This window comes from Eucyclogobius newberryi, unplaced genomic scaffold (assembly GCF_026437365.1).
Source record: "Eucyclogobius newberryi isolate DKJ021-1_F unplaced genomic scaffold, fEucNew1.0.hap1 SCAF_10, whole genome shotgun sequence".
Taxonomy (NCBI): domain Eukaryota; kingdom Metazoa; phylum Chordata; class Actinopteri; order Gobiiformes; family Gobiidae; genus Eucyclogobius; species Eucyclogobius newberryi.
This window is the reverse complement of record NW_027315724.1, coordinates 603,453-673,633: the sequence shown is the minus strand read 5'-3', so window position 1 is coordinate 673,633 and position 70,181 is coordinate 603,453. Positions and strand designations below refer to the sequence as shown.

The following is a 70,181-nucleotide window of genomic DNA, read 5'->3' as shown; positions in this document are numbered from 1 at the left end:
TCGTGGCGTGGACTGTCCATTTGTCCTGCCACGTATCAATCATAAAACGCACCTACTGCACACCTGCAGCCGCGTGCAGCTCGTCCCCCGGGAGCAGCACGGTTCCGCGTGCCTAAGCGCATTGATCTATCATAATATAGTTCCCTCAGTGTACGGGACAAAATGAAGACGGAGGAAGACAGTTCGAGCTGACGCAGAAGAAGACGTAAATCTACGGGAGACGAGATGTGACGTGATCCATCGCGCTGATAAACAAACGCACGTGTGTGTTGTATCAGTCCACACGGGGGAGTGGCATGAGCACGGGGGAGTGGCATGAGCACGGGGGAGTGGCATGAGCACGGGGGAGTGGCATGAGCACGGGGGAGTGGCATGAGCACGGGGGAGTGGCATGTGCACGGGGAGTGGCATGAGCACGGGGGAGTGGCATGAGCACGGGGAGTGGCATGAGCACGGGGGAGTGGCATGAGCACGGGGGAGTGGCATGTGCACGGGGAGTGGCATGAGCACGGGGGAGTGGCATGAGCACGGGGGAGTGGCATGTGCACGGGGAGTGGCATGTGCACGGGGAGTGGCATGAGCACGGGGGAGTGGCATGAGCACGGGGGAGTGGCATGAGCACGGGGGAGTGGCATGTGCACGGGGAGTGGCATGAGCACGGGGGAGTGGCATGAGCACGGGGGAGTGGCATGTGCACGGGGGAGTGGCATGAGCACGGGGGAGTGGCATGAGCACGGGGGAGTGGCATGAGCACGGGGGAGTGGCATGAGCACGGGGGAGTGGCATGTGCACGGGGAGTGGCATGAGCACGGGGGAGTGGCATGAGCACGGGGGAGTGGCATGAGCACGGGGGAGTGGCATGAGCACGGGGGAGTGGCATGTGCACGGGGAGTGGCATGAGCACGGGGGAGTGGCATGAGCACGGGGGAGTGGCATGTGCACGGGGAGTGGCATGTGCACGGGGAGTGGCATGAGCACGGGGAGTGGCATGAGCACGGGGGAGTGGCATGAGCACGGGGGAGTGGCATGTGCACGGGGAGTGGCATGAGCACGGGGGAGTGGCATGAGCACGGGGGAGTGGCATGTGCACGGGGGAGTGGCATGAGCACGGGGGAGTGGCATGAGCACGGGGGAGTGGCATGAGCACGGGGGAGTGGCATGAGCACGGGGGAGTGGCATGTGCACGGGGAGTGGCATGAGCACGGGGGAGTGGCATGAGCACGGGGGAGTGGCATGAGCACGGGGGAGTGGCATGAGCACGGGGGAGTGGCATGTGCACGGGGAGTGGCATGAGCACGGGGGAGTGGCATGAGCACGGGGGAGTGGCATGAGCACGAGGGAGTGGCATGAGCACGGGGGAGTGGCATGTGCACTTCCGTCTGCGTTCTCAAATCGCCGAAAAATTGTCCATTGCGCCTTTAAGATCACTGTGCGTGCACAACATTTTTTTAAGTACTTTTCGCTTGCGCTCGCACGGTTTGTCCCACCGCCATCCTTCACCCTCAGCCCAGGTTAGGCTGTGGTGAAGCGTGGATATGAAGGTTCTAAAGGATTGGGACACTGCACACTTCAGCGGCTCGTCGTGAACGTACATTTGGGGTTAGTTAGGTTGGGCCCTGTCCAAACACTTGCACTAGTGTTTGGACAGGGCCCAACTTGGGTTCACTGTATTTGAAAATGTATTCTGTGTTTTCCCCCAGGATTTCAGAAGGGCGAAGTGGGATTTATAATATCCATATTTCATCATAAAAACATGTAGAGGCTGCTGAAAGGTAAAATAAGGTTGTAGTAGATAGATATTATCAAAATCCTCATCTGATTTTTAAAATGAGGTTGTAGTTGCTTGGCAGTGTAAATATGAGTCTTTTGGCATGTGTATGATCAGTTCAAATGAATTCAAACAATTTTGAAATAGTTTGATTTACCTTTTGTAAGCTGGTTGGATTCAGTTGTGTTTTATCTATGATCTTTATGGCGACCTGAAACAAAGAGCATACGACACAACAGGTTTCACATGAGTTCTAGTACTAAAGACGACCCCATGCAGACTTTCAATGAGCTGCAACAAACAATCATTTTGCCAAGAGTCATCATTTTATTTGATTAATCAATTAGTTGTTAGAGCACTAAAATCAACATTTGACAATATAAAAACAATGAACAGAACCCGTGAAGGGTCACTGCTGACCACATGAAGGGTCACTACTGACCACATGAAGGGTCACTGCTGACCACATGAAGGGTCACTACTGACCACATGAAGGGTCACTGCTGACCACATGAAGGGTCAGTGTGAAAGAGAGGGTCACTTTGTTCTGGAGGATGAAGAGTGTGAAAGTATGTGTTTTGGGATTGTCCTGTTCACAAGTTTAGACTGAGATCAACAAAGTCTTACAGACAATTTATGACAATACCATCCACTGGGCCTCGGGACTCCTGCCATGGACACAACCAGCAGCTCTCTCTGGAGCCCCCTCCTGGCAGCAGCAAAAAAGGCTCAATTTCACATGGAGATGGTCACGATGCACGATGCACGATGCACGATGCACGATGCACGATGTACGATGCATGATGTACGATGCATGATGTACGATGCATGATGTACGATGCATGATGTACGATGCATGATGTACGATGCATGATGTACGATGCATGATGTACGATGCACGATGTACGATGCATGATGTACGATGCATGATGTACGATGCATGATGTACGATGCATGATGTACGATGCACGATGTACGATGCACGATGTACGATGCATGATGTACGATGCATGATGTACGATGCATGATGTACGATGCATGATGTACGATGTACGATGCACGATGTACGATGCATGATGTACGATGCATGATGTACGATGCATGATGTACGATGCATGATGTACGATGTACGATGCACGATGTACGATGCATGATGTACGATGCATGATGTACGATGCATGATGTACGATGCATGATGTACGATGCATGATGTACGATGCATGATGTACGATGCATGATGTACGATGCATGATGTACGATGTACGATGCATGATGTACGATGCATGATGTACGATGCATGATGTACGATGTAAGATGCATGATGTACGATGCATGATGTACGATGCATGATGTACGATGTAAGATGCATGATGTACGATGCATGATGTACGATGCATGATGTACGATGCATGATGTACGATGCATGATGTACGATGCATGATGTACGATGCATGATGTACGATGATCCGTCGCACTGATAAACAACCGCACGTGCAGCATCGAGACTTTTCTCTGCGTCCGCACGAAGAGAGTGCACATGTGCACTTCCACTTGAGTTCTCAAATCGCCTTATTTATTTTGACACAGTTTGACTAAAACAATGAGGCATATTTGTTTTATTAGCTAAAAGATTGAATTAAAATATGGCAATAATAAGAAGCCTGCAGCACATTAACAGCCATATATGGCCTTGATGAACAGAGCAGGGCCACACGTGCCTCATGTTTTGAAGTATTTGGGTTAGTTACAGTGCACATTTGCAGTGCGGCGGTCGTTACCTCGCGGCCGGTGAGGATGTGCCGGGCCAGCTTGACTTTGGCAAAGTTTCCCTTGCCGATGGTCTTGAGGAGGCGGTAGTTTCCGATGTGGGGCTGCTCGTCTGAACACAGGGCGATGGAGTTCCGACAGCGGGCCCCGAGTGAGCGACTGGACCACGCACTGGCCTTGTCTGACTGGCCCCCGGACAGCGCCACCTACAGGACACCCACAGGAACAGACATGTGTGAGAGAAGTCTGGGGCATTCCCCAAAAAAATGATCTAGTTGATTAGAATCAGACGAGTAATGTGATCAAATGTACAAACATAATGTTTAAAAATATGCCATATTCATCATAAACATTTAAATAAGGTCGTGGCTGCAGAGCCGGGGCGCGGTCAAATGGCCCTGGCCCTGACCCTAACCCTGACCCTAACCTTAACCCTAACATTAACCCTGACCCTAACCTTAACCTTTAAAATCAAATTTAAAATTCTACTCTTGACCTACAAAGCCATAAATGACATGGCCCCATCCTACCTCAAAGATGCTATAGAACCATATCATCCAAACAGAGCTCTTCGCTCTCAGAATGCCGGCCTTCTGGTGGTGCCAAGAGTCTCTAAAAGTACTGTAGGAGGTAGAGCGTTTAGCTACCAAGCTCCTGTGTTATGGAATCAGCTCCCGACCCATGTTAAATATGCTGACACAGTCTCTTCATTTAAGTCCAGGCTTAAAACGTTCCTCTTCGAAATCGCTTATGGTCAGAGTAGTTAGGAACAGAAACATAAACCCACAGCTTCAGCTACGCTGCCCTAGGAGTAACTATGCTGGGGGAAGTATGACAGCTTGAGCACTATCCTCTTCTTCTGACTACTTATGCTATCAAACAATATTTATTTTTTGATTCCACTTGCAAACTCTTCACCGCCTTCTTTTCTTTCTCTCACTTCTGAGGACCTGTGGACCCAGATGCCCCTCCCCTGGTGAAGTGGTCCCTGCCCTGTGTGGACGGTCCCTCATCTGCCTGAAGAGTGGGTCCAGCTCGACTCAGTCGGTCCCTCATCTGCCTGAAGAGTGGGTCCAGTTCGCCTCAGTCGGTCCCTCATCTGCCTGAAGAGTGGGTCCAGTTCGCCTCAGTCGGTCCCTCTTCTGCCTGAAGAGTGGGTCCAGCTCGCCTCAGTCGGTCCCTCTTCTGCCTGAAGAGTGGGTCCAGCTCGCCTCAGACGGTCCCTCTTCTGCCTGAAGAGTGGGTCCAGCTCGCCTCAGTCGGTCCCTCTTCTGCCTGAAGAGTGGGTCCAGCTCGCCTCAGTCGGTCCCTCATCTGCCTGAAGAGTGGGTCCAGCTCCAGTCTCCTCGTGTCCGTCTGTCCGTCTGTGAGAGTCGGATCTCTCCTTCACTGGAACTCCTCCAGGTTTCTACGCTTTTTTCCCAAAGAGGTTTTTTTTGTAGTTTTTCCTGGCCGAGAAGGAGAGTCTAAGGACAGAGGACCCTGGGACATCGTCCCTCGCCACCACAGACATTGTCTGACTCCATCGCCACCACAGACATTGTTGATTCATTTCTCCCTGTGGCCCTCAGAGGCAACTGTTGTTGTGATTTTGGGCCTTACAAAAATAAATTGATTTGATTTGATGATTTGAACCTTAACCCTGACCCTAACCCGGCGCGGTCAAATAGCGCAGCAGTTTCAGGAGCCACGGCACAAAATAACATGGCAGTTATGGCTCTGTGGACACTTTAAATAAACCAGAAAATATACATTTTTAATCATTTGTGCTGCGTCATGTTTATTGGATCTTGGTTTATGCTCTGGTTTGAGGCTCCACGATCTCCACTCGTCCCATTCATTTAGTTTGTTATTACCAGTATTTAATAAAACAATTATATTCTAGTCATGATAATTACTTTTTACGTAGTTTTAATCAACAAAAATGTGAAAATGACAAAAACTAGGATGAAATACTTCTTCGGAGGTCTTTAAATGAGCAGTGAGATGTTTAAGAACATGGACCTGAGGGCGACAGATGGAGGATTAACCCAGTCACCACTTTGGGCTCCTGAGCTCCTGACACCGGGGCCTCGCTTAGTGCTGCACCAACTACTAATGAACATGGACCAAGATTCATGTTCTCACCGAGCTGCAGAGGCTGAACTAGCTCTGATTCACGATTGGCCCGGGAGCTGGGGCTTTAGTTCTGAAAGTATCTATTTGTAAAAGTAGCGCTGACCCTCTGACAGATATAAACAGATGGCGGGGGCGTGGATGGCGGGGGATCCTGGGGGCGCGGATCTCGGGGGCGCGGAACGCGGTGGCGCGGATCTCGGGATCGCGGGGGCGCGGATCTCATGGCGTACATGCTCAGTTAGAGCTTCTCTCCTCTGCACATGCTCAGTTAGAGCTTCTCTCCTCTGCACATGCTCAGTTAGAGCTTCTCTCCTCTGCACATGCTCAGTTAGAGCTTCTCTCCTCTGCACATGCTCAGTTAGAGCTTCTCTCCTCTGCACATGCTCAGTTAGAGCTTCTCTCCTCTGCACATGCTCAGTTAGAGCTTCTCTCCTCTGCACATGCTCAGTTAGAGCTTCTCTCCTCTGCACATGCTCAGTTAGAGCTTCTCTCCTCTGCACATGCTCAGTCAGAGCTTCTCTTCTCCTCTGCACATGCTCAGTCAGAGCTTCTCTTCTCTGCACATGCTCAGTCAGAGCTTCTCTTCTCCTCTGCACATGCTCAGTCAGAGCTTCTCTTCTCCTCTGCACATGCTCAGTCAGAGCTTCTCTTCTCCTCTGCACATGCTCAGTCAGAGCTTCTCTTCTCCTCTGCACATGCTCAGTCAGAGCTTCTCTTCTCCTCTGCACATGCTCAGTCAGAGCTTCTCTCCTCTGCACATGCTCAGTCAGAGCTTCTCTCCTCTGCACATGCTCAGTCAGAGCTTCTCTCCTCTGCCCATGCTCAGTCAGAGCTTCTATCCTCTGCACATGCTCAGTCAGAGCTTCTCTCCTCTGCACATGCTCAGTCAGAGCTTCTCTCCTCTGCACATGCTCAGTCAGGGCTTCTCTCCTCTGCACATGCTCAGTTAGAGCTTCTCCTCTGCACATGCTCAGTTAGGGCTTCTCTCCTCTGCACATGCTCAGAGCTTCTCTCCTCTGCACATGCTCAGTTAGAGCTTCTCTCCTCTGCACATGCTCAGTTAGAGCTTCTCTCCTCTGCACATGCTCAGTTAGAGCTTCTCTCCTCTGCACATACTCAGTCAGAGCTTCTCTCCTCTGCACATGCTCAGTCAGAGCTTCTCTCCTCTGCACATGCTCAGTCAGAGCTTCTCTCCTCTGCACATGCTCAGTCAGAGCTTCTCTCCTCTGCACATGCTCAGTCAGAGCTTCTCTCCTCTGCACATGCTCAGTTAGAGCTTCTCTCCTCTGCACATGCTCAGTCAGAGCTTCTCTCCTCTGCACATGCTCAGTCAGAGCTTCTCTCCTCTGCACATGCTCAGTCAGAGCTTCTCTCCTCTGCACATGCTCAGTCAGAGCTTCTCTCCTCTGCACATGCTCAGTCAGAGCTTCTCTCCTCTGCACATGCTCAGTCAGAGCTTCTCTCCTCTGCACATGCTCAGTTAGGGCTTCTCTCCTCTGCACATGCTCAGTTAGAGCTTCTCCTCTGCACATGCTCAGTTAGGGCTTCTCTCCTCTGCACATGCTCAGAGCTTCTCTCCTCTGCACATGCTCAGTTAGAGCTTCTCTCCTCTGCACATGCTCAGTTAGAGCTTCTCCTCTGCACATGCTCAGTTAGAGCTTCTCTCCTCTCCACATGCTCAGTCAGAGCTTCTCTCCTCTGCACAAGCTCAGTCAGAGCTTCTCTCCTCTGCACATGCTCAGTCAGAGCTTCTCTCCTCTGCACATGCTCAGTCAGAGCTTCTCTCCTCTGCACATGCTCAGTCAGAGCTTCTCTCCTCTGCACATGCTCTGTTAGAGCTTCTCTCCTCTGCACATGCTCAGTCAGAGCTTCTCTCCTCTGCACATGCTCAGTCAGAGCTTCTCTCCTCTGCACATGCTCAGTCAGAGCTTCTCTCCTCTGCACATGCTCAGTCAGAGCTTCTCTCCTCTGCACATGCTCAGTCAGAGCTTCTCTCCTCTGCACATGCTCAGTCAGAGCTTCTCTCCTCTGCACATGCTCAGTCAGAGCTTCTCTCCTCTGCACATGCTCAGTCAGAGCTTCTCTCCTCTGCACATGCTCAGTTAGAGCTTCTCTCCTCTGCACATGCTCAGTTAGGGCTTCTCTCCTCTGCACATGCTCAGTTAGGGCTTCTCTCCTCTGCACATGCTCAGTTAGGGCTTCTCTCCTCTGCACATGCTCAGAGCTTCTCTCCTCTGCACATGCTCAGTTAGAGCTTCTCTCCTCTGCACATGCTCAGTTAGAGCTTCTCCTCTGCACATGCTCAGTTAGAGCTTCTCTCCTCTGCACATGCTCAGTCAGAGCTTCTCTCCTCTGCACATGCTCAGTCAGAGCTTCTCTCCTCTGCACATGCTCAGTCAGAGCTTCTCTCCTCTGCACATGCTCAGTCAGAGCTTCTCTCCTCTGCACATGCTCAGTCAGAGCTTCTCTCCTCTGCACATGCTCAGTCAGAGCTTCTCTCCTCTGCACATGCTCAGTCAGAGCTTCTCTCCTCTGCACATGCTCAGTCAGAGCTTCTCTCCTCTGCACATGCTCAGTCAGAGCTTCTCTCCTCTGCACATGCTCAGTCAGAGCTTCTCTCCTCTGCACATGCTCAGTCAGAGCTTCTCTCCTCTGCACATGCTCAGTCAGAGCTTCTCTCCTCTGCACATGCTCAGTCAGAGCTTCTCTCCTCTGCACATGCTCAGTCAGAGCTTCTCTCCTCTGCACATGCTCAGTCAGAGCTTCTCTCCTCTGCACATGCTCAGTCAGAGCTTCTCTCCTCTGCACATGCTCAGTCAGAGCTTCTCTCCTCTGCACATGCTCAGTCAGAGCTTCTCTCCTCTGCACATGCTCAGTCAGAGCTTCTCTCCTCTGCACATGCTCAGTCAGAGCTTCACTCCTCTGCACATGCTCAGTCAGAGCTTCTCTCCTCTGCACATGCTCAGTCAGAGCTTCTCTCCTCTGCACATGCTCTGTTAGAGCTTCTCTCCTCTGCACATGCTCAGTCAGAGCTTCTCTCCTCTGCACATGCTCAGTCAGAGCTTCTCTCCTCTGCACATGCTCAGTCAGAGCTTCTCTCCTCTGCACATGCTCAGTCAGAGCTTCTCTCCTCTGCACATGCTCAGTCAGAGCTTCTCTCCTCTGCACATGCTCAGTCAGAGCTTCTCTCCTCTGCACATGCTCAGTCAGAGCTTCTCTCCTCTGCACATGCTCAGTCAGAGCTTCTCTCCTCTGCACATGCTCAGTCAGAGCTTCTCTCCTCTGCACATGCTCAGTCAGAGCTTCTCTCCTCTGCACATGCTCAGTCAGAGCTTCTCTCCTCTGCACATGCTCAGTCAGAGCTTCTCTCCTCTGCACATGCTCAGTCAGAGCTTCTCTCCTCTGCACATGCTCAGTCAGAGCTTCTCTCCTCTGCACATGCTCAGTCAGAGCTTCTCTCCTCTGCACATGCTCAGTCAGAGCTTCTCTCCTCTGCACATGCTCAGTCAGAGCTTCTCTCCTCTGCACATGCTCAGTCAGAGCTTCTCTCCTCTGCACATGCTCAGTCAGAGCTTCTCTCCTCTGCACATGCTCAGTCAGAGCTTCTCTCCTCTGCACATGCTCAGTCAGAGCTTCTCTCCTCTGCACATGCTCAGTCAGAGCTTCTCTCCTCTGCACATGCTCAGTCAGAGCTTCTCTCCTCTGCACATGCTCAGTCAGAGCTTCTCTCCTCTGCACATGCTCTGTTAGAGCTTCTCTCCTCTGCACATGCTCAGTCAGAGCTTCTCTCCTCTGCACATGCTCAGTCAGAGCTTCTCTCCTCTGCACATGCTCAGTCAGAGCTTCTCTCCTCTGCACATGCTCAGTCAGAGCTTCTCTCCTCTGCACATGCTCAGTCAGAGCTTCTCTCCTCTGCACATGCTCAGTCAGAGCTTCTCTCCTCTGCACATGCTCAGTCAGAGCTTCTCTCCTCTGCACATGCTCAGTCAGAGCTTCTCTCCTCTGCACATGCTCAGTCAGAGCTTCTCTCCTCTGCACATGCTCAGTCAGAGCTTCTCTCCTCTGCACATGCTCAGTCAGAGCTTCTCTCCTCTGCACATGCTCAGTCAGAGCTTCTCTCCTCTGCACATGCTCAGTCAGAGCTTCTCTCCTCTGCAGTACTGCTCAGCGGCCTGTAGAGGCTTCAGCAGCAGATTTGAGGGGAAAACACGCTTATGTGGACATTTCAGAACAATTTATATATAATTGTGACAGTCATTTTAGATTGTATTGGCCAATCACTGACCAGGGCATGCAGAGGTTTAGTTCATTTATTGTATTTTATTTCATTTTTGACTAAAGAGTTGTTTTATCATGGTTCATTGTTTTATGTTGCACCAAAGCAAGTTGTGTGTTTGTGAATTCTGTTCATTGACCTGTTCTGCATCTGGTTCTAAAAGTTTGCCAATTTCCATCATGTTAAATTGATTATTAATTCTCAAAATAATTATGTAAATTTGAAAATAACTGTTTTTTTAGATATGATTTATTTCAAATTTGGGGACATTTGAGGACAAGGTAGAACATCCCATTCTTCTGACCAGCATTGAGATTCTCTTGGTCAAATCTTATTGGTGCAGATGGTACAAAGTTCACATTTTAAACACGAGCAGGAGCTTTAGGTCTGAGGGTCATCACCAGTGCATGTGTTTGAGGCGTCTCTTCACAGTTGGAATGGGCCTTGTGGTTGTACCGTCTCCCTCTCCCTCTCCTCATGACTGGCCCCAGCTCATGACTGGCCCCGGGCTCTAGACTCTTCTCACACACTCAACATTCATGGGAACTCTTCTATAAACTGAGCTCAGGTAAACAAACTGCAGCTGTTTTGTTGTGATTTTTCTAGTCCAAACACACTATTATATGGTGTATAAGTCTAAACACACACATCACGTCCCTCGCGTCCGGCGCGGCCCTCGCGTCACGGCCCTCAGATCCATGATGGTAAATAATTCCATGATCTGTTGGATCCATAGTTTACGCCTGCAGCTTTGGTCTGCATTGGTCTAGATCAGGGGCCGGCAGCCCTTGGCTCCGGAGCCGTACTGGCCGTAGTGCTCTTTACCGGCTCTTTAGCGCCCTCCGAGCATCTTCAAAAATGTATGAAAATGGAACTAGATGGGGGGATCAATGTGTTGTTTATATGGTTTCTGCCGGAGGACAATAACAAACATTCTTAACGTTTTACAATGCTGTACAAAGGTTTAGAATAAATATGACATTTTAACATTTCTGTCAACGAAGATTTGCGTCACAGCCTTCGACTCTCACTTCAGCGAGAGGCGCGCGCTTCAGCGAGAGGCACATTTCGCACGTTGCAGCAGGAGGCACGCGTTTCAGCACGTTTCAGCGAGAGGCGCAGGTTTCAGCGCGGTTCAGCGAGAGGCGCAGGTTTCAGCGCGACGCACGCTTCAGTGAGGATCGTCTGCATGTTTGACAACTTCTCATGACAAAGCAAATAACAAAGTCATTTGGAAAGACATTTCCAGGGAAGGCATGGTCAATGTGCAGCCGACCACCCAGTGTCTGGAGAGAGAGCGCTGCAGGGAAACTAAACATTGAATCAGGAATGTTCATAATGTATTTGTAGCCTTGTCATATTGATAGTGGCTAATACAGCTAATATACACTTACTGTCTTCCCTTCATACAGCGCTTGTATAAGGCTTTTCATTTGTTGCGGCTCCAGACAGATTTGTTTTTTAGTCCAATATGGCTCTTGGAACATTTTGGGTCTGGACGGTTACCCTTCTGACCAATGAGCGCAGCGCAGTGAGCCTGTATACATGTGTACTATGTGTTCTGTCTTACACATGTATGTAGTTCCAGGGTTCAGAATAAGCGGCATCGCAAAATGCGACACAATTTCTCTCGAAAGCGATGCATTCGTCAGAAAAAAAGTGTTTCAGTGTCGCAAAAATGTGTGTTCAATTGTATCACCAAAGCGAGTAAAAGTACAGATCGATCGTCAATCGAGCGTCAATAACGGCATGACACATGTAGGACGCTGTGTGGACATGACACATGTAGGACGCTGTGTTGTCATGACACATGTAGGACGCTGTGTGGACATGACACATGTAGGACGCTGTGTTGTCATGACACATGTAGGACGCTGTGTTGTCGTGACACATGTAGGACGCTGTGTTGTCGTGACACATGTAGGACGCTGTGTTGTCATGACACATGTAGGACGCTGTGTTGTCGTGACACATGTAGGACGCTGTGTTGTGGACATGACACATGTAGGACGCTGTGTGGACATGACACATGTAGGACGCTGTGTGGACATGACACATGTAGGACGCTGTGTGGACATGACGAGTCCCGCTGCTGTCTCAGACCAGAGTCTGAAAGTGGGAGGAGCCACAGGTAAAGTTTGCATCACAGATTCAGACTCTGAGGTCAGAGGTCAATAACTCCTAAACACAAAAGTCTTTGCAGATCATTCACATAAACACTCATATTTACACTGCAGTGACACGACCTCGTTTTTAACAATCAGATGTGTATTTTGGGCTCAGCCAATCACACGCTCCGAATGTGCAGAGCCAAGACGAGAGAACTTAGGGACCGTCATCAAATAGCAAAAAGAAAAATGGAATGGACCGTCAAATAGAGCGGTACAATTTGAATAACACAATAAATACACCATGATGGTCGCCACAGCAACCTTTATGTTTCCATCAGAAGCTTAATACTCATCTGATGATGATATGGAAGAAAGTTGTAAATAAGGCCATCTGTCTGTGTTGACTAATTTGTTCAACAACTAATTTAATTTGCAAGTTTTCTGTTTTATCTAAAAAAAAAAAAAAAAATTTCAAAGTTAATTTGTCAATATTTTTTTAAAAAGAATCATTAGGGGCGATTTTTATTTTATTACTTTATGATAAGAATGTCGGTGGAGATCATTTTATGAAAATAATGCAGGCTCTGGGCTTTTATATTATTGCTGCTTATTTGCACTCTCAGTGCCTTTAAAACCCTCACAGCAGTAGGACCCGCTGTTCAGCTCCAAATCAAGTGGCCTTTGCACAGGGTGAAAAGTGGACATGGATTACCTTCAGGTCACTTCCTGTTGACATTATTTGGTTACCCACTTTGAGTCATGTTAGTGGGGCTGCAGTTGGGGAGGAGCCAATAACAGACCAACCAGAGTATGAAGGTCTGGTCCCTGTGGAAAACACTGGGAAGGATGTACCCATATGCTAATCTAGCTAGCATATTATTATATTATTATCACAGCATTCATTCACGGTATCAAGGGTGAAATCAGGTCAGTTCAATTTAAAAAGCCATACAAATCCTTCAGTTTTTCAGTAAAACAAATCAGTTTACTGATAAATAATCTGTAAGCAGTGGCGGCGCTCCCGTTACGCACACAATGCGCAGTGCGTAGGGCATCAAATGCTCCGAGGGGCACCACCCTGACCAGGCAGTATGGATTAATTGATACAGTAGGCCATTTGTGCAGCAGCTGCACAGTTCCTTTTACATTCAAACAGGGAGGCTACAGTAGACTGTCTGTCTTTAGTTCTTTATCAATTCAGAACTAACTAGGACTTGAGTGTGTCCATATGAACTTTGAGATGTTCAGGAGCTGCCACACAAGCCGCAGTTTAAACAGACTCAGATCAGGGGCACAGCTGAGAACAGTTTTAATCCTCATACGTATTCTATGAACTACAAGGAGCAAAATGCTCTTAAGATGATGAAAACTGGCCTCATATTCAGTTAGAGACAGTGAAAAAGAGAATGAAACAAAAGGTGTGATGCATGGAGCTGGCAGGGCTCTGTGCCGACACCGCCGCGTGCACAAAGCCAAAGGTTTAACTCCTTATAAATGTCAAATCATGTTTTCAGAACAGAAAGTGTCAATCGTTTCCAGCAGGAGAAGGAATTCAGGAGACGCTGGAGCAGGGGCGGAGCGAGGACATTTAGGGGCTGTGGGGGGCCCTCATAATAAATAAGGACATTTAGGGGCTGTGGGGGGGCCCTCATAATAAATAAGTACATTTAGGGGCTGTGGGGGGGCCCTCATAATAAATAAGTACATTTAGGGGCTGTGGGGGGGGGCCCTCATAATAAATAAGTACATTTAGGGGGCACCCTAAGAGCATTTCTGCTTAGGCCTCCAAATGGCTAGCAGCGACCCTGTCTGCAAGAGTTATTTAAATTTAAACCCTCAAATATGAGCCACATGAAGTGGTTACTGCAGTGTTCCAAGCCGTAGTACTTCTACGTAGGCGGCGCGAGCGAAAAGTACTACGGCGCTCGCACGGTGATCTTAGCGCCATAGTACTTTTAGATCGCACGGTGATCTTTTAATACCTTGGAGCATCTTTTGGGCATGGCGGCCCGCCTCAGAGAGAACACTGTGAGTTTGAGTCTCGTCACAAATAAAAGGTGCTTTATATAGATTTTCTTCACCTCTGTGAAGCCATGTTTCTCTGAATGAACCTGTTCATAACTGTGTCTGCACATGTGCTTCATTCATCACAGAAAATGATATGAACTTAATTTTCTAAAGCCAAACTTCTCGTCATCACAAACATTTGTGGTGGTGAAGTTCTGGTGACACTGGAGCACATTTGGTCAGCTGCTGATACATTTTGCAGAACAATCAAATGTGATGTGGCAACATTGACACAGGAGCTGTGCCCCTCAAACTCTGGGGCCCAATTAACCTGACTTCCTATCGCTTCCTGCCAGTCATGTGACCTGCGGCAGCCATCTTGGTTCTGGTCGTTCATGTAAACAAACACAAACTGCTGAAAACAGAACAGTCCTGATCTGTACTGTCTGTGGTTCTGACATGTACAACTACAACTGACAAAAGTACTGCCTTTTAAAACACAAATGTAGTGAGTTCTGTAGAAAATGCTAATAAATTATTAGCTCTGGTGATTAGCACAGGTCAAATATAATGGACTCTGTGTGTGGAAGAATTTGCGACCAATTTTTGCAAAAAGTAAACACTTGTTGGTTCCCGTAGAAACGGTATCTCCAACATGCAGTAATTTAACTCTTATTGACATGTGACGTTGCATGAACTGATGGAGATGTTGTGGAGAAACTACAAAATTGTACTTTTTCCTTTTCAAATGCCTTGACAAGGCGTTGGAGTGAAGACTAGTTCCACTCCAAAGGCTTAAGTTATAAAGTACATGATATTGTTCTGCACAGACATTGAGCAAAGGATCATGGGCCATGTAGTCCCCTCTGTCTTTGAGTTGTTCCTGCAACAGAACCATGCATTTAAGCAAAGGAGCTCATCCCTCGTGACTTTTGACGATACAATACAATATGTCGGTTCTTGTTAGTTTCGGGGTCAAACTGGACCACCCCAGTGGCACCAAGCAGGGCCAATTTGTCATGTGACCCCAGGATCGATCAACCCCAGGAAGGTTCACCAAAGTTGAGCCCGAACCGCAGAACGGGAGCGTTCTTACCTGAGCAGCCAGTCCATCCCACATTCTGTTCAGATGTGGAACATGTTGGGAACGTCTGGTCAGGCAAGGAACGTCCGACACTCTGGACGAAGGCCCACGGGGTGGACGCTGCTCTACGGGGACCTGAGGTACGGGGGCCTGCAGTGGGGACCTGGGGTAAGGGCGCCTGGGGTACGGGGGCCTGCAGTGGGGACCTGGGGTAAGGGCGCCTGGGGTACGGGGGCCTGGGGTACGGGGGCCTGGGGTACGGGGGCCTGCAGTGGGGACCTGGGGTAAGGTCGCCTGGGGTACGGGGGCCTGGGGTACGGGGGCCTGGGGTACGGGGGCCTGGGGTACGGGGGCCTGGGGTACGGGGGCCTGGGGTACGGGGGCCTGCAGTGGGGACCTGGGGTAAGGGCGCCTGGGGTACGGGGGCCTGGGGTACGGGGGCCTGCAGTGGGGACCTGGGGTAAGGGCGCCTGGGGTACGGGGGCCTGCAGTGGGGACCTGAGGTACGGGGGCCTGGGGTACGGAGGCCTGGGGTACGGGGGCCTGGGGTACGGGGGCCTGGGGTACGGGCCCTTGCCTCGGTACATGCTTTTTCTGTCCACTTTTGACCGACATAACTAGGTTTGACAGACTAGGTTCAGTTTGACTCTTCTGGGCTCATTTGTACTAACTTCACATTGAGAGAATTGTTTCATGTCTGTCCTGCACGTGACCTCACAGGGAAAACACGGGTTACAGGGGGTTCCAGGACTTACCCGGTCCGGGTTCCGCTCGGTCCCCAGCAGTGCGGTGCGTAATGACATCCTCGCCCGGACAGTTCCTGTTACTGGGGTGACCGGTTATTGTGGGGTCCGCCTGGGCACGTCACTGTCCGTGTCACTGTCCGTGTCCGTGTCACTGTCCGTGTCCCTGTCCGTGTCCGTGTAGACAGCGCAGACCGCGGACACAGCACGGGACCATGTCTCTCTGCCGCTCTGAGCCGCTCCACTACCGAGGCTCGATGGGCCCCGGCTCAGCCGCTCCTGACGCGGGACGCACGGTCAGCATCGTCTGCGGACAAACGGCGGAGCGGGCAGGGCCTGTCCGCGGACACAGCAGGACACACGGAGTTAAAGTGGAAAACACTAGAAAGAGTGTAAAGAGCAGCACGCGTCCTCATGAGGCGCTCCTGAGGGCCTCGGCAAAGCGGTGACTCAACAACAAAGCGACGGATGTTCGTCCCCCACCGCGGCTCCGCTCTGCCCCGGGCTCAGCTCCGCCTCGTCGGCCCGAGAGAGGCCAAAATGTGCGGTTAGAACAAACAATCCACCCTCAGTTTCATGGATCTGGTTTAAAGTGTGAATCCGCGGCCTCTGCGTCCTCCTGAGCGCAGCAGAGGAAGGACAGAAAGAGGAACCGAGGAACCGACAGAGGAGGGCCGCGGACGAGCGCACTGCGCACGCGCGCAGCCTGCGAGCTTAGCGCATGGATCTATGACTGTCCACTGCACGTGACCAGTCCACCCCAGGTCCAGGTCCAGGTCCAGGTCCAGGTCCACAGCATCATGTCCCACTGTGCTCACCCCGCACCACAGGAGACACAACTCTCCCGCCGGACGATTTCGGTTACATTACTGATAATGAAAGTTTAGATCTGCATATTTCCACATGCTGAGAGAGATGGATCCAGATATGGAGGAAAAAACGAGATGTCTTGACAAATACAGAGGGATCACACTCCTCAGCCTCCAGTAAGGTCCATTTCAGGGAACTAAAGAGGAGAATCTGACCTCAGATTCAGGAGGAGCAGAGTGGTTTTCATCCTGAACCAGCCGGGGCCCTTTGCTCAGGAGCTGTGTTCACTGCCGGCAGTAAAGACCTGTTCCCAATGCATGAGGGACTCCTCAGGGCTGCTCTTTGTCACCGGTTCTGTTCATAGTTTTTATGGACAGAATCTCTAGGCGCAGTCAGGGGTTGGAGGGTGTGGTCAGGGGTCGGAGGGTGTGGTCAGGGGTCGGAGGGTGTCCGGTTTGGGGACCACAGGATCTCATCTCTGCTGCAGACGATGTTGTCCTGATGGCTCCATCAAACCCGGACCTGCAGCTGCACTGGGACGGTTTGAGCCGAGTGTGAAGCGGCTGGGATGAGAATCAGCTCCAGATCTTAGGCCATGGTTCTCAAGCAGAAAAAGGTGTCCTGCCCTCTTCAGGTGGGCGGGGGGTCCTTGCACCAAGTGGAGGAGTTCAAGTATCTCGGGGTCTTGTTCACAAATTTCAATTCAATTTATTTTTGTAGCGCCCAAAATCTCAGGTCTCAAAACAGCTGTTGTCGACCAGAAGGAGCTGAGTCGAAAGACAAAGCTCTCGATTTACTCTACGTTCTGACCTCACCTATGGTCATGAGCTTTGGGTAGTGACCGAAAGAACAAGATTGCGAATACAAGTGGTCGAGAGGAGTTTCCTCCGCCGTGTGGCTGAGCGCTCCCTTAGAGATGAGGGGAGGAATTTGGCCACACGGGGGGAGCTCGGAGTAGAGCCGCTGCTCCTCCAGCATCTGTTCCGGAGCCTCCTGGGCGCCTCCCTCGGGAGGTGTTTCAGGCATGTCCCACCGGGAAGAGACCCCGGGGAAGACCCAGGACACGCTGGAGGGACTATGTCTCTCGGCTGGCCTGGGAACGCCTCGGGATCCCCCAGAGGAGCTGGAGGAAGTGTCTGGGGAGGGGGAAGTCTAGGAGTCCCTGCTTAGACTGCTGCCCCCTCGACCCGGCCCCGGATAAGCAGAAGATGGATTGATAACATGGCTTTGGAGGGTGGAAGGGGCATTAAAGGGGCACAAACGACATTGTACTGAATGAACCTGGAGCTCCAGCACAACACAGATCCAGGACACTTCAGGACACTTCAGGAGGACACATCAGGACACTTCAGGAGGACACATCAGGACACTTCAGGAGGACACATCAGGACACTTCAGGAGGACACATCAGGACACTTCAGGAGGACACATCAGGACACTTCAGGAGGACACATCAGGACACTTCAGGACACATTAGGACACTTCAGGACACTTCAGGAGGACACATCAGGACACATCAGGACACATCAGGACACTTCAGGAGGACACATCAGGACACATCAGGACACTTCAGGACACATCAGGACACTTTAGGACACATCAGGACACATCAGGAGGACACATCAGGACACATTAGGACACTTTAGGACACATCAGGACACTTCAGGAGGACACATCAGGAGGACACATCAGGACACATCAGGACACATCAGGACACTTCAGGAGGACACATCAGGACACATCAGGACACTTCAGGAGGACACTTCAGGACACATCAGGACACATCAGGACACTTCAGGAGGACACATCAGGACACTTCAGGAGGACACATCAGGACACTTCAGGAGGACACATCAGGACACTTCAGGAGGACACATCAGGACACTTCAGGAGGACACATCAGGACACTTCAGGAGGACACATCAGGACACTTCAGGACACATTAGGACACTTCAGGACACTTCAGGAGGACACATCAGGACACATCAGGACACATCAGGACACTTCAGGAGGACACATCAGGACACATCAGGACACTTCAGGACACATCAGGACACTTTAGGACACATCAGGACACATCAGGAGGACACATCAGGACACATTAGGACACTTTAGGACACATCAGGACACTTCAGGAGGACACATCAGGAGGACACATCAGGACACATCAGGACACTTCAGGAGGACACATCAGGACACATCAGGACACTTCAGGACACATCAGGAGGACACATCAGGACACTTCAGGACACATCAGGAGGACACTTCAGGACACATCAGGACACATCAGGACACTTCAGGAGGACACATCAGGACACTTCAGGAGGACACATCAGGACACTTCAGGAGGACACATCAGGACACATCAGGACACTTCAGGAGGACACATCAGGACACATCAGGACACTTCAGGAGGACACATCAGGACACTTCAGGAGGACACATCAGGACACATCAGGACACTTCAGGAGGACACATCAGGACACATCAGGACACTTCAGGAGGACACATCAGGACACTTCAGGAGGACACATCAGGACACATCAGGACACTTCAGGACACATCAGGAGGACACATCAGGACACTTCAGGACACATCAGGCTGTAGAAACATCAATACTCAAATGGACTGGACTGTATTGAGGGCGGGTGTGGACAGGGACAGAGCGCCTGCAGCACTGACACTGTGATGGACATTATTCCGCTCACATGAACACGTGCGCACAGAATATGAACATCAGAATGCAGAACATAATTAGAATTAAGCATATTAACATCCACTGGCTTTGTTTTATTATTTGTGTCCGTTTTCTTAGACTCATTACACTTTCTTCACTTAGTTCAACTATGACATCATTATTTCATATTTTGTTCATTGTAAAGCACAATATTGATCTAAAACAGCTTAATAGAAACAGTCCATTGACTTCCTGTTCCAAACTGCAGAACTGATAAGCCCCGCCTCTTCATAGGGATAAGCCCCGCCTCTTCCTTTTAGTGACATGTTTTTAGTTTTAGGCTGTGTAACATTATAGAACTGGTTTAACTCTCGAGTCCTTCATCAGCCTCAGCTGGAGGATAAAACAGGATTACTGAGACATCATCACATCGTTGAGTAAACTAACGAGGAAGCACCGATGTAACGAGGTTAAAAGCGCCTTAAAACTGATTTTTCACAATGTGTCTCCTTTAATATCACGTGTCAAATAAAGAGAACATGTAAGGCACACTTTTACTGTTTATTCTGTTATGTTAATGTCAAAACCCCTGTGTACGTAATGACCTCTGTGGAGAAGACATGACACAAATGTTCCAGAGCGGGCGTGGCAGTCAGATGCACTTGTACAGCGGGCGTGGCAGTCAGATGCACTTGTACTTGTGGTCCCGGAGGCTGCGCTGGTAGGAGAAGCTCTTGCCGCAGCGCTCGCACTCGTAGGCCTTGTGTCCGCTGTGGGTGCGGGCATGAGCCTTCAGGGCACAGCTCTGGCTGAAGCAGCGCCCGCACACGGAGCAGCGGTGGGGCTTTTCCCCGCTGTGCGTGCGACAGTGGCGCTGCAGGTTGGCCGGGTTACTGAAGGTCTTCCCACAGGTGGCACAGGTGAAGGGCCGCGCTCCAGTGTGCACCGCCTGCACAGAGGAGGACAGAGGGCCCACACTTCAGTCACATGCTCCATTCTACTGCACACTAATCCTGTCAATCCCGTTCAGCCGGCAAAGAAGGGCTGGATCTACATGCAGTACTCTCGAGGTCGCGCACTCTCTGCACCCTCAAGGTCTGGTCTCGCACTCTGCAGAGTGCGAGCGACCTCGAGAGTGCGCGACCTCGAGAGTGCGCGACCTCGAGCGACCTGGAGGGTGCAGAGTGCGAGACCAGACCTTGAGGGTGCAGAGAGTGCGAGACCAGACCTTGAGGGTGCAGAGAGTGCGAGACCAGACCTTGAGGGTGCAGAGAGTGCGAGACCAGACCTTGAGGGTGCAGAGAGTGCGAGACCAGACCTTGAGGGTGCAGAGAGTGCGAGACCAGACCTTGAGGGTGCAGAGAGTGCGAGACCAGACCTTGAGGGTGCAGAGAGTGCGAGACCAGACCTTGAGGGTGCAGAGAGTGCGCGACCTCGAGAGTGCGCGACCTCGAGAGTGCAGAGTGCGAGCGACCTCGAGAGTGCAGAGTGCACTCTCGAGGTCGCTCGCACTCTGCACTCTCGAGGTCGCTCGCACTCTGCACTCTCGAGGTCGCTCGCACTCTGCACTCTCGAGGTCGCTCGCACTCTGCACTCTCGAGGTCGCTCGCACTCTGCACTCTCGAGGTCGCTCGCACTCTGCACTCTCGAGGTCGCGCACTCTCGAGGTCGCGCACTCTCGAGGTCGCGCACTCTCGAGGTCGCGCACTCTCGAGGTCGCGCACTCTCGAGGTCGCGCACGCTGCACTCTCGAGGTCGCGCACGCTGCACTCTCGAGGTCGCGCACGCTGCACTCTCGAGGTCGCGCACGCTGCACTCTCGAGGTCGCGCACGCTGCACTCTCGAGGTCGCGCACGCTGCACTCTCGAGGTCGCGCACGCTGCACTCTCGAGGTCGCGCACTCTGCACTCTCGAGGTCGCGCACTCTGCACTCTCGAGGTCGCCTCTTTTTAACTCGGTTGGTGGAGAGAACCAGTGGTAAACAATGATCATAGTTTTACTTCCGTTAAGTTGCGTTTTTTAAAGAAATTTTGAAAAATAAAAAGATTCAAATTAAAGGAACTAGTACTAAGTTCTATAACGGAATCCCTCTGTGATGTCATCAGTGTGCGACGTGCCATTGAAAACCCAGAGACATTTTACACTTTAAACCAGGCATGTCCAAACTAGGGCCCGGGGGCCAAATGCGGCCCTTAGACACATTTTTGTTGGCCCTCCTGCTTCCTGCTAAGTTGATCCAAACAACAAGAAGTAGTAGGTTTTACTGTAAAATTGAAAAGATTTAAGAATTTTGATCTTATATCAACCTAATGTTTCAAGTCTTATGCAAAATTTGAATGATTCACTTCTTGTTTGTGGCCCTTTGCCCTGTATAAGTTTCAAAATGCGGCCCTCGGTAAAAAAAGGTTTGGACACCCCTGCTTTAAACGATCCTTCAGTTGAGTCTTTGCTCTGCTCTGGGATCAGCATGTGATCTGTGCTCGTCCACGTGGCACTGAGGGGACTTATGTCAAAGCATGTGTACGTTTCTCTGCGTGATGACCGCTCAGGTAAAGCCTCGCTGCCTCATGTAAAAGAGCACGTTTGGTCTAAACACGCCAAGACGCTTTATGATAAATGCATCAAGTTTCTATGAGTTGACTTTGACAACTCTACAGTTAATTATACTCTTCTTAAATCTCCAACAAATAGAGACGAATACCTGATGTTTCCTGAGGGAGTTGGGATGTGAGAACCTCCGGTCACAGTTCTTACAGGGGAAGGGCAGGTCTCCGGTGTGCAGCGCCTGCACAAAGTCACACATCATCCTACATCCAATCACAACTGTGTGTGTGTGTGTGTGTGTGAGTGTGTGTGTGTGAAGTGTGTGTGTGTGTGTGTGTGTGTGTGTGAAGTGTGTGAAGTGTGTGTGTGTGTGTGTGTGAAGTGTGTGTGTGTGTGTGTGTGAAGTGTGTGTGTGTGTGTGTGTGTGTGAAGTGTGTGTATGTGAAGAGTGTGTGTGAAGTGTGTGAAGTGTGTGTGTGTGTGTGTGAAGTGTGTATCTCAGTGTGTTGACCACATCATTACCTGATGGGCTTTGAGGGAGACCTTCTGTGAGAAGCTGCGCCCACACGTCTGGCAGGAGTAGGGCTTTTCTCCAGTGTGGACCACCTACACACACACACACACACACACGCACGCACACACATTAGATTTTCATGCTTTGTGGGGACACTTTTCCTGGACACTGGCCTTAACCATAATTGATATTTGCCTGACCTGAAAATGTGTTTCATGTCAAACTCACAGCTGGGATCTACTGCACCCAAATTATTACTGTTACTGTATGTGATGTGTGAGCGACCGCCAATCTGTGCCACAACCGCCACCATTCCGGCTGCTGGGGCCCCACTCAGGGCCACTCTGGGGGCTACCCACACACTCTAGCCCCAGAGTGTGCAGTGAGTGCTGTGGCCTGCCTTGCTTTAAGGCACAATACAAAAGGCATTTAGCTTTATTTGAATAAAAACACAAAGGAGCGTCATGGATCAGAACGTGTTGACTTAAGAGACTGTCTAGATGAGTTTAAAGAACTTTTATGCTGTTTTTTTTGCTGTGCAAAAATGGGGTAATTCTAGATTCCAGGTATGTTTATGATGAGGACACATTAAAACATGGTGAGAAATCAAAACCTTGTCTTTGGATGCACATCTCACCACATACAGACCTACAGAACATATCCACACCTTGAAAACGTATGTATTTATCAAGATGTGAATAAGCCCTAGAGCAGTTTAAAGACCAACAGTCTGTAGTAGAATCTGACCTAAAAGAATCCACACAAAAGGAGGAGAATACCTGGTGGGTTTGGAGAGCGGACTTCTGCAGGAACCTGCGTCCACAGGTGAGGCAGGCGAAGGGCTTCTCCCCCCTGTGGCCCCGCATGTGGACCTGGAGGTAGGTGAAGGACTGGAAGGTCTTGTTGCAGATGTGGCAGTGGTTGGGCTGCAGCTTTCTGTGCTTGTGCTGATGACTGTGCAGCTCGGGCAACGAGTTGAGCGCCTGGTGACACAGCACACAGGGGCAGGGGAAGCTGTGGGTGCGCAGGTGCTCCTGAAGGGCCTCTCGACTCTCCATTGTAGTGCCACAGGCCACACAGGAGATGGTGCCATCCCAGCTCTGAGAGATCTTCATGTGGGTCTTCATGTGCAGTCGTAGGCTGCTCTTCTGAGTGTAGGCTTTGCCACAGTAACACTTAAAGTGTTTGACTCCAGTGTGGCTGAGCTGATGGTCCTTCAGAGTGCTCGACTGGTTGTTGGAGAGAGAAAGTGACACGTTTTATTCATAAGTAAATGAATAAAGTATTAGAACGTTGAAACCCATAACCCTCCGTGTCCTACCTGGTTGAAGCAGCGGCCGCAGTCGTCACACTTGAAGGGTTTCTCTCCGGTGTGGATGAGCTCGTGGCGCTTCATGTTGTTGTTGTTGGTGAAGGCCTTGTCACAGTACTGACACTTGAACGCTCGCTCCCCCGTGTGGAGGATCATGTGCCTGTTCATCTGGCATTTACGATGGAAAGTCTTTGCACAGATTGAACAGCTGAAGGGTCTCAGGGTGCTGTGGATCCTCTGGTGAGAGGTCAGGCTCTGCTTCTGAATGAAGCTCTTTCCACACACATCACAGAGGTGAGGCCGCTCCCCTGAGGTCACACACAAACACACGTGAGGTTTGAGTGGCACATATTGATCAAAAAAGGCTTAGCTCAATCTTTTTCAAGTCTTTTTCTGGCTTGAAAATAAATAAATAAGACTTCATAGTGGCAGTTGACGGTTGACTTTCTTGCAAGAGCTGAGGGCCTCTGAGGGCATCTGAGGCTCTCCTACTTCATTTTAATTTATCTAATCTTAAAACAAAACAATGTTTTGTCAATGATCCAATCAGAGTGAAGAATGGGCCACACACTTTGTGTTGCCAGAACCTACAACTAAACCAGTCTAAACAGGATAATAAGGCTAAAGGGGCCCCTCACCAGTGTGCTGAAGCATGTGGACATCCAAAGCCTTCTGTCTGGTGAAGACCTTTTCACACAGAGAGCATTGGAGGGCCTTGGAGGGCTCAGGGGCACTGATCCTTGGGGCCCTATGCCTCCGTGCAGCCTCCTTTATAGGGGCCTTCCGCATGGCAACCTTCTTCACAAGTCTGGTTATGTAATCTGCATCAGCATTAAACAGCGCAGTTACTCCTTCATACTGAAAAAGGAGAAGTAGACACTGTGAGTACCTCTGGTCATATCTTCAAATAAGAGATGATTTAAAAGGAAATGTGAGGTTGTCTGATGAAAGAAATATGGTCATATAAATAAAAATCTTTATGGGAAAGATTTAAATTGTATATTTGAAGGTGACACCTAGGACACGATACTTGCAAGTAATGGACTAATCCATATGACTACATCCTGTCAAGGCGCCATAAAATTGTTAGCAGAAATAATCAGTGTTGAAGAGTCAAAATGCTCCAGGTACTTTCACACACTCTCTGGGTCTGACCTTTGGCCCCTCACAATTGGAGGACGGTGTTTGATCATTTGACTGGACTAGAATCTAGTGATCAGTTCATTCTGAAAATGTTTGTGTTTAGTCCAGTTCATTTAAGTTGTACCTCACAGTTTTACAAATGCAATACTACTATGCTACTGTCACAATGTCTGGGGGCCGTGCAGACCTGGTGGTTGCCCTGCTCAGTGGGACCCTCTTCCATTAAGTCCTCTTCAGCGGGGTCCTCCTCAGTGGGGCCAGATCCCGCCTCAATGGGGTCCTCTTCAGTGGGGTCCTTCTCTGTGAAGATGTCCTCTGTGGGGCCCTCCTCAGTGCGGCCCTTCTCGGTGAAGGTTTCCTCAGTGGGGCCCTCCTCACTCTCTGGGGACCCGTCTGAAGCAGCGGCCTCCTCGTCCTCCACAGAGATTCGATGGACTCTCTCCTGGGAACAAAAAATGGTTCATGAAATCTTTGTGACACAAGGCAAGTCTGTTACTGCAGGAGCTGTTCCAATCCAGAACTCAAATCAGGGACTATTTCTTCCCATTCCCTCTTGTTTAATGTGAAGAGTTCAGTCTAAATCCAATTATAACACTTGTTATGAATCAAACCTAAAAGAAACAGGTTTGTGCAAAATCTGTCCTGTGTAGGCCGGTCCATGTTTAGTCCTGACTCTGGCACCAGCAGGAGGCCGGTCCATGTTTAGTCCGGACTCTGGCACCAGCAGGAGGCCGGCCCATGTTTAGTCCGGACTCTGGCACCAGCAGGAGGCCGGTCCATGTTTAGTCCTGACTCTGGCACCAGCAGGAGGCCGGCCCATGTTTAGTCCGGACTCTGGCACCAGCAGGAGGCCGGTCCATGTTTAGTCCTGACTCTGGCACCAGCAGGAGGCCGGCCCATGTTTAGTCCTGACACGGGCACCAGCAGGAGGCCGGTCCATGTTTAGTCCTGACTCTGGCACCAGCAGGAGGCCGGCCCATGTTTAGTCCTGACACGGGCACCAGCAGGAGGCCGGTCCATGTTTAGTCCTGACTCTGGCACCAGCAGGAGGCCGGCCCATGTTTAGTCCGGACTCTGGCACCAGCAGGAGGCCGGTCCATGTTTAGTCCTGACTCTGGCACCAGCAGGAGGCCGGTCCATGTTTAGTCCTGACTCTGGCACCAGCAGGAGGCCGGTCCATGTTTAGTCCTGACTCTGGCACCAGCAGGAGGCCGGTCCATGTTTAGTCCTGACACGGGCACCAGCAGGAGGCCGGTCCATGTTTTGTCCTGACTCTGGCACCAGCAGGAGGCCGGCCCATGTTTAGTCCTGACACGGGCACCAGCAGGAGGCCGGTCCATGTTTAGTCCTGACTGTGGCACCAGCAGGAGGCCGGTCCATGTTTAGTCCTGACACGGGCACCAGCAGGAGGCCGGTCCATGTTTAGTCCTGACTCTGGCACCAGCAGGAGGCCGGCCCATGTTTAGTCCTGACTCTGGCACCAGCAGGAGGCCGGTCCATGTTTAGTCCTGACTCTGGCACCAGCAGGAGGTCAGTCCCTGAGAGCAGGACTAATGTGATGGTACTTCCTGGTTCTAGTCAGGACCCGAGCAGCAGCTGGTTTGGAGAGGCCAGTGAGCATGCTGTTACAGTAGTCTATTATTAGGATTAGTTAGTTAGTTAGGGTTATTATTCTACGCCCATAAGCCTCAGGTCAGGTCGGCGTGATGTGGACTCCAAATCCAGGATCTTATTTTTCCTATTATTGTTCTCCAGCTCCAGCGTCCCTCAGTCCCTCCATGACCAGACGTCCCTCCATAACCAGAAGTCCCTCCATGACCAGAAGTGCCTCCATAGACACAGAATGTAGAAGACACTGCGCTCTCCTCCGCTGTGGGAACAAGCTCCATGTGAAACACGGGCCACAGATCCACGCATTTTATTTCATTTGTATTTTAAACAAATCATTGAGGCGATAAAATAGTAAACTAAGCAAATTACTTTGCTTCAGCCCTAGTTATGACAGATGCAAATAATGGCACTTTTCCATTAGCACCTGGTTGGCTCTCCTCTCCTCACAGCTCTGCTTTAGCACATTTCCATGTAGTGCTCCTCCTCAGAGCAGGTTCTCCTTTAGAACCCTCTTCCCTGGGGAAAAGCCTCATGTTTCTGCAGCAGGAGACAGAACACTGCTGTGTCCTCCACAGGCTGCACCAGTTCACTCTTCAAACCATTTCTAAACCTGAGACATAAAGTACAGACCACAGACATGAAGAGAGGCCCCTGGGAGCAGAGACTAAACTGTCCTGGCCAGAAAAGACCCCAAACTTTCTATGATAATAAACTAAAGTTGAGCATCTGCTGTTTCCTGTCCAGAGGAAAACCACTCGCTTCAAAACGACAAAAGAAAAACGAGCAGAGAACTACGTCCAGACTGTGACCTCTGTGGTGCGGTCGGGCAGATAAACGGTTTTAATTCACAGAAAGTTGAGGATAAACTGCACAGGAAGTGACTATATTGCGTAATCTGGTGCAGCTTCACCGACTCTTCTAAACACTCACGTGAAGATCTCATTTGAATGTTTTATCATTATAAAGAAGCTTTGAGCTGGATTCATATTGACATTTTGTGGACTGGGCTTCATTGAATTGGAGGAAAATTAAATCAGGACAAAGATGAGAGCGCTGCAGTTTCACTTTGGCTTTACGAGATGAGTCACAGTGTGTTTGTCTCGGTGTTTGTCTCGGTGTTTGTCTCGGTGTTTGTCTCGGTGTTTGTCTCGGTGTCCTTCCTCTGTGTTTGTGTCCTTCCTCTGTGTTTGTGTCCTTCCTCTGTGTTTGTGTCCTTCCTCTGTGTTTGTGTCCTTCCTCTGTGTTTGTGTCCTTCCTCTGTGTTTGTGTCCTTCCTCTGTGTTTGTGTCCTTCCTCTGTGTTTGTGTCCTTCCTCTGTGTTTGTGTCCTTCCTCTGTGTTTGTGTCCTTCCTCTGTGTTTGTGTCCTTCCTCTGTGTTTGTGTCCTTCCTCTGTGTTTGTGTCCTTCCTCTGTGTTTGTGTCCTTCCTCTGTGTATGTGTCCTTCCTCTGTGTATGTGTCCTTCCTCTGTGTTTGTGTCCTTCCTCTGTGTATGTGTCCTTCCTCTGTGTTTGTGTCCTTCCTCTGTGTTTGTGTCCTTCCTCTGTGTTTGTGTCCTTCCTCTGTGTTTGTATCCTTCCTCTGTGTTTGTGTCCTTCCTCTGTGTTTGTGTCCTTCCTCTGTGTTTGTGTCCTTCCTCTGTGTTTGTGTCCTTCCTCTGTGTTTGTGTCCTTCCTCTGTGTTTGTGTCCTTCCTCTGTGTTTGTGTCCTTCCTCTGTGTTTGTGTCCTTCCTCTGTGTTTGTGTCCTTCCTCTGTGTTTGTGTCCTTCCTCTGTGTTTGTGTCCTTCCTCTGTGTTTGTATCCTTCCTCTGTGTTTGTATCCTTCCTCTGTGTTTGTATCCTTCCTCTGTGTTTGTATCCTTCCTCTGTGTTTGTGTCCTTCCTCTGTGTTTGTGTCCTTCCTCTGTGTCTGTGTCCTGCCTCTGTGTCTGTGTCCTTCCTCTGTGTCTGTATCCTTCCTCTGTGTCTGTATCCTTCCTCTGTGTCTGTATCCTTCCTCTGTGTTTGTATCCTTCCTCTGTGTTTGTGTCCTTCCTCTGTGTTTGTGTCCTTCCTCTGTGTTTGTATCCTTCCTCTGTGTTTGTATCCTTCCTCTGTGTTTGTATCCTTCCTCTGTGTCTGTGTCCTGCCTCTGTGTTTGTGTCCTTCCTCTGTGTTTGTGTCCTTCCTCTGTGTTTGTGTCCTTCCTCTGTGTTTGTGTCCTGCCTCTGTGTCTGTGTCCTGCCTCTGTGTCTGTGTCCTGCCTCTGTGTTTGTGTCCTTCCTCTGTGTTTGTATCCTTCCTCTGTGTCTGTATCCTTTCTTCCATCTGCTTCCTCGACTCTGCTTTGTTGCCGGTTACATAGTTGATGTTTTATAGTTACTATATGGTAGTGTTGCAGTTGTCTTGTGTTGTTGCAGTTGTCTTGTGTTGTTGCAGTTGTCTTGTGTTGTTGCAGTTGTCTTGTGTTGTTGCAGTTGTCTTGTGTTGTTGCAGTTGTCTTGTGTTGTGTTGTTGCAGTTGTCTTGTGTTGTGTTGTTGCAGTTGTCTTGTGTTGTTGCAGTTGTCTTGTGTTGTTGCAGTTGTCTTGTGTTGTTGCAGTTGTCTTGTGTTGTTGCAGTTGTCTTGTGGTGTTGCAGTTGTCTTGTGGTGTTGCAGTTGTCTTGTGTTGTGGTGTTGCAGTCGTCTTGTGTTGTGGTGTTGCAGTCGTCTTGTGTTGTGGTGTTGCAGTCGTCTTGTGTTGTGGTGTTGCAGTTGTCTTGTGTTGTGGTGTGGTGTTGCAGTTGTCTTGTGGTGTTGCAGTTGTCTTGTGTTGTGGTGTTGCAGTTGTCTTGTGTTGTGGTGTTGCAGTTGTCTTGTGGTGTTGCAGTTGTCTTGTGGTGTTGCAGTTGTCTTGTGTTGTTGCAGTTGTCTTGTGTTGTTGCAGTTGTCTTGTGGTGTTGCAGTTGTCTTGTGGTGTTGCAGTTGTCTTGTGGTGTTGCAGTTGTCTTGTGGTGTTGCAGTTGTCTTGTGGTGTTGCAGTTGTCTTGTGTTGTTGCAGTTGTCTTGTGGTGTTGCAGTTGTCTTGTGGTGTTGCAGTTGTCTTGTGTTGTTGCAGTTGTCTTGTGTTGTTGCAGTTGTCTTGTGTTGTTGCAGTTGTCTTGTGTTGTTGCAGTTGTCTTGTGTTGTTGCAGTTGTCTTGTGTTGTTGCAGTTGTCTTGTGTTGTTGCAGTTGTCTTGTGTTGTTGCAGTTGTCTTGTGTTGTTGCAGTTGTCTTGTGTTGTTGCAGTTGTCTTGTGTTGTTGCAGTTGTCTTGTGTTGTTGCAGTTGTCTTGTTGCAGTTGTCTTGTGTTGTTGCAGTTGTCTTGTGTTGTTGCAGTTGTCTTGTTGCAGTTGTCTTGTGTTGTTGCAGTTGTCTTGTGTTGTTGCAGTTGTCTTGTCTTGTGTTGTTGCAGTTGTCTTGTGTTGTGGTGTTGCAGTTGTCTTGTGTTGCAGTTGTCTTGTGTTGTGGTGTTGCAGTTGTCTTGTGTTGTGGTGTTGCAGTTGTGTTGTGGTGTTGCAGTTGTGTTGTGGTGTTGCAGTTGTGTTGTGGTGTTGCAGTTGTGTTGTGGTGTTGCAGTTGTGTTGTGGTGTTGCAGTTGTGTTGTGGTGTTGCAGTTGTGTTGTGGTGTTGCAGTTGTGTTGTGGTGTTGCAGTTGTGTTGTGGTGTTGCAGTTGTGTTGTGGTGTTGCAGTTGTGTTGTGGTGTTGCAGTTGTGTTGTGGTGTTGCAGTTGTGTTGTGGTGTTGCAGTTGTGTTGTGGTGTTGCAGTTGTGTTGTGGTGTTGCAGTTGTGTTGTGGTGTTGCAGTTGTGTTGTGGTGTTGCAGTTGTGTTGTGGTGTTGCAGTTGTGTTGTGGTGTTGCAGTTGTGTTGTGGTGTTGCAGTTGTGTTGTGGTGTTGCAGTTGTGTTGTGGTGTTGCAGTTGTGTTGTGGTGTTGCAGTTGTGTTGTGGTGTTGCAGTTGTGTTGTGTTGTAGTGTTGCAGTTGTCTTGTGTTGTAGTGTTGCAGTTGTCTTGTGTTGTAGTGTTGCAGTTGTCTTGTGTTGTGGTGTTGCAGTTGTCTTGTGTTGTGGTGTTGCAGTTGTCTTGTGTTGTGGTGTTGCAGTTGTCTTGTGGTGTTGCAGTTGTCTTGTGTTGTTGCAGTTGTCTTGTGTTGTTGCAGTTGTCTTGTGTTGTTGCAGTTGTCTTGTGTTGTTGCAGTTGTCTTGTGTTGTTGCAGTTGTCTTGTGTTGTTGCAGTTGTCTTGTGTTGTTGCAGTTGTCTTGTGTTGTTGCAGTTGTCTTGTGTTGTTGCAGTTGTCTTGTGTTGTTGCAGTTGTGTTGTGGTGTTGCAGTTGTGTTGTGGTGTTGCAGTTGTGTTGTGGTGTTGCAGTTGTGTTGTGGTGTTGCAGTTGTGTTGTGGTGTTGCAGTTGTCTTGTGGTGTTGCAGTTGTCTTGTGTTGTTGCAGTTGTCTTGTGTTGTTGCAGTTGTCTTGTGGTGTTGCAGTTGTGTTGTGGTGTTGCAGTTGTGTTGTGGTGTTGCAGTTGTGTTGTGGTGTTGCAGTTGTCTTGTGTTGTAGTGTTGCAGTTGTCTTGTGTTGTAGTGTTGCAGTTGTCTTGTCTTGTGGTGTTGCAGTTGTCTTGTCTTGTGGTGTTGCAGTTGTCTTGTCTTGTGGTGTTGCAGTTGTCTTGTCTTGTGGTGTTGCAGTTGTGGTGTGGTGTTGCAGTTGTGTTGTGGTGTTGCAGTTGTCTTGTGTTGTGGTGTTGCAGTTGTCTTGTGTTGTAGTGTTGCAGTTGTCTTGTGTTGTAGTGTTGCAGTTGTCTTGTGTTGTGGTGTTGCAGTTGTGTTGTGTTGTTGCAGTTGTCTTGTGTTGTAGTGTTGCAGTTGTCTTGTGGTGTTGCAGTTGTGTTGTGGTGTTGCAGTTGTGTTGTGGTGTTGCAGTTGTGTTGTGTTGTAGTGTTGCAGTTGTCTTGTGTTGTAGTGTTGCAGTTGTCTTGTGTTGTAGTGTTGCAGTTGTCTTGTGTTGTAGTGTTGCAGTTGTCTTGTGTTGTAGTGTTGCAGTTGTCTTGTGTTGTAGTGTTGCAGTTGTCTTGTGTTGTGGTGTTGCAGTTGTCTTGTGTTGTGGTGTTGCAGTTGTCTTGTGTTGTAGTGTTGCAGTTGTCTTGTGTTGTGGTGTTGCAGTTGTGGTGTGGTGTTGCAGTTGTCTTGTGTTGTGTTGTTGCAGTTGTCTTGTGTTGTGTTGTTGCAGTTGTCTTGTGTTGTGTTGTTGCAGTTGTCTTGTGTTGTGTTGTTGCAGTTGTCTTGTGTTGTGTTGTTGCAGTTGTCTTGTGTTGTGTTGTTGCAGTTGTCTTGTGTTGTGTTGTTGCAGTTGTCTTGTGTTGTGTTGTTGCAGTTGTCTTGTGTTGTGTTGTTGCAGTTGTCTTGTGTTGTGTTGTTGCAGTTGTCTTGTGTTGTGTTGTTGCAGTTGTCTTGTGTTGTGTTGTTGCAGTTGTCTTGTGTTGTGGTGTTGCAGTTGTCTTGTGTTGTGGTGTTGCAGTTGTCTTGTGTTGTTGCAGTTGTCTTGTGTTGTTGCAGTTGTCTTGTGTTGTTGCAGTTGTCTTGTGTTGTGGTGTTGCAGTTGTCTTGTGTTGTGGTGTTGCAGTTGTCTTGTGTTGTAGTGTTGCAGTTGTCTTGTGTTGTAGTGTTGCAGTTGTCTTGTGTTGTAGTGTTGCAGTTGTGGTGTGGTGTTGCAGTTGTCTTGTGTTGTGTTGTTGCAGTTGTCTTGTGTTGTGTTGTTGCAGTTGTCTTGTGTTGTGTTGTTGCAGTTGTCTTGTGTTGTGTTGTTGCAGTTGTCTTGTGTTGTGTTGTTGCAGTTGTCTTGTGTTGTGTTGTTGCAGTTGTCTTGTGTTGTGTTGTTGCAGTTATCTTGTGTTGTGTTGTTGCAGTTGTCTTGTGTTGTAGTGTTGCAGTTGTCTTGTGTTGTAGTGTTGCAGTTGTCTTGTGTTGTGGTGTTGCAGTTGTCTTGTGTTGTGGTGTTGCAGTTGTGTTGTGGTGTTGCAGTTGTCTTGTGTTGTGGTGTTGCAGTTGTGTTGTGGTGTTGCAGTTGTGTTGTGGTGTTGCAGTTGTGTTGTGGTGTTGCAGTTGTGTTGTGGTGTTGCAGTTGTCTTGTGTTGTTGCAGTTGTCTTGTGTTGTTGCAGTTGTCTTGTGTTGTAGTGTTGCAGTTGTCTTGTGTTGTGGTGTTGCAGTTGTCTTGTGTTGTAGTGTTGCAGTTGTCTTGTGTTGTAGTGTTGCAGTTGTCTTGTGTTGTAGTGTTGCAGTTGTCTTGTGTTGTGGTGTTGCAGTTGTCTTGTGTTGTGGTGTTGCAGTTGTCTTGTGTTGTGGTGTTGCAGTTGTCTTGTGTTGTGTTGTTGCTGTTGTCTTGTGTTGTTGCAGTTGTCTTGTGTTGTTGCAGTTGTCTTGTGTTGTTGCAGTTGTCTTGTGTTGTTGCAGTTGTCTTGTGGTGTTGCAGTTGTGTTGTGTTGTGGTGTTGCAGTTGTCTTGTGTTGTGTTGTTGCAGTTGTCTTGTGTTGTGTTGTTGCAGTTGTCTTGTGTTGTGTTGTTGCAGTTGTCTTGTGTTGTTGCAGTTGTCTTGTGTTGTTGCAGTTGTCTTGTGTTGTTGCAGTTGTCTTGTGTTGTGTTGTTGCAGTTGTCTTGTGTTGTGTTGTTGCAGTTGTCTTGTGTTGTGTTGTTGCAGTTGTCTTGTGTTGTAGTGTTGCAGTTGTCTTGTGTTGTGTTGTTGCAGTTGTCTTGTGTTGTTGCAGTTGTCTTGTGTTGTGTTGTTGCAGTTGTCTTGTGTTGTGTTGTTGCAGTTGTCTTGTGTTGTGTTGTTGCAGTTGTCTTGTGTTGTGTTGTTGCAGTTGTCTTGTGTTGTGTTGTTGCAGTTGTCTTGTGTTGTGTTGTTGCAGTTGTCTTGTGTTGTGGTGTTGCAGTTGTCTTGTGTTGTGGTGTTGCAGTTGTGTTGTGGTGTGGTGTTGCAGTTGTGGTGTGGTGTTGCAGTTGTCTTGTGTTGTGTTGTTGCAGATGTCTTGTGTTGTGTTGTTGCAGTTGTCTTGTGTTGTGTTGTTGCAGTTGTCTTGTGTTGTGTTGTTGCAGTTGTCTTGTGTGTTGTGTTGTTGCAGTTGTCTTGTGTGTTGTGTTGTTGCAGTTGTCTTGTGTTGTGTTGTTGCAGTTGTCTTGTGTTGTGTTGTTGCAGTTGTCTTGTGTTGTGTTGTTGCAGTTATCTTGTGTTGTGTTGTTGCAGTTGTCTTGTGTTGTAGTGTTGCAGTTGTCTTGTGTTGTAGTGTTGCAGTTGTCTTGTGTTGTGGTGTTGCAGTTGTGTTGTGTTGTGGTGTTGCAGTTGTGTTGTGGTGTTGCAGTTGTCTTGTGTTGTGGTGTTGCAGTTGTGTTGTGTTGTGGTGTTGCAGTTGTGTTGTGGTGTTGCAGTTGTGTTGTGTTGTGGTGTTGCAGTTGTCTTGTGTTGTTGCAGTTGTCTTGTGTTGTAGTGTTGCAGTTGTCTTGTGTTGTGGTGTTGCAGTTGTCTTGTGTTGTAGTGTTGCAGTTGTCTTGTGTTGTAGTGTTGCAGTTGTCTTGTGTTGTAGTGTTGCAGTTGTCTTGTGTTGTAGTGTTGCAGTTGTCTTGTGTTGTAGTGTTGCAGTTGTCTTGTGTTGTGGTGTTGCAGTTGTGGTGTGTTGTTGCAGTTGTCTTGTGTTGTGTTGTTGCTGTTGTCTTGTGTTGTGTTGTTGCAGTTGTCTTGTGTTGTTGCAGTTGTCTTGTGTTGTTGCAGTTGTGTTGTGTTGTGGTGTTGCAGTTGTGTTGTGGTGTTGCAGTTGTGTTGTGGTGTTGCAGTTGTCTTGTGTTGTGTTGTTGCAGTTGTCTTGTGTTGTTGCAGTTGTCTTGTGTTGTGTTGTTGCAGTTGTCTTGTGTTGTTGCAGTTGTCTTGTGTTGTGTTGTTGCAGTTGTCTTGTGTTGTGTTGTTGCAGTTGTCTTGTGTTGTGTTGTTGCAGTTGTCTTGTGTTGTGTTGTTGCAGTTGTCTTGTGTTGTAGTGTTGCAGTTGTCTTGTGTTGTGGTGTTGCAGTTGTGTTGTGTTGTGGTGTTGCAGTTGTGTTGTGGTGTTGCAGTTGTGTTGTGGTGTTGCAGTTGTGTTGTGTTGTGGTGTTGCAGTTGTGTTGTGTTGTGGTGTTGCAGTTGTCTTGTGATGTGGTGTTGTAAGGGAAATGCAGCCAGGGCCAGGCGGGGCCACGGGCTCAGAGCAGAGCCCACAGGGAGCAATGGAAAAGGGGCATAAGTCTGGATGTGGAACCTGTGCTCTCTGGAGTCTCTGCACATTATGAACAGTGTAAATACAATTACCTTCTTGGTCTTCCACAGCTTGAAAAAAGGCATTCGCTTCAGGGCCGTGTCACAGATCATCACCACTGCAGAGGACAGGACAGAGGCAGTCAAAAGTGACGTTTCACCCCAAAAGTTCAAGGCAGCATTAGTTGCTGGCACTTAAAATCAGAGACAACTTTGTTTTTTAACAAAACTAGACCAAACACAAATGATCCTTTGAATTCTTCTACAATGAACTTATCACCAAAATATCAGGAAACAAAGAATACACTCAACTTACCTGCCATGACCGGTGAGCAAACCAAAAAATAGGTGCTGAAATAACAGCTACAGAAATTTAAAGTGCAATTAAAAGACTAAACAACAATAAATATCCGGGGAGTGACTGGTTCACCTCAGAGTGGTATAAAAGGTCTGAAAAAACACATTTACACTTACATGCTTAAAATCAACTTTTATCTGGGCCATTAAAAACGTTTCGCACACACGTCCATAATTATGGGCCACACCGCAAATGCCCCAAACCGCGGTGCTAAGGCAGGGAAAGATCAACTGGACTGTGCCTCATATAGACCAACCTCAAATCTGAATGTGACTATCGTATATACGCCGCAATTATGTCCAAAAGAATGGAACAAATACTACCACATTTATTTCACAGTGATCAGACAGGACACAGGACAAACACAAAATAACATAAGACCTTTACACATGATGAAGCTTTTACAAAAACACCTAAACAAAGCTGTAATAATACATTTAGATGCAAAGAAAGCTTTTGATTCTGTCAAAAGCCAGAATATTGATAATATATTATAATATGAAATATGCCCCTAGAATATATAATATATAAGAGTGTGTGTGTATGTGTGTGAAATGCCGTCACTACATTGTAAACATTGCCGTTCTCTCATGTAAATGAGTGGTGAAAATAGGCATTAATAGTTAGCATTCGTGCACATTGATTAGCTGCCTATAAACTATTTGTTTTTTTCATTACAAAATATATCTGTTAAATTAGCTCTTCAAACTTCCTGTTGTATCAGCATCGTATCTGACCACCACAGATCCATAAGTCGGGCGTGTACCTCTGCGGCGTGGCTGCCCCGCGGCCGTGAGGCGCTTCTCTGCTTCCTCCAGTCGCAGCTGCAGCTCCTCCACCTCAGTCACCTGCACCAGAGCAACAGGGAAATGTCAATGTTGCAACAAACACAACCAGAACTACAGTAGAATAAGTCCAGAGGTAAAAGTACAGCTGAAAGTCCTTCCAGTGTTGGGTAGGGTTATAACTTAACGTTAAGTTAAGTACCGGTGTCTGCAAATATTCATGTCACCGTCATGTTCCCTCAAAAGTTTCATGTCAGAGGTTCTGGTCTGGACGAAACGGCGCTTAGACCCGGAGTCTGTCCATTAGAGGACATTTCACTCCCTCACCTGCTGCTGACACTATTGGGCTGGTGCAAATGTTATGCTTAAATATCCTTCATTCAAACGTGTTACGCGCGGTGCTCGCTAACACTGGCATGTGCGGGGCCCCCGTGTGTGTGTGTGTGTATGTATATATGTATATATATATATATATATATAAAGTGGATTCTGACATACCCACCATGGCATGGGGGCACCACAGAGCATTTCTGTTTAGGGCACCCAAATGTCTAGCAGCAGCCCTGGGCAGAGCCTCACTGCACACGTTCCGTATTTCACCTTTAAACGTTTTAATCAATTCATTTCACGGCCCTGTTTTGACATTGTTTTCGAACAGATTTAGCGCGTTCTCCACTCTCAAGATGGCCGCCACAACAGCACCCACCATCTCTCTAGCATTTATCACACAGTATGGGTACTTCAGAGTCTGTAACCATGGTGACTGGTGAGTGAGCGCCTACCTTGGCCTGCAGCACAGAGGAGCACTCCTGGAACAGCAGGCAGAGCTTCTCCACAGCGTCCTGAGCCAGAGCGGCCATGCAGAGGCTGAGGTGGAAGACCTGCGCCACAGACACGAGACATGAGACACGAGCGTGAGACACGAGCGTGAGACACGAGCGTGAGACACGAGCGTGAGACAGAACACACCCGGCACCGCGCACACAGTCCGGGGACACTCACCTTCTGGTCCACGGGCTCCGCGGCGCTCACACAGTCCTCCGGCAGAAACGACGCGCTGCCGTCCACCACTTTGGTCACTTCAGACACCGCGGCGCTGACCATCATCTCCAGAATGGACGCCACATGCGCCTCGACTTCCGCCATTGTGGACCCCGCTTTAAGGCGCCTCTCGTGCGCCTCCACAAAGCGGTTGTTCGGACGCTTTTGGACGGATAAAGAGCGCCACGGACGTTGTGCCGTTGAGCGTTTGTTTGGTTTGTTTGGTTTGTTTTGCTCCTTCCTCTGGGCCTCGGGCGGAAGTCTTGATGCTCACTACCGCCGCCTTTTGGGCTGGAGTGTGGACATGTCATCCTGGTCACATGATCAACAACACATGAGACATACAAGGATTTATTCACACAATATTCTCTGATTACCATAATTAAGAACCAAATACATTTTAACCATAGCATTTCTTGGTTAAACCACAACCTGCGCAAACTATATATGAAATACACAATTTTAATCATCAAAAATGTCAAATGTTTGTATAAACCCATTTCCTTTCTCTAAACAAGCAACACATTTGTAGCACAGCCACAAAATTATTTAGTAAACTATAGCAAAAAATACTATACAAATAATAATAGCAGCCCAGAATATCTTTACTGTGTCACAAATACTCTTTTATCATACTTTGACCCAGAGCTTCTCAAAGTGTGGGTCACGAGACGTGTTCTGAGCAACAGAAAAACATCCAGTGCCAACACGGGGGTTAATACAAGAGAACAGTGGAGGAGTGGGTAAGCCTGCCTCTGTGCCCCTCACACTCACGTCTGCCTCTGTGCCCCTCACACTCACGTCTGCCTCTGTGCCCCTCACACACACGTCTGCCTCTGTGCCCCTCACACTCACGTCTGCCTCTGTGCCCCTCACACACACGTCTGCCTCTGTGCCCCTCACACACACGTCTGCCTCTGTGCCCCTCACACTCACGTCTGCCTCTGTGCCCCTCACACACACGTCTGCCTCTGTGCCCCTCACACACACGTCTGCCTCTGTGCCCCTCACACTCACGTCTGCCTCTGTGCCCCTCACACACACGTCTGCCTCTGTGCCCCTCACACACACGTCTGCCTCTGTGCCCCTCACACACTCGTCTGCCTCTGTGCTCCTCACACACTCGTCTGCCTCTGTGCCCCTCACACACTCGTCTGCCTCTGTGCCCCTCACACACACGTCTGCCTCTGTGCCCCTCACACTCACGTCTGCCTCTGTGCCCCTCACACTCACGTCTGCCTCTGTGCCCCTCACACACTCGTCTGCCTCTGTGCCCCTCACACACTCGTCTGCCTCTGTGCCCCTCACACACTCGTCTGCCTCTGTACCCCTCACACACTCGTCTGCCTCTGTGCCCCTCACACTCACGTCTGCCTCTGTGCCCCTCACACTCACGTCTGCCTCTGTGCCCCTCACACTCACGTCTGCCTCTGTGCCCTCACACTCACGTCTGCCTCTGTGCCCCTCACACACACGTCTGCCTCTGTGCCCCTCACACACACGTCTGCCTCTGTGGCCCTGCAGTAAGGGTGAATACCAATAATCTCCTGTACAAATGTTTCCCATTTTCTATGGACGGGGGAACTACGGTACCGAGAAACAACGGTTCCCAAAATGTTAGAAAGGTCCCGGTATTTCCCGGGGCCGCTGTTCCCCACACAGAAGGATTGGAAACATCGGTACCGGGGAACATAGATACTTGCACATTTACCTCCTACTGTGCTTTTAGAGACTCTTGGGACCACCAGAAGGCTCTACCTCCTACTGTGCTTTTAGAGACTCTTGGGACCACCAGAAGGCTCTACTTCCTACTGTGCTTTTAGAGACTCTTGGGACCACCAGAAGGTTCTACTTCCTACTGTGCTTTTAGAGACTCTTGGGACCACCAGAAGGCTCTACCTCCTACTGTGCTTTTAGAGACTCTTGGGACCACCAGAAGGCTCTACTTCCTACTGTGCTTTTAGAGACTCTTGGGACCACCAGAAGGCTCTACCTCCTACTGTGCTTTTAGAGACTCTTGGGACCACCAGAAGGTTCTACTTCCTACTGCGCTTTTAGAAACTCTTGGGACCACCAGAAGGCTCTACTTCCTACTGTGCTTTTAGAGACTCTTGGGACCACCAGAAGGCTCTACTTCCTACTGTGCTTTTAGAGACTCTTGGGACCACCAGAAGGCTCTACCTCCTATTGTGCTTTTAGAGACTCTTGGGACCACCAGAAGGCTCTACCTCCTACTGTGCTTTTAGAGACTCTTGGGACCACCAGAAGGCTCTACCTCCTACTGTGCTTTTAGAGACTCTTGGGACCACCAGAAGGCTCTACCTCCTACTGTGCTTTTAGAGACTCTTGGGACCACCAGAAGGCTCTACCTCCTACTGTGCTTTTAGAGACTCTTGGGACCACCAGAAGGTTCTACTTCCTACTGCGCTTTTAGAGACTCTTGGGACCACCAGAAGGCTCTACCTCCTACTGTGCTTTTAGAGACTCTTGGGACCACCAGAAGGCCAGCATTTTGAGAGTGAAGAGCTCTGTTTGGATGAGATGGTTCTATAGCATCCTTGAGGTGTGAGGGGCCATGTCATTTATGGCTTTGTAAGTCAGGAGGAGGAGTTTAAATGTGATAATGAAACCTTCAGGCAAGTTTATTTGTAGAGCACAATTCGTACACAAGGCAATTCAAAGTGCTTCACACAAGAGGAAAAAAATGCATTCAAATCACACAGACATGACAGAAATCACAAAACAGTTTAAGACATAATAGAGAAGAGAGCAAAAAGAAACATTTCAGTCATAAACACAGCTAAATAAAAACTATTTTCAGCTTAGATTTGAACATTGTCAGAGTAGAACCTGTCTCACATCTTCAGGAAGACTGTTCCAAATTTTGCTAAATAAAACTGAAACGCAGATTCCCCATGTTTTGTCCTGACTCTGGCACCAGCAGGAGGCCGGTCCATGTTTAGTCCTGACTCTGGCACCAGCAGGAGGCCGGTCCATGTTTAGTCCTGACTCTGGCACCAGCAGGAGGCCGGTCCATGTTTAGTCCTGACTCTGGCACCAGCAGGAGGCCGGTCCATGTTTAGTCCTGACTCTGGCACCAGCAGGAGGCCGGTCCATGTTTAGTCCTGACTCTGGCACCAGCAGGAGGCCTGTCCATGTTTAGGCCTGACTCTGGCACCAGCAGGAGGCCGGTCCATGTTTAGTCCTCACTCTGGCACCAGCAGGAGGCCGGTCCATGTTTAGTCCTGACTCTGGCACCAGCAGGAGGCCGGTCCATGTTTAGGCCTGACTCTGGCACCAGCAGGAGGCCGGTCCATGTTTAGTCCTGACTCTGGCACCAGCAGGAGGCCGGTCCCTGAGGTCCTCAGAGTCTGAGATGGTTCATATGGCACTAACATGTCTGAGATGTACTTTGGTGCTAGGCCATGGAGAGACTTGTACACAAGCAGAGCTGCTTTAAAGTCTATTCTCTGAGCCACAGGGGCCAGTGCAGAGACCTGAGAACAGGACTAATGTGATCATACTTCCTGGTTCTAGTCAGGACTCGAGCAGCAGCGTTCTGGATGAACTGCAGCTGTTTTACAGCTCGTTTGGAGAGACAGTGAGCCATTTCAGTAGTCTAATCTACTGGAGACAAACGCATGGATAAGTCTCTCCGAATCTGGTTTAGACACTATATTTGTGATTTTGGTAATATTTTGACGTGGCTGTTAAAGTTCAAGTCTGAGTCCACTTTATTTGTAGCTTTTACAGCGAGACTTTGGAGGTGACGCTAACACTTTCTCTTTGTTTCTTTGGGCCAAAGACGATGAGTTCAGTCTTGTCTGAGTTCAGCTGGAGAAAGTTGTTCTGCCTCCACACACTGATCTGTTGCACCAGCAGGAGGCCGGTCCACACACTGATCTGTTGGATGCAGTGACAGAGTGAATCCACTGGTCCAGATTCACCTGTGACAGTGAAACATAGATCTGACTCGTCTGCATCATTGTGATAGGACATCAACTGACCTAACAGCAGCATGTAGAGGTTGAACAGAAGGGGACCCAGGATTGACCCTTGGTGAACCCCACAGGTCAGGGTCATGTGGTCTGAGACAAATATTTAAGTTATAAGCTATAAGTTATCTGTTCTTTTCCTCTGTATCTACCCGCGTTGCAACAATGAAATTTCCCCATGTGTGGGCAATAAAGGATTATCTTATCTTATCTTAAAGTACTTCCTGTCTTCCAAATAGGACCTTAACCAGTTTAGGGCGGGGTCAGTGATGCCCACCCAGTCCTCTAGTCTCTGTAAGAGGATCCCGTGATCGACAGTGTCAAAAGCAGCATCAGATCTAACAGAATTAAGACTGAGGCTTTGCCCGTGTCAGTGTTCAGGAGGATGTCATTTATCACCATGACAACAGCAGTCTCAGTGTGACGAGGTCTAAAACCTGACAGAAAAACATCAAATGTGTTGTTTATTAAGAGGAAATCTGTGACTGTTGTAAACAACCTTTTCAAGGACTTTGGCCCAAAATGTCAGATTAGAGATGGACCGGTAATGACTCAGTACTGCGGCATCAAGACTGCTCTTCTTTAGGAGAGGCTTTATGACCACTCCCCCTGACCCCTCCCCTTGCTCTTCTTTAGGAGAGGCTTTATGACCACTCCCCCTGACCCCTGCTCTTCTTTAGGAGAGGCTTTATGACCACTCCCCCTGACCCCTCCCCCTGACCCCTGCTCTTCTTTAGGAGAGGCTTTATGACCGCAGTTCTCAAAGACATTGGGAATGTTCCAGATTGAAGCGACATGTTGACTATGTGAGTGAATGGTGCTAACAAACTGTTTAGCACAGACTTTAGAAATCTGGAGGTTCACACATGGAAGCAGCTGTAGATGAACTCAGACTGGTGATGATCTCATGGACAGTTTTGTCAGTTACAGGTGCAAAGTGAGTTAGCTCTAAGTGTCTTGGTGGTTTTAGGGTAATTTTTTGCATTGTGGGATTTATAAACATTTTTAATGCCCTGAACTTTGTCATTAAAGAATAATACAAACTCATGACACTTGATGTGGAAATGAGTTCTAACGGCAGCTGAGCTGGAGGGTTTGTTCATCTGTTACCGTGGCAACAGGATATGCCAGTTGTTACAGGAGCCTCTGTTTCAGTGTGGCAGGTCTGTCCAGAGCCCCTGCTGAAGCCCACAGCTGTGCTTCTTGAGCAGACGGGAGTCGGAGAAGCCCAGCCCACAGCTGCTGCAGGCGTACGGCCGCTGGCCTGTGTGCACCTGCATGTGGAACTGCACATGAGTGAGCTGTCTAAAGCGCGCGCCGCACACCTCACACTCATAGGGCTTGTGTCCCGAGTGAATGAGCAGGTGTTTGCGGTAGTTGGCCTGGACTCTGAAGGCCTTCCCACAGTACTCACACTGGTGTGGTTTCTCCCCGGTGTGCTGCAGTCTGTGGCTCTTTAAAGCCTGTTGATTGATGAAAGCTTTTTCACACATTTCGCATTGAAAGGGCCGCTCCCCGGAGTGCAGACGCAGGTGGTAGTTGTATGTGGCTTTGTAGAAGAAGGTCTTTGGGCACAAGTGGCACCTGTACTGCTTCATGTCAGAGTGGACAAGCTGGTGTTTGTGTAGGGCACTGGCATCCTCAAAGCTTCTGTGGCAGGTCTGACAGCTGAAGGGAGTCACATCCAGTGTAGTCCTGTCCAACCTCAGAATCACCCGGCGGTGCCCCACTCTGCTCTGGCCTCCAGCTCGACACTTGTCTCTCTCGCTCACCTGCTTGTCCTTCTCATGGACCTGCTTTTGGTGTCTCTGAAGCTGGAAGTTGTAGAGAAAGGTGCGTCCACACAGGTCACACATGAAAGTCTTGGGAGCCCCGTGAATGAGCATGTGGGCCTTGAGCTTGTTCTGGACAAAGCTCTTACTGCAGACCGGGCACTTGAACGGCCGCTCCCCGGTGTGGATGCGCATGTGTCGCTTCAGATTCTGCTGAAAAGTGAAGCTGGCTCCACACCGCTCGCAGCTGAAGTTCCTGCCGCTGTGCACAGACTCATGCAGCTGTAGCGATCTCTTCAATTTGAAGGTCTTGTCACACTGGGAGCATTTGTAGGGCTCGTCTCCGGTGTGGTTGCGTTCATGGCACTTAAGGGCAAAGGCACTCCTAAAGCTCTGACCGCAGTCACTGCATTGATGGGGCTTGTGCCCAGAGTGAACAGCCTGGTGGGCGCTCAAGTACGACTTGGTCTTGAATGCTTTTCCACAGGTGGAACAAGAGAAAGGTCTAGTGTCACTGTGCAGCTGCTCGTGAGTTTTCAGATACACTTTGGTTTTGAAGTTTTTGTCACAGATGCTGCACTTGAAGGGGCTGGCTTTATTCTCACAGTGCTCCAGCAGATGGCGCTCACATTGAAGCTCATCCTGACCCCCTGCCGTTTCTGCAGGCTCTTTGTCCAGAACGTCGACATTGGTGTCTGTAGGGACAAAATATATTGGTAGATTAAGTGTGCGAGCTGTGCCAAGGGGGCAAGATATTTGGGTCAATGTGCACACATTAAACAGACGTGTTTTGAGTGTGCCCCTCACACTCACGTCTGCCTCTGTGCCCCTCACACACTCGTCTGCCTCTGTGCCCCTCACACACACGTCTGCCTCTGTGCCCCTCACACACTCGTCTGCCTCTGTGCCCCTCACACACACGTCTGCCTCTGTGCCCCTCACACACTCGTCTGCCTCTGTGCCCCTCACACACACGTCTGCCTCTGTGCCCCTCACACTCACGTCTGCCTCTGTGCCCCTCACACTCACGTCTGCCTCTGTGCCCCTCACACTCACGTCTGCCTCTGTGCCCCTCACACACTCGTCTGCCTCTGTGCCCCTCACACACACGTCTGCCTCTCCTCTGTCTCTCCTCTGTCTCTCCTCTGTCCCTCCTCTGTCCCTCCTCTGTCCCTCCCCTTTCAGCTTTGATCCCATGTGCTTTTAGTGTCAAATGTGAAACATCAGCTCTGTCTGTGTGTGATGGCCGTGGACCCGCAGTGGTCAGTGGTTCGAAGTGATGAGAATGTGAGTGCGTCTTTTCCTTGACAGACATCATTCACCACAGTGAAGCACCAATTCTGTGCTTTCCCACTGCAGAAAGGTTACTGACCTGCCCTGTCTGCAGCTGACCTGCCCTGTCTGCAGCTGACCTGCCCTGTCTGCAGCTGACCTGCCCTGTCTGCAGCTGACCTGCCCTGTCCTGTCTGCAGCTGACCTGCCCTGTCCTGTCTGCAGCTGACCTGCCCTGTCCTGTCTGCAACTAACCTGCCCTGTCTGCAGCTGACCTGCCCTGTCTGCAGCTGACCTGCCCTGTCTGCAGCTGACCTGACCTGTCTGCAGCTGACCTGCCCTGTCTGCAGCTGACCTGCCCTGTCTGCAGCTGACCTGCCCTGTCCTGTCTGCAGCTGACCTGCCCTGTCCTGTCTGCAGCTGACCTGCCCTGTCCTGTCTGCAGCTGACCTGCCCTGTCCTGTCTGCAGCTAACCTGCCCTGTCTGCGCAGCTGAGGAGAAGAGACTGAGGGAGGGCAGAGAAGAGCACTCAGACTCTGTGTTGTGCCATTTCTACACATCTTCAAAGCACAAACCAAAGACAGACTCTGTGAATGACACTTAAAACAAATGTAATTTAGCCTGGGCTGTGGGGGCGGTGGATACCGTTTTTTTTATCTCTCAAGGGGGTGCCCCAGAAAAAGGTTTGAGAAGCTCTGAGGAAGGCCTCAGATGGACCAGAGCCATGAACCACACACTGCCGCAGACTGCCCACTTTCATCCAATTATTGCACAATGGTGTGACAACCTCCAGCTTCAGTTACCTCCACTCAACTCATTAATAAGTTGAAGAATAAAATTAATAATCAGAAATATTTTGATGATTACCAGCCACGTGTGAACGTTGCTTCTTCTCTGAGGCTTGCTCAGCAGCGCTTTGTTGAGCACTCTCATCCCTCTCCCGCCGGGCGCTCTCGTTCTGGTTCCTCACAGAGTCCCTCTCCCGTGGGGCGCTCTTCCACTGGCCCTCAGTCTGGAACAGGCCCAGTCTGTTCTGCAGCGCCCGGGTCTCACGCCTCAGTAGTTGTATGAAGATGTTGCTGATTTTTCTCGTTGCTTCTTGAGCCACTATAGTTACCACAGCTCCTTGTGACACTGGCTGCAAGAAAACAACAGTGTAATATAGTATATTAGTGGGGGTGCACCGATATATCGGCCCAGTATCGGTCAGTCACGTCATTGTGTAATATCGGTTTCAGTCCAAAACAACAGACATCAGGCGATATGTTACGCTTTGGTAAAGAAGATGTCAACTCTGCCTTTCGTTCAGAAACAGTGAAGTATCTGACCTAGGACATTTTGTTCTTTGTATCCCCCTCGGTTTGTTTAACTAACTTTTCGCATTCCTAAAGTCTAAGAAGATGACAAGCGGCGCCTCTGTTAATTTACGATAACGGCCGAGAACAGACCAAGAGGCCTTGAGATGCTTCACATACCCAAATATGGATATTCTTTACATCTTGTTCTCTTATTGGCTAAACCGGCCTTTACATGGATGAGCTCATGCCTGTCAGATATTATTTAGAGGTCTTTGCGTAAGTAGACATATAAAAGGCGAGAGACGGGGTTCTTCTGATCATCTGGAGACCCGGGGCTGTTTTCTGTCCTGTATCTGACACAGCAATTTCTGTAATAAACTAACTTTGAAGGTACAGAGTCTGTGTCCGCGACTTCTTCTTGCCACACACCACCCCATGGGAACGTCAATCGAGTCACCTCAATAGCAAGAAAACAAGGACTGTCTTTATTCTGAGACAAAAGAGCCAGAAATAACAAAGTTACAGACTTTTAAAAGCTCTAGAGAGGTTTTAGACTAAACTTATCATTAAATATAAGCTCCATGAATTCACTCACAACCCGCGATAAACGAGACATAATTATACAAACAAACATCATGACATGTTTAATGCAAATAACTTTAGTGTGAGAGGTTTAAAGGAGGAGAGACTGAGTGTGTGATGAGAGTGTGAGGAGGAGAGACTGAGTGTGTGAGGAGGAGAGACTGAGTGTGTGAGGAGGAGAGACTGAGTGTGTGATGAGAGTGTGAGGAGGAGAGACTGAGTGTGTGATGGGAGTGTGAGGAGGAGAGACTGAGTGTGTGAGGAGGAGAGACTGAGTGTGTGATGAGTGTGTGAGGAGGAGAGACTGAGTGTGTAAGGAGGAGAGACTGAGTGTGTGATGAGTGTGAGGAGGAGAGACTGAGTGTGTGATGAGAGTGTGAGGAGGAGAGACTGAGTGTGTGATGGGAGTGTGAGGAGGAGAGACTGAGTGTGTGAGGAGGAGAGACTGAGTGTGTGATGAGAGTGTGAGGAGGAGAGACTGAGTGTGTGAGGAGAGTGTGAGGAGGAGAGACTGAGTGTGTGATGAGAGTGTGAGGAGGAGAGACTGAGTGTGTGAGGAGGAGAGACTGAGTGTGTGATGAGTGTGTGAGGAGGAGAGACTGAGTGTGTGAGGAGGAGAGACTGAGTGTGTGATGAGTGTGAGGAGGAGAGACTGAGTGTGTGAGGAGGAGAGACTGAGTGTGTGATGAGAGTGTGAGGAGGAGAGACTGAGTGTGTGATGAGAGTGTGAGGAGGAGAGACTGAGTGTGTGATGAGTGTGAGGAGGAGAGACTGAGTGTGTGAGGAGGAGAGACTGAGTGTGTGATGAGAGTGTGAGGAGGAGAGACTGAGTGTGTGATGAGTGTGAGGAGGAGAGACTGAGTGTGTGATGAGTGTGAGGAGGAGAGACTGAGTGTGTGAGGAGGAGAGACTGAGTGTGTGATGAGAGTGTGAGGAGGAGAGACTGAGTGTGTGATGAGTGTGAGGAGGAGAGACTGAGTGTGTGATGAGTGTGAGGAGGAGAGACTGAGTGTGTGAGGAGGAGAGACTGAGTGTGTGAGGAGGAGAGACTGAGTGTGTGATGAGAGTGTGAGGAGGAGAGACTGAGTGTGTGAGGAGGAGAGACTGAGTGTGTGAGGAGGAGAGACTGAGTGTGTGATGAGAGTGTGAGGAGGAGAGACTGAGTGTGTGATGAGAGTGTGAGGAGGAGAGACTGAGTGTGTGATGGGAGTGTGAGGAGGAGAGACTGAGTGTGTGAGGAGGAGAGACTGAGTGTGTGATGAGAGTGTGAGGAGGAGAGACTGAGTGTGTGAGGAGAGTGTGAGGAGGAGAGACTGAGTGTGTGATGAGAGTGTGAGGAGGAGAGACTGAGTGTGTGAGGAGGAGAGACTGAGTGTGTGATGAGTGTGTGAGGAGGAGAGACTGAGTGTGTGAGGAGGAGAGACTGAGTGTGTGATGAGTGTGAGGAGGAGAGACTGAGTGTGTGATGAGAGTGTGAGGAGGAGAGACTGAGTGTGTGATGAGAGTGTGAGGAGGAGAGACTGAGTGTGTGATGAGTGTGAGGAGGAGAGACTGAGTGTGTGATGAGTGTGAGGAGGAGAGACTGAGTGTGTGAGGAGGAGAGACTGAGTGTGTGATGAGAGTGTGAGGAGGAGAGACCGAGTGTGTGATGAGAGTGTGAGGAGGAGAGACTGAGTGTGTGATGAGAGTGTGAGGAGGAGAGACTGAGTGTGTGAGGAGGAGAGACTGAGTGTGTGATGAGAGTGTGAGGAGGAGAGACTGAGTGTGTGAGGAGGAGAGACTGAGTGTGTGATGAGAGTGTGAGGAGGAGAGACTGAGTGTGTGATGAGAGTGTGAGGAGGAGAGACTGAGTGTGTGATGAGTGTGAGGAGGAGAGACTGAGTGTGTGATGAGAGTGTGAGGAGGAGAGACTGAGTGTGTGATGAGAGTGTGAGGAGGAGAGACTGAGTGTGTGATGAGAGTGTGAGGAGGAGAGACTGAGTGTGTGATGAGAGTGTGAGGAGGAGAGACTGAGTGTGTGAGGAGGAGAGACTGAGTGTGTGATGAGAGTGTGAGGAGGAGAGACTGAGTGTGTGATGAGTGTGAGGAGGAGAGACTGAGTGTGTGATGAGTGTGAGGAGGAGAGACTGAGTGTGTGAGGAGGAGAGACTGAGTGTGTGAGGAGGAGAGACTGAGTGTGTGATGAGAGTGTGAGGAGGAGAGACTGAGTGTGTGATGAGAGTGTGAGGAGGAGAGACTGAGTGTGTGATGAGAGTGTGAGGAGGAGAGACTGAGTGTGTGAGGAGGAGAGACTGAGTGTGTGATGAGTGTGAGGAGGAGAGACTGAGTGTGTGATGAGTGTGAGGAGGAGAGACTGAGTGTGTGATGAGAGTGTGAGGAGGAGAGACTGAGTGTGTGATGAGAGTGTGAGGAGGAGAGACTGAGTGTGTGATGAGAGTGTGAGGAGGAGAGACTGAGTGTGTGATGAGAGTGTGAGGAGGAGAGACTGAGTGTGTGATGGGAGTGTGAGGAGGAGAGACTGAGTGTGTGAGGAGGAGAGACTGAGTGTGTGAGGAGGAGAGACTGAGTGTGTGATGAGAGTGTGAGGAGGAGAGACTGAGTGTGTGAGGAGGAGAGACTGAGTGTGTGATGAGAGTGTGAGGAGGAGAGACTGAGTGTGTGAGGAGGAGAGACTGAGTGTGTGAGGAGGAGAGACTGAGTGTGTGATGAGAGTGTGAGGAGGAGAGACTGAGTGTGTGATGAGAGTGTGAGGAGGAGAGACTGAGTGTGTGATGAGAGTGTGAGGAGGAGAGACTGAGTGTGTGAGGAGGAGAGACTGAGTGTGTGATGAGAGTGTGAGGAGGAGAGACTGAGTGTGTGATGAGTGTGAGGAGGAGAGACTGAGTGTGTGATGAGTGTGAGGAGGAGAGACTGAGTGTGTGAGGAGGAGAGACTGAGTGTGTGAGGAGGAGAGACTGAGTGTGTGATGAGAGTGTGAGGAGGAGAGACTGAGTGTGTGATGAGAGTGTGAGGAGGAGAGACTGAGTGTGTGATGAGAGTGTGAGGAGGAGAGACTGAGTGTGTGAGGAGGAGAGACTGAGTGTGTGATGAGTGTGAGGAGGAGAGACTGAGTGTGTGATGAGTGTGAGGAGGAGAGACTGAGTGTGTGATGAGAGTGTGAGGAGGAGAGACTGAGTGTGTGATGAGAGTGTGAGGAGGAGAGACTGAGTGTGTGATGAGAGTGTGAGGAGGAGAGACTGAGTGTGTGATGAGAGTGTGAGGAGGAGAGACTGAGTGTGTGATGGGAGTGTGAGGAGGAGAGACTGAGTGTGTGAGGAGGAGAGACTGAGTGTGTGAGGAGGAGAGACTGAGTGTGTGATGAGAGTGTGAGGAGGAGAGACTGAGTGTGTGAGGAGGAGAGACTGAGTGTGTGATGAGAGTGTGAGGAGGAGAGACTGAGTGTGTGAGGAGGAGAGACTGAGTGTGTGAGGAGGAGAGACTGAGTGTGTGATGAGAGTGTGAGGAGGAGAGACTGAGTGTGTGATGAGAGTGTGAGGAGGAGAGACTGAGTGTGTGATGGGAGTGTGAGGAGGAGAGACTGAGTGTGTGAGGAGGAGAGACTGAGTGTGTGATGGGAGTGTGAGGAGGAGAGACTGAGTGTGTGAGGAGGAGAGACTGAGTGTGTGATGAGAGTGTGAGGAGGAGAGACTGAGTGTGTGAGGAGAGTGTGAGGAGGAGAGACTGAGTGTGTGATGAGAGTGTGAGGAGGAGAGACTGAGTGTGTGAGGAGGAGAGACTGAGTGTGTGATGAGTGTGTGAGGAGGAGAGACTGAGTGTGTGAGGAGGAGAGACTGAGTGTGTGATGAGAGTGTGAGGAGGAGAGACTGAGTGTGTGATGAGTGTGAGGAGGAGAGACTGAGTGTGTGAGGAGGAGAGACTGAGTGTGTGATGAGAGTGTGAGGAGGAGAGACTGAGTGTGTGATGAGTGTGAGGAGGAGAGACTGAGTGTGTGATGAGTGTGAGGAGGAGAGACTGAGTGTGTGAGGAGGAGAGACTGAGTGTGTGAGGAGGAGAGACTGAGTGTGTGATGAGAGTGTGAGGAGGAGAGACTGAGTGTGTGAGGAGGAGAGACTGAGTGTGTGAGGAGGAGAGACTGAGTGTGTGATGAGAGTGTGAGGAGGAGAGACTGAGTGTGTGATGAGAGTGTGAGGAGGAGAGACTGAGTGTGTGATGGGAGTGTGAGGAGGAGAGACTGAGTGTGTGAGGAGGAGAGACTGAGTGTGTGATGAGAGTGTGAGGAGGAGAGACTGAGTGTGTGAGGAGAGTGTGAGGAGGAGAGACTGAGTGTGTGATGAGAGTGTGAGGAGGAGAGACTGAGTGTGTGAGGAGGAGAGACTGAGTGTGTGATGAGTGTGTGAGGAGGAGAGACTGAGTGTGTGAGGAGGAGAGACTGAGTGTGTGATGAGTGTGAGGAGGAGAGACTGAGTGTGTGATGAGAGTGTGAGGAGGAGAGACTGAGTGTGTGATGAGAGTGTGAGGAGGAGAGACTGAGTGTGTGATGAGTGTGAGGAGGAGAGACTGAGTGTGTGATGAGTGTGAGGAGGAGAGACTGAGTGTGTGAGGAGGAGAGACTGAGTGTGTGATGAGAGTGTGAGGAGGAGAGACCGAGTGTGTGATGAGAGTGTGAGGAGGAGAGACTGAGTGTGTGATGAGAGTGTGAGGAAGAGAGACTGAGTGTGTGAGGAGGAGAGACTGAGTGTGTGATGAGAGTGTGAGGAGGAGAGACTGAGTGTGTGAGGAGGAGAGACTGAGTGTGTGATGAGAGTGTGAGGAGGAGAGACTGAGTGTGTGATGAGAGTGTGAGGAGGAGAGACTGAGTGTGTGATGAGTGTGAGGAGGAGAGACTGAGTGTGTGATGAGAGTGTGAGGAGGAGAGACTGAGTGTGTGATGAGAGTGTGAGGAGGAGAGACTGAGTGTGTGATGAGAGTGTGAGGAGGAGAGACTGAGTGTGTGAGGAGGAGAGACTGAGTGTGTGATGAGAGTGTGAGGAGGAGAGACTGAGTGTGTGATGAGTGTGAGGAGGAGAGACTGAGTGTGTGATGAGTGTGAGGAGGAGAGACTGAGTGTGTGAGGAGGAGAGACTGAGTGTGTGAGGAGGAGAGACTGAGTGTGTGATGAGAGTGTGAGGAGGAGAGACTGAGTGTGTGATGAGAGTGTGAGGAGGAGAGACTGAGTGTGTGATGAGAGTGTGAGGAGGAGAGACTGAGTGTGTGAGGAGGAGAGACTGAGTGTGTGATGAGTGTGAGGAGGAGAGACTGAGTGTGTGATGAGTGTGAGGAGGAGAGACTGAGTGTGTGATGAGAGTGTGAGGAGGAGAGACTGAGTGTGTGATGAGAGTGTGAGGAGGAGAGACTGAGTGTGTGATGAGAGTGTGAGGAGGAGAGACTGAGTGTGTGATGAGAGTGTGAGGAGGAGAGACTGAGTGTGTGATGGGAGTGTGAGGAGGAGAGACTGAGTGTGTGAGGAGGAGAGACTGAGTGTGTGAGGAGGAGAGACTGAGTGTGTGATGAGAGTGTGAGGAGGAGAGACTGAGTGTGTGAGGAGGAGAGACTGAGTGTGTGATGAGAGTGTGAGGAGGAGAGACTGAGTGTGTGAGGAGGAGAGACTGAGTGTGTGAGGAGGAGAGACTGAGTGTGTGATGAGAGTGTGAGGAGGAGAGACTGAGTGTGTGATGAGAGTGTGAGGAGGAGAGACTGAGTGTGTGAGGAGGAGAGACTGAGTGTGTGATGAGTGTGAGGAGGAGAGACTGAGTGTGTGATGAGAGTGTGAGGAGGAGAGACTGAGTGTGTGATGAGAGTGTGAGGAGGAGAGACTGAGTGTGTGATGAGAGTGTGAGGAGGAGAGACTGAGTGTGTGATGAGAGTGTGAGGAGGAGAGACTGAGTGTGTGAGGAGGAGAGACTGAGTGTGTGATGAGAGTGTGAGGAGGAGAGACTGAGTGTGTGATGAGTGTGAGGAGGAGAGACTGAGTGTGTGATGAGTGTGAGGAGGAGAGACTGAGTGTGTGAGGAGGAGAGACTGAGTGTGTGAGGAGGAGAGACTGAGTGTGTGATGAGAGTGTGAGGAGGAGAGACTGAGTGTGTGATGAGAGTGTGAGGAGGAGAGACTGAGTGTGTGATGAGAGTGTGAGGAGGAGAGACTGAGTGTGTGAGGAGGAGAGACTGAGTGTGTGATGAGTGTGAGGAGGAGAGACTGAGTGTGTGATGAGTGTGAGGAGGAGAGACTGAGTGTGTGATGAGAGTGTGAGGAGGAGAGACTGAGTGTGTGATGAGAGTGTGAGGAGGAGAGACTGAGTGTGTGATGAGAGTGTGAGGAGGAGAGACTGAGTGTGTGATGAGAGTGTGAGGAGGAGAGACTGAGTGTGTGATGGGAGTGTGAGGAGGAGAGACTGAGTGTGTGAGGAGGAGAGACTGAGTGTGTGAGGAGGAGAGACTGAGTGTGTGATGAGAGTGTGAGGAGGAGAGACTGAGTGTGTGAGGAGGAGAGACTGAGTGTGTGATGAGAGTGTGAGGAGGAGAGACTGAGTGTGTGAGGAGGAGAGACTGAGTGTGTGAGGAGGAGAGACTGAGTGTGTGATGAGAGTGTGAGGAGGAGAGACTGAGTGTGTGATGAGAGTGTGAGGAGGAGAGACTGAGTGTGTGATGGGAGTGTGAGGAGGAGAGACTGAGTGTGTGAGGAGGAGAGACTGAGTGTGTGATGGGAGTGTGAGGAGGAGAGACTGAGTGTGTGAGGAGGAGAGACTGAGTGTGTGATGAGAGTGTGAGGAGGAGAGACTGAGTGTGTGAGGAGAGTGTGAGGAGGAGAGACTGAGTGTGTGATGAGAGTGTGAGGAGGAGAGACTGAGTGTGTGAGGAGGAGAGACTGAGTGTGTGATGAGTGTGTGAGGAGGAGAGACTGAGTGTGTGAGGAGGAGAGACTGAGTGTGTGATGAGTGTGAGGAGGAGAGACTGAGTGTGTGATGAGAGTGTGAGGAGGAGAGACTGAGTGTGTGAGGAGGAGAGACTGAGTGTGTGATGAGTGTGAGGAGGAGAGACTGAGTGTGTGATGAGTGTGAGGAGGAGAGACTGAGTGTGTGAGGAGGAGAGACTGAGTGTGTGATGAGAGTGTGAGGAGGAGAGACCGAGTGTGTGATGAGAGTGTGAGGAGGAGAGACTGAGTGTGTGATGAGAGTGTGAGGAGGAGAGACTGAGTGTGTGATGAGAGTGTGAGGAGGAGAGACTGAGTGTGTGATGAGAGTGTGAGGAGGAGAGACTGAGTGTGTGATGAGTGTGAGGAGGAGAGACTGAGTGTGTGATGAGTGTGAGGAGGAGAGACTGAGTGTGTGAGGAGGAGAGACTGAGTGTGTGATGAGAGTGTGAGGAGGAGAGACTGAGTGTGTGATGAGTGTGAGGAGGAGAGACTGAGTGTGTGATGAGTGTGAGGAGGAGAGACTGAGTGTGTGAGGAGGAGAGACTGAGTGTGTGAGGAGGAGAGACTGAGTGTGTGATGAGAGTGTGAGGAGGAGAGACTGAGTGTGTGAGGAGGAGAGACTGAGAGTGTGAGGAGAGATTCAAAAACGCTTTAGTCTGAAAATTAACTAAATAAAACTGGACATTCACAGATGAATCACATTATAGCCTAAAATCTGCCACATAAGTCCTATCAAACTTTTACCTTTTCCCCCAAAGAAGGGTATTTTATGTATATTATGTGTTCTAACTGGTTTTAAAATTGTATCCTTATTTTAGAATAAAAATAAGTGTTTAAAATAACCATAACAACATTCAGAAAATATCGTCCTGATATTAGTTCTGGTCCCAGAACATCAGCCAAACATGTCATATGTCATGATGTCATATGTCATGATGTCATATGTCATGATGTCATATGTCATGATGTCATGATGTCATGATGTCATGATGTCATATGTCATATGTCATGATGTCATATGTCATATGTCATGATGTCATATGTCATATGTCATGATGTCATATGTCATGATGTCATATGTCATATGTCATGATGTCATATGTCATATGTCATGATGTCATATGTCATATGTCATGATGTCATATGTCATATGTCATGATGTCATATGTCATGATGTCATATGTCATGATGTCATATGTCATATGTCATGATGTCATATGTCATGATGTCATATGTCATATGTCATGATGTCATATGTCATGATGTCATGATGTCATATGTCATGATGTCATATGTCATGATGTCATATGTCATGATGTCATGATGTGACGTGTCGTGACGTGATGTATTGTATGCGTGTCTGGGGCGTGTCTGGGGGGTGGCGTGTCTGGGGCGTGTCTGGGGGGGTGTCTGGGGCGTGTCTGGGGGGTGTCTGGGGCGTGTCTGGGGCGTGTCTGGGGGGTGTCTGGGGCGTGTCTGGGGGGTGTCTGGAGGGGTGTCTGGGGCGTGTCTGGGGGGTGTCTGGGGCGTGTCTGGGGCGTGTCTGGGGCGTGTCTGGGGGGGTGTCTGGGGCGTGTCTGGGGCGTGTCTGGGGGGTGTGGACGGTGCAGCGTCTGTCGTGATACTGAGTCCAAAGACAAAGCTCTCGATTTACCGTCAATCTAGGTTCTACCCTCACCTAAGGTCATGAGCTTTGGGTCATGACCCAAAGGACAACATGGCAGAGTTTTCTCTGCAGGGCTGGGCGCTCCGTCAACTGGGAGGAGCTCCGAGTAGAGCCGCTGCTCCTCTATCTGAGGACATAAACTCCGCATGTCAACATATTTTTCGTATTTATTCATGGATTTTAACCGTGATGGACAATTTGAGAACTTTTCCCCATTTAGAATATATTCTAATAGAATATATTCTATTAGAATATATTATATTAGAATATATTTAGTTTGATAGGTCCATTATCTCCATCTGAACTCATGGATACATTTAAATAATAGGCCTTCATCAAATGTGATCCATAACAACACATTATATTAGACGTTCACGGTGACGTCAAACATCCGGGACTTTCCCATAGCGGCCATTTTGAAAGGGGCACGCGACATACGAGCGACACCAAGACTGTGTCATATTCTACAGCTCAACCAGCAACGAATACTTTGATTCTTTAGACGATAACGGCAAAACTAAGATACACGACAAAGAACAATGACCTCACAGAACAATGACCTTACAGGACAATGACCTTACAGAACAAAGACCTTACAGAACAATGACCTTACAGAACAAAAACCTTACAGGACAATGACCTTACAGAACAATGACCTTACAGAACAAAGACCTTACAGGACAATGACCTTACAGAACAATGACCTTACAGAACAATGACCTTACAGGACAATGACCTTACAGAACAAAGACCTTACAGGACAATGACATTACAGAACAAAGACCTTACAGAACAATGACCTTACAGGACAATGACATTACAGAACAATGACCTTACAGGACAATGACCTTACAGGACAATGACCTTACAGAACAATGACCTTACAGGACAATGACCTTACAGAACAAAGACCTTACAGGACAATGACATTACAGAACAAAGACCTTACAGAACAATGACCTTACAGGACAATGACCTTACAGGACAATGACCTTACAGAACAATGACCTTACAGGACAATGACCTTACAGGACAATGACCTTACAAGACAATGACCTTACAGGACAATGACCTTACAGAACAAAGACCTTACAGAACAATGACCTTACAGGACAATGACCTTACAGAACAATGACCTTACAGAACAAAGACCTTACAGGACAATGACCTTACAGAACAATGACCTTACAAAACAATGACCTTACAGGACAATGACCTTACAAAACAATGACCTTACAGGACAATGACCTTACAAAACAATGACCTTACAGGACAATGACCTTACAGAACAATGACCTTACAAAACAATGACCTTACAGGACAATGACCTTACAAAACAATGACCTTACAGGACAATGACCTTACAGAACAAAGACCTTACAGGACAATGACCTTACAGGACAATGACCTTACAGAACAATGACCCTACAAAACAATGACCTTACGGAACAAAGACCTTACGGAACAATGACCTTACAGAACAATGACCTTAAGGAACAAAGACCTTACAGGACAATGACCTTACAGAACAATGACCTTACAAAACAATGACCTTACAGGACAATGACCTTACAAAACAATGACCTTACAGGACAATGACCTTACAGAACAATGACCTTACAGAACAAAGACCTTACAGGACAATGACCTTACAGAACAATGACCTTACAAAACAATGACCTTACAGGACAATGACCTTACAAAACAATGACCTTACAGAACAAAGACCTTACAGGACAATGACCTTACAGGACAATGACCTTACAAAACAATGACCTTACAGAACAAAGACCTTACAGAACAACGTCCTCACAGAGCAATGTCCTCACAGAGCAATGTCCTGGACACGTGTGTAGGACACGTGCTGTTGTGCCCCTTTCAAAATGACTACAAGTTCCCGAATGTGAGAACGCATGTGTAACTTGGTTGCATTTGATTATATTCAACAACTTGATAATAACTGTAACAAGATAAAAACCTAATAGTGCTTCAGCTCATGCGTCATTGTCTGTACATCCCATAATACATGCATAACAGACCCATAATACATCCCATAATACATGCATAACAGACCCATAATACATCCCATAATACATGCATAACAGACCCATAATACATCCCATAATACATGCATAACAGACCCATAATACATCCCATAATACATGCATAACAGACCCATAATACATCCCATAATACATGCATAACAGACCCATAATACATCCCATAATACATGCATAACAGACCCATAATACATCCCATAATACATGCATAACAGACCCATAATACATCCCATAATACATGCATAACAGACCCATAATACATCCATGGTCGAAACAGTCTCGGACGAAATGCGCCTGACCGGAAGTCTGCTTGTTGAAGGGGACATGAGACCCACCTGAGAGAGACAGAGAGACTTTCCAGGAGGACAGAACAGCTGCAGGGCGGTGTTGATGGCGGTGTCTATGACGGTCCTGGTGGCGCTCAGAGCCGCGGTGTCCATGTCCTCTCGCGCCATGTCCAATGGCCGGGACTACGTCATTACAAAAGGACTCGGGTTTTTGGCGGTATCTGCGGCGGGGACACGCGGGGGGGACAGCGGGGACATGCGGTGGCCAACACAAGCGTGTGCCCTGTGGGCGGGGCTAACAGGACCGACACCTCCCACTTTCATAGATGTCTCCATGGGTCATACGGGTACTTTTGTGCTAGCGCTATGGCCACGCCCCCTCTAGGGTGACAACAGTGAGACCTACAAACTGTTAAAATGTCATAGTTTTAAATATATTCACTAACTTTAGTTCTCTGTATCAAGATTTCAACCTGTTAATGTGGTTCTTTTCATCCATAAGATGGAGGACATATGAGTGGGGACATATGAGAGGGGACATCTAAAGTCGTACACCAAGTGTTCTTAACCTTTTTGATCTCAAGGCCCTAATATGCACAAAGTGACCCTAAAATAAGCACATTTTCTATTAAACATTGAGTGTATCAGGTTCATCCCTAACACGATACATGTAAACTGTGGGAATAAACCATCCCTAAAACCCAACTTCATCCCATATTTTAGGCAGCGCCATCATTAAAATAGTACTTCACACTTCATACTACACCAAAATACTTCAAATAAACATGTACCACCGCGTCAAAGCGTCCACTTTACATTCAAAGTCTATGTGAAGGCGCGTCTTGGGCGTCCAGCGTTTTGACGCAGCACGTCTGAGATGTTCAAGCGCCGGGCGCTTCTGTAATAGTGTGTTTAGACTTATACACATGTAATAGTGTGTTTAGACTTATACACATGTAATAGTGTGTTTAGACTTATACACATGTAATAGTGTGTTTAGACTTATACACATGTAATAGTGTGTTTAGACTTATACACATGTAATAGTGTGTTTAGACTTATACACATGTAATAGTGTGTTTAGACTTATACACATGTAATAGTGTGTTTAGACTTATACACATGTAATAGTGTGTTTAGACTTATACACATGTAATAGTGTGTTTAGACTTATACACATGTAATAGTGTGTTTAGACTTATACACATGTAATAGTGTGTTTAGACTTATACACATGTAATAGTGTGTTTAGACTTATACACATGTAATAGTGTGTTTAGACTTATACACATGTAATAGTGTGTTTAGACTTATACACATGTAATAGTGTGTTTAGACTTATACACATGTAATAGTGTGTTTAGACTTATACACATGTAATAATGTGTTTAGACTTATACACATGTAATAGTGTGTTTAGACTTATACATATGTAATAGTGTGTTTAGACTTATACACATGTAATAGTGTGTTTAGACTTATACACATGTAATAGTGTGTTTAGACTTATACACATGTAATAGTGTGTTTAGACTTATACACCATGTAATAGTGTGTTTAGACTTATACACATGTAATAATATGTTTAGACTTATACACATGTAATAATATGTTTAGACTTATACACATGTAATAGTGTGTTTAGACTTATACACCATGTAATAGTGTGTTTAGACTTATACACATGTAATAATATGTTTAGACTTATACACATGTAATAGTGTGTTTAGACTTATACACATGTAATAGTGTGTTTAGACTTATACACATGTAATAGTGTGTTTAGACTTATACACATGTAATAGTGTGTTTAGACTTATACACATGTAATAGTGTGTTTAGACTTATACACATGTAATAGTGTGTTTAGACTTATACACATGTAATAGTGTGTTTAGACTTATACACATGTAATAGTGTGTTTAGACTTATACACATGTAATAGTGTGTTTAGACTTATACACCATGTAATAGTGTGTTTAGACTTATACACATGTAATAGTATGTTTAGACTTATACACCATGTAATAGTGTGTTTAGACTTATACACATGTAATAGTGTGTTTAGACTTATACACATGTAATAGTGTGTTTAGACTTATACACATGTAATAGTGTGTTTAGACTTATACACCATGTAATAGTGTGTTTAGACTTATACACATGTAATAATGTGTTTAGACTTATACACATGTAATAGTGTGTTTAGACTTATACACATGTAATAGTGTGTTTAGACTTATACACCATGTAATAGTGTGTTTAGACTTATACACATGTAATAGTGTGTTTAGACTTATACACCATGTAATAGTGTGTTTAGACTTATACACCATGTAATAGTGTGTTTAGACTTATACACATGTAATAGTGTGTTTAGACTTATACACATGTAATAGTGTGTTTAGACTTATACACCATGTAATAGTGTGTTTAGACTTATACACCATGTAATAGTGTGTTTAGACTTATACACATGTAATAGTGTGTTTAGACTTATACACATGTAATAGTGTGTTTAGACTTATACACATGTAATAGTGTGTTTAGACTTATACACATGTAATAGTGTGTTTAGACTTATACACCATGTAATAGTGTGTTTAGACTTATACACCATGTAATAGTGTGTTTAGACTTATACACATGTAATAGTGTGTTTAGACTTATACACATGTAATAGTGTGTTTAGACTTATACACCATGTAATAGTGTGTTTAGACTTATACACATGTAATAGTGTGTTTAGACTTATACACATGTAATAGTGTGTTTAGACTTATACACATGTAATAGTGTGTTTAGACTTATACACATGTAATAGTGTGTTTAGACTTATACACATGTAATAGTGTGTTTAGACTTATGCACATGTAATAGTGTGTTTAGACTTATACACATGTAATAGTGTGTTTAGACTTATACACATGTAATAGTGTGTTTAGACTTATACACATGTAATAGTGTGTTTAGACTTATACACATGTAATAGTGTGTTTAGACTTATACACATGTAATAGTGTGTTTAGACTTATACACATGTAATAGTGTGTTTAGACTTATACACATGTAATAGTGTGTTTAGACTTATACACATGTAATAGTGTGTTTAGACTTATACACATGTAATAGTATACATTAAAGGTACATTAAACCGTCCTTGGAGGAAAATACAATCCCATATGAGGTATATTTATCATCCCTTTAAAAGTTTCTGGAGAGCACTGCTCTATCGGGACTTTCAAACATTCAACCTAATGTCAGACTCTGCATTAACAGTCACCAGGTACTTAACACAACTTCAAGTAGAACAATATGACTTTTTATTAAAAAAATAAGGCACAGAACTGAACAAGGGCCCTCATTTAACCAAGTTGCGCTGGGTTGGTGCTGATGTACAAGTAGGAGTGTCCATACGCCACTAGAGAACTTTTGAAAAGAAAACCCAACGAGAAGCTGGTACTGCTAATTATATTGCTCAACTAAAAATGCATTTTTGTTACATCCGACATTTAAGTGGATTGTATTGTATGAAAAGAGCTTCCTTGAGCTGCGGACGCACAACGTCCACCCACATTGAAAGAGCAATGTTCTCATGACAAGGAGAGACTCTGCAGAGCTCCGCTGCAGCTGTGCTTCTTGAGCTGTCGAGAGTCTGAGAAGCCGCGTCCACATGTGGAGCAGGAGTACAGCTTCTGCCCCGTGTGCAGCTGCATGTGCGCCTTCAGCTGGTTGGACTGGTGGAACTTCTTCTGGCAGTACATGCACTCGAAGGGCTTGTCTCCGCTGTGAATGCGCATGTGTCTGTAGAAGTTTCCGTCGGTGCGAAAGGCTTTCCCGCACTGGTCACACTTGTAAGGCTTCTCGCCCGTGTGAATGCGCTCGTGCTGCTTCAAGCTGCTGGCCTGGAAGAACCTGTTCCCACACACGTCGCACACAAAGGGCTTGTCGCCCGTGTGGCTGCGCTGGTGGTAGCTGAACGAGTACTTGTTGTGGAAAGACTTGTCACACACTTCACACGTGAACTCCTTCTGCTCGCTGTGGCCCTTCTCGTGCAGTTTGAGTGACCATGCGGCAGAGAAGCCTCGCAGGCAGATTTTGCAGCTGAATGGTTTCTCCACTGCTCTGTTTCTGCGGCGCAGCCCGGGCGCCTGCAGCCCGTCACACTCTTCCCGGTTAGCGTGCACAAACTTCTGATGTGCTTGCAGTCTGCAGTTGAACAGGAAGGTTTTCCCACACAGGTCGCACATGAACGGCTTGCTGGCGCCGTGAATAAGCATGTGGGACTTGAGCTTGTTGTTGTCAGAGAAGCTCTTGCCACAGTCCTGGCAGTTGAAGGGCTTCTCGCCCGTGTGGATGCGGATGTGCCTCTTCAGGTTGTTGTTCAGGCTGAAGCGCGCTCCACAGATGTGGCAGGTGAAAGGCTTCTCTCCGGTGTGCACCACACTGTGACGCTTCAGGGCTGTGCCAGTGCGGTATGAGCGGTTACACACGGAGCAGACGAACGGGCTGATGCCGGTGTGTTTCCTGCGGTGCACGGTCAGGGAGTGGGCGTACTTGAAGCTCTCCTCACACTCTGAGCACTTGTACTTCTTGGCGTTGGTGTGAACCATCTGGTGGAAGCGAAGTGTGTCTTTGCTCTTGAACTCTTTGCCACAGGTGGCACAGCTGAAGGGCCGGTCCTCCGAGTGGACCACCATGTGGCACCGCAGCTGCACTGAACTCTTGCAGGTCTTGTCGCAGAGCTGGCATTGAAAAGTCAGGGCCTCCTTCTGATGTCGTGCCCGATGGTTCTGCAGGGACTGCTCCAGCCTGAAGCCGCGGCCACAATGCTCACAGGTGAAGGGTTTGGGGGGAACCTGCTGATGGCGGGCCATGTGGTTGTGCAGGGACGGCTCCTTCCTAAAGGCCCTCTTACAGTGAGGGCAGGGGAAGGGTAGAGGCTCCTTCTCCTCGTGACTCTGGATGTGTTTCTCCAGAGCGGCCTCGTCTACAAAGGTGCGCTCACACTGCTCACAGGGGAAGGCTTTGAAGTGCACCTTTATGTGCTTGTTCAGGTCTCCCTTCCAGTGAAAGCCCATGTTACAGAAGTCACAAAAGTAGCGCTTCACAGGCTTCAATGTTCTTCCCGACACTCGACTGGCCAGCACCTCCACAGGGCCCGTGTCCTCTTCATCACCATCACCACCATCATCATCATCATCATCATCAGCATCAGCATCATCACCTGGAAAAGGCAAGTGTCATTCGTTATCTGAGGAAGGGCATCTGCACATTATGGACACAATGGAGTTGTACAAACATGGCTGTGTTGAACTGGCTCCTCTCTTTCGCTTTAGTCTCGCAGCAGTCGAGCCGTCAAGCAAATTCTGTAAGAGAAAAAAAAGGATAAAATCATGACTTAAATATTCCTGCACATTGCAAACCAACATTTGGATATGATCATGATAAAAAGTGAATGACTGTGAGCTGGTGGTGTCAGAGGGGCCGATGTGCCTCTGATTCTTCATGAGTCAAACACACATCCTGAGGGGCCCCTCGGACCCTGTGAGCTACAGACGTGACACTGGTCACGCCAGGAAGTGACATACTTTTATTAAAAGAATCAAACTGCAACAGTTATTTCTGTTAAGATTACATTTAGGCCAAATAAAATAGTGTGTTTCCGGTAACATTGAAAAAAAATTCAGGTAGGTCGGTTTTTTTTAAATCCTGGCACAGGTTTTGCAGTTTTCTTTCCTCAGAAGTGAGTGCTTCACCTTTAAGTGTCCTTATTGGTGCAGATATTGAATAAAATAGTTCTCTCCATCTAAACGAGTCTAACCACAGGAAAAGAGCCATGAGCAGACAACAGAGCGTTGCCCGCGCTGTTGTCTGCACAGCGTGGGCCGCGGCGGTGTGGGCCGCGGCGGTGTGGGCCGCGGCGGTGTGGGCCGCGGCGGTGTGGGCCGCGGCGGTGTGGGCCGCGGCGGTGTGGGCCGCGGCGGTGTGGGCCGCGGCGGTGTGGGCCGCGGCGGTGTGGGCCGCGGGCGAGCTAGAGACCTGCATGACACTAAATAATATGAACTAATCCCAATGAAAATGCCTCTAGCATGGCGGCCACGCCTCTCGCATGGCGGCCACGCCTCTTGCATAGCGCTCAGTCATAAAGTTTCACCAGCGTTGTTCTACTCACATGGTCAGTGTCCTGTGATAACATCCACCTGATGCAGAGCTCTCTTCCTCTCATCTCCACCTGCTCTGTCCTGTTACAGTGTACTGTCCCGTATCATCACTCTGCAGCGGCCGCTCGTCTCTGTGTGTCCCGCTGCTCTCTGGGACAGGGGGCGCTCTCACACAAGGCCACGCAAATCCACCTGATCCTGCAGCATTTGAGCCAATTTTGGAACCAGTTCAGTTTTCCACTTTTCCTGAAACTTAGTGAGGCCCAGCAGAGGATGTACTTCCTGAGGAAAGCCAAGTGCAGTGCAGATGAGCGCCCCCTGCTGTACACCCCCCTCTCTGCAGGACCTGTACGTCTCCAGGGCTCTGGGAGGAGCAGGTCACGTCACAGCCGACCCATCTCACCCTGGACACAGACTATTAAAGCCACTCCCCTCTGGCAGGAGACCACTCCCCTCATCCAGACCAGAACCTCCCTCCACAAGGACAGTTTCTTTCCCTCTGCCATAAGCCCATTTACATTGTTTTCCTATAGTAGATTTAAATAATTTCTTTTTTCGTGCCCTTTTTGATTTTATATATGTTGATTTATTATTGTTAATCATTCATTCATGACTGTGTTTCTGAGTGACTGTGGCTCACCGGGCTCTCCGGGCTGTGGGGGGCCTCCAGGGCGAGCGGTTCTGGGTCTGTGGATACAAACAGCACAGGGGCCTCTGGAGAACAGAAACAGACATTCACACACCGTTTGCTAAACTCAAGTGTTTTCTTGAATATTACACAGTGTGGCATTAACCTCATGCGTCTTGCATTTATTGAGTTACAGGTGTTATATTTCTACATTCTTTAGTGGAAGAGTCGTGGGCGTTCCACAGATCTGGCCTGATTCCTAGCGGTGTTGCGTGCTTGTTGCCATGGAGACAGATATAATGCCACACTGTGGAGCATTCTAGGAGGCAATAGCCTCTGAGAACAGCAGCTGTGACACTGACCCAGCAGAAAGCCGTCCTGCAGCAGCACATTGTCCCCGAGGCTTTGGAGCTCCGTCTCTGGGGGCCTCACGTCCTCCCCCTGAGGGTCCGCTCGGGGCCTCCGCTGCAGGGGCCCCTCCAGCAGCTGCACACGGGCCCGCAGAGACTCCACCTCCCCGAACAGCTCTGTGTAGACCGCGTGAATGTCCAGCACCAGAGCCCTCTGGATGCTCCGGACCTGCTGCGTGTGCCCCCCCGGCACCTCCAGAGGAGCCTCGGGCCCCCAGACCTCCCGGCACGCTTGTACCGTGGCCTGCACCGCGGCTTCCACCAGCGCCGCCACCGCGTCCACAAACTTCTGCTCCATGTTTGGATGTGACGTGACTGAAGCGCGCTGCGGTCACGTGGGCCTCTGGAGACGCGCGTGCGCACGGCACGTCACGTTTATGTCGCTCTGAACATGATTATTGTCTCTAAATGAAGCCGGAGCGGATTCCGCGTCGGGATTAGCAATTTTAAAGTGGTTCTTCCGTGTCCGAGCCTGACCTCTGACCCGGACACAGATGAGACGCTTCTGATGGTGGCGCCCCCTGTCGTCCTGGAGGGGGAGCTCTGACACGCGCCCCCGTGTGGCCTGCAGCCGTATGGCAGGATTTTATCATTTTATCATTTCAACTTTATTTGGTATATTTATACCTTTTTGTATATGAATGATAGTTTCTTTTTAATAGATTGTTTTAAGTTTTCAAATCTATAAACATAAAAATAAACACAAAGAACAAGACCAGAGATAAAAGAGTTAAACCAAAACAAGCAGACGTCCACCAAAAAGAAGAAGAGAGACGTCATGACAAATGGAGCCTAAAGAAAACGTCCCATTTTGTCCACAGTCTGTGGAATTTTTCTTTTTTCAAATTAAGTCTGAAAGTAATGTCCAAGTTATGTCTGTCCGGCCCCTCACAGCCAGGAGGAGGCGCCAGAGAGAGCTGCTGGTTGTGTCCATGGCAGGAGTCCTGAGGCCCAAAGACAGAGTCCTGAGGCCCAAAGACAGAGTCCTGAGGCCCAAGGACAGAGTTCTGAGGCCCAAAGACAGAGTCCTGAGGCCCAAGGACAGAGTTCTGAGGCCCAAGGACAGAGTCCTGAGGCCCAAGGACAGAGTTCTGAGGCCCAAAGACAGAGTCCTGAGGTCCAAAGACAGAGTCCTGAGGCCCAAGGACAGAGTCCTGAGGTCCAAAGACAGAGTCCTGAGGTCCAAAGACAGAGTCCTGAGGTCCAGTGGATGGTGATGTCATAATTGTCTGTAAGACTTTGTTGATCTCAGTCTAAACTCGTGAACAACAGGACAATCCCAAAACACATGACAGTGGTTTGTCTCCATGGCGGCTAAGCTGAGGGGCCCACACCAGCCCCGCCCACACCAGCCCCGCCCACACCAGCCCCGCTCACACCAGCCTCGCCCACACCAGCCCCGCCTCTCCCCGCGGGCAACACCAGAGAAGTGGAGCGTCCAGCCCCTCTCGAGGAGATGGTTCCAGAGCCCAAACTGTGCTGGAGGTGAAGCCGACTATATCTAGTCGATATCGCTCAACCTCCCGCACAAGCTCAGGCTCCTACCCCCAGCGAGGGGACATTCCATGTCCCCACAGTTAGTCTCTGTGTCTGGAGATCTGGTCACCGAGGCCCCTGCTGTCGACTGCCGCCCAGATCACACTGCACCGGCCCCTTATGGATCCTCCTGCGGGTGGTGGGCCCACAGGAGGGCGGCCCCACGTCACAAACACAAACCTACCCAGGGTGCACTGCGTTCAGATCAACACTGATGGGATCTGTCTTCTTCTGAACGCGCCTGACACGTCTCCCACATGATGTTTATATCTATGATTGATCTGTGACATACGTGAGCATGAACCGTTATAATTGCTGTTTTGTGCAAAGCTATTGTGATAAAGATGTGATTTATGCATTTGAGTATTTAACCACATCCTGCTTGAGAGTTTATCAAGTTATTATGTTCATCTCAAGATGAGTCACAGAAAGTGACACAATGTGAGAGACACGTGACACAATGTCTTCTGCATGTGAGAGACACGTGACACAAAGTCTTCTACATGTGAGAGACACGTGACATAAAGTCTTCTGCATGTGAGAGACACGTGACACAACATCTTCTGCATGTGAGAGACACGTGACAAAGTCTTCTACCCTTGAGAGACACGTGACACAAAGTCTTCTGCATGTGAGAGACACGTGACACAAAGTCTTCTGCATGTGAGAGACACGTGACAAAGTCTTCTACCCTTGAGAGACACGTGACACAAAGTCTTCTGCATGTGAGAGACACGTGACACAAAGTCTTCTGATTGTGAGAGACACGTGACACAAAGTCTTCTGCATATGAGAGACACGTGACACAACGTATTCTACATGTGAGAGACACGTGACACAACGTCTTCTGCATTTGAGAGACACGTGACACAAAGTCTTCTGCATTTGAGAGACACGTGACAAAGTCTTCTGTATGTGAGAGACACGTGACACAAAGTCTTCTGCATGTGAGAGACATGTGACACAAAGTCTTCTACATGTGAGAGACACGTGACACAAAGTCTTCAGCATGTGAGAGACACATGACACAAAGTCTTCTGTATGTGAGAGACACGTGACAAAAAGTCTTCTACATGTGAGAGACACGTGACACAAAGTCTCCTACATATGAGAGACACATGACACACAGTCTTCTGCATGTGAGAGACACGTGACACAAAGTCTTCTGCATGTGAGAGACACGTTACACAAAGTCTTAAGCATGTGAGAGACACGTGACACAAAGTCTTCTGTATGTGAGAGACACGTGACACAAAGTCTTCTACATGTGAGAGACACGTGAGACAAAGTCTTCTGCATTTGAGAGACACGTGACACAAAGTCTTCTGCATGTGAGAGACACGTGACACAAAGTCTTCTGCATGTGAGAGACACGTGAGACAAAGTCTTCTACATGTGAGAGACACGTGACACAAAGTCTTCTACATGTGAGAGACACGTGAGACAAAGTCTTCTGCATGTGAGAGACACGTGACATAAAGTCTTCTGCATTTGAGAGACACGTGACACAAAATCTTCTGCATGTGAGAGACACGTGAGACAAAGTCTTCTGCATGTGAGAGACACGTGACACAAAGTCTTCTGCATTTGAGAGACACGAGACACAAAGTCTTCTGCATGTGAGAGACACGTGACACAAAGTCTTCTACATGTGAGAGACACGTGACACAAAGTCTTCAGCATGTGAGAGACACATGACACAAAGTCTTCTGTATGTGAGAGACACGTGAGACAAAGTCTTCTGCATGTGAGAGACACGTGACATGAAGTCTTAAGCATTTGAGAGACAAGTGACACAAAGTCTTCTGCATGTGAGAGACACGTGACACAAAGTCTTCTACATGTGAGAGACACGTGACACAAAGTCTTCTGATTGTGAGAGACACGTGACACAAAGTCTTCTGCATGTGAGAGACACGTGACACAAAGTCTTCTGCATGTGAGAGACACGTGACACAAAGTCTTCTGCATGTGAGAGACACGTGACACAAAGTCTTCTGTATGTGAGAGACACGTGAGACAAAGTCTTCTGCATGTGAGAGACACGTGACACAAAGTCTTCTGTATGTGAGAGACACGTGAAACACAGTCTTCTGCATGTGAGAGACACGTGACACAAAGTCTTCTGCATGTGAGGGACACGTGACACAAAGTCTTCTGCATGTGAGAGACACGTGACAAAGTCTTCTGCATTTGAGAGACACGTGACACAAAATCTTCGGCATGTGAGAGACACGAGACGCATGTGAGAGACACGTGACACAAAGTCTTCTACATGTGAGAGACACGTGAGACAAAGTCTTCTACATGTGAGAGACACGTGACAAAGTCTTCTGCATTTGAAAGACACGTGACACAAAGTCTTCTGCATGTGAGAGACACGTGACACAAAGTCTTCTGCATGTGAGAGACACGTGACAAAGTCTTCTGCATTTGAGAGACACGTGACACAAAGTCTTCTGCATTTGAGAGACACGTGACACAAAATCTTCGGCATGTGAGAGACACGAGACGCATGTGAGAGACACGTGACACAAAGTCTTCTACATGTGAGAGACACGTGAGACAAAGTCTTCTGCATGTGAGAGACACGTGACACAAAGTCTTCTGCATTTGAGAGACACGAGACACAAAGTCTTCTGCATGTGAGAGACACGTGACACAAAGTCTTCTGCATGTGAGAGACACGTGAGACAAAGTCTTCTTTATGTGAGAGACACGTGACACAAAGTCTTCTGCATGTGAGAGACACGTGAGACAAAGTCTTCTGCATGTGAGAGACACGTGACACAAAGTCTTCTACATGTGAGAGACACGTGACACAAAGTCTTCTGCATGTGAGAGACAAGTGACAAAAAGTCTTCAGCATTTGAGAGACACGTGACACAAAGTCTTCTGCAATTGAGAGACACGTGAGACAAAGTCTTCTACATGTGAGAGACACGTGACAAAGTCTTCTACATGTGAGAGACAGGTGACACAAAGTCTTCTGCATGTGAGAGACACGTGAGACAAAGTCTTCTGCATGTGAGAGACACGTGACATGAAGTCTTCAGCATTTGAGAGACACGTGACACAAAGTCTTCTGCATGTGAGAGACACGTGACACAAAGTCTTCTGCATGTGAGAGACACGTGACATGAAGTCTTCTACATGTGAGAGACACGTGACAAAGTCTTCTACATGTGAGAGACAGGTGACACAAAGTCTTCTGCATGTGAGAGACACGTGAGACAAAGTCTTCTGCATGTGAGAGACACGTGAAATGAAGTCTTCAGCATTTGAGAGACACGTGACACAAAGTCTTCTGCATGTGAGAGACACGTGACACAAAGTCTTCTGCATGTGAGAGACACGTGAGACAAAGTCTTCTACATGTGAGAGACACGTGACACAAAGTCTTCTGATTGTGAGAGACACGTGACACAAAGTCTTCTGCATGTGAGAGACACGTGAGACAAAGTCTTCTGCATGTGAGAGACACGTGACATGAAGTCTTCAGCATTTGAGAGACACGTGACACAAAGTCTTCTGCATGTGAGAGACACGTGACACAAAGTCTTCTGCATGTGAGAGACACGTGAGACAAAGTCTTCTACATGTGAGAGACACGTGACACAAAGTCTTCTGATTGTGAGAGACACGTGACACAAAGTCTTCTGCATGTGAGAGACACGTGACACAAAGTCTTCTGCATGTGAGAGACACGTGAGACAAAGTCTTCTTTATGTGAGAGACACGTGACACAAAGTCTTCTGCATGTGAGAGACACGTGACAAAGTCTTCTACCCTTGAGAGACACGTGACACAAAGTCTTCTGCATGTGAGAGACACGTGACACAAAGTCTTCTGATTGTGAGAGACACGTGACACAAAGTCTTCTGCATATGAGAGACACGTGACACAACGTCTTCTACATGTGAGAGACACGTGACACAACGTCTTCTGCATTTGAGAGACACGTGACACAAAGTCTTCTGCATTTGAGAGACACGTGACAAAGTCTTCTGTATGTGAGAGACACGTGAGACAAAGTCTTCTGTATGTGAGAGACACGTGACACAAAGTCTCCTACATATGAGAGACACATGACACACAGTCTTCTGCATGTGAGAGACACGTGACACAAAGTCTTCTGCATGTGAGAGACACGTTACACAAAGTCTTAAGCATGTGAGAGACACGTTACACAAAGTCTTCTGTATGTGAGAGACACGTGACACAAAGTCTTCTACATGTGAGAGACACGTGAGACAAAGTCTTCTGCATTTGAGAGACACGTGACACAAAGTCTTCTGCATGTGAGAGACACGTGACACAAAGTCTTCTGCATGTGAGAGACACGTGAGACAAAGTCTTCTACATGTGAGAGACACGTGACACAAAGTCTTCTACATGTGAGAGACACGTGAGACAAAGTCTTCTGTATGTGAGAGACACATGACACAAAGTCTTCTGTATGTGAGAGACACGTGAGACAAAGTCTTCTGCATGTGAGAGACACGTGACATGAAGTCTTAAGCATTTGAGAGACACGAGACACAAAGTCTTCTGTATGTAAGAGACACGTTACACAAAGTCTTCTGCATGTGAGAGACACGTGACACAAAGTCTTCTACATGTG

The 70,181-nt window shown here is 48.5% G+C and overlaps 3 protein-coding genes across 10 annotated transcripts in view; all 3 read right to left on the bottom strand.

Annotated features, from left to right (window-relative positions):
- Positions 1-16,260, bottom strand: part of mark4b (MAP/microtubule affinity-regulating kinase 4b) — a 37,842-nt gene extending 21,582 nt beyond the window's left edge. For 2 of the 8 annotated variants that reach the window (XM_072459830.1, XM_072459831.1), the window contains exons 1-4: positions 16,057-16,258; positions 15,887-16,020; positions 3,547-3,741; positions 1,926-1,979 (exon numbers count right to left, since the gene is read on the bottom strand). In XM_072459830.1, the coding sequence (XP_072315931.1) occupies positions 1,926-1,979; positions 3,547-3,741; positions 15,887-15,934 (297 nt within the window). In that variant the 5' untranslated portion in view covers positions 15,935-16,020; positions 16,057-16,258. Of the gene's footprint in view, positions 1-1,925; positions 1,980-3,546; positions 3,742-15,886; positions 16,021-16,056 lie in introns of all 8 variants that reach the window. The other 6 variants (XM_072459833.1, XM_072459834.1, XM_072459827.1 and 3 more) reach the window with 5 other exon arrangements.
- A 3,623-nt stretch (positions 16,261-19,883) lies between these two features.
- Positions 19,884-37,160, bottom strand: LOC140372776 (uncharacterized). Its single transcript, XM_072459826.1, has 11 exons — positions 36,900-37,160; positions 36,680-36,778; positions 35,879-35,960; positions 34,809-34,873; positions 25,062-25,316; positions 24,370-24,589; positions 23,741-24,039; positions 23,199-23,648; positions 22,428-22,511; positions 22,063-22,146; positions 19,884-20,310 (listed from the first exon to the last, which is right to left on the bottom strand). The coding sequence occupies exons 1-11, from the start codon at positions 37,041-37,043 to the stop codon at positions 20,044-20,046; spliced, it is 2,049 nt and encodes a 682-aa protein (XP_072315927.1). The 5' UTR covers positions 37,044-37,160; the 3' UTR covers positions 19,884-20,043.
- A 4,898-nt stretch (positions 37,161-42,058) lies between these two features.
- Positions 42,059-64,344, bottom strand: LOC140372180 (uncharacterized). The gene is made up of 9 exons (XM_072459462.1): positions 63,974-64,344; positions 63,624-63,697; positions 62,122-62,188; positions 60,430-62,046; positions 60,190-60,209; positions 56,868-57,002; positions 54,485-54,599; positions 44,846-45,112; positions 42,059-43,439 (listed from the first exon to the last, which is right to left on the bottom strand). Exons 1-9 carry the CDS (start codon positions 64,317-64,319, stop codon positions 42,085-42,087), a joined length of 3,996 nt encoding a protein of 1,331 aa, XP_072315563.1. The 5' UTR covers positions 64,320-64,344; the 3' UTR covers positions 42,059-42,084.
- Positions 64,345-70,181: the final 5,837 nt, after the last annotated feature.

What these genes read in the sequence shown, in the direction of transcription:
- LOC140372180 (XM_072459462.1), bottom strand. Translation starts at nt 64,319, where the DNA reads ATGGAGCAGAAGTTTGTGGACGCGGTGGCGGCGCTGGTGGAAGCCGCG. An exon ending in AGCCAGTTCAACACAGCCAT is followed by an intron (nt 62,047 to 62,121) that starts GTTTGTACAACT and finishes TGCCTTTTCCAG; the next exon opens with GTGATGATGCTGATGCTGAT. An exon ending in AGTCTCTCTGTCTCTCTCAG is followed by an intron (nt 54,600 to 56,867) that starts GTGGGTCTCATG and finishes TTATGTCCTCAG; the next exon opens with ATAGAGGAGCAGCGGCTCTA.
- LOC140372776 (XM_072459826.1), bottom strand. Translation starts at nt 37,043, where the DNA reads ATGGCGGAAGTCGAGGCGCATGTGGCGTCCATTCTGGAGATGATGGTC. An exon ending in GGGGCAGCCACGCCGCAGAG is followed by an intron (nt 34,874 to 35,878) that starts GTACACGCCCGA and finishes TGTCCTCTGCAG; the next exon opens with TGGTGATGATCTGTGACACG. An exon ending in CCACATGCTTCAGCACACTG is followed by an intron (nt 24,040 to 24,369) that starts GTGAGGGGCCCC and finishes GTGTGACCTCAG; the next exon opens with GGGAGCGGCCTCACCTCTGT.